Here is a 71655-nt window from a genome sequence, read left to right as displayed (position 1 = left end):
GTAGGGTTCTTAGTAAGTTGGAGGAGCAGAGGGATCTTGGGGTGTATGTTCATAGCTCTTTGAAAGTTGCCCCTCAGGTGGATAGAGCTTGTAAGAAGGCCTATGGTGTATTAGCGTTCATTAGCAGAGGGATTGAATTCAAGAGTCGTGAGGTGATGTTGCAGCTGTACAGGACCTTGGTAAGGCCACATTTGGAGTACTGTGTGCAGTTCTGGTCACCTCACTTTAGGAAAGATGTGGAAGCTTTGGAGAGGGTGCAGAGGAGATTTACCAGGATGTTGCCTGGAATGGAGAATAGGTCGTACGAGGATAGGTTGAGAGTGCTAGGCCTTTTTTCAATGGAACGGCGAAGGATGAGGGGTGACTTGATAGAGGTTTATAAGATGAGCAAGGGAATAGATAGAGTAGACAGTCAGAGACTTTTTCCCTGGGTACAACAGTGTTACAAGGGGACATAAATTTAAGCTGAAGGGTGGAAGGTATAGGGAAGATGTCAGGGGTTGGTTCTTTACCCAGAGAGTGGTGGGAGCATGGAATGCGCTGCCTGTGGGAGTGGCAGAGTCAGCATCATTGGTGACCTTTAAGCGGCAATTGGATAGGTACATGGATAGGTGCTTAAGCTAGGACAAATGTTCGGCACAACATCGTGGGCCAAAGGGCCTGTTCTGTGCTGTATTGTTCTATGTTCTATGTTCTATGCTCTATAGGTTCTTTGGATTAGAGTGATGCTGGAAAAGCACAGCAGGTCAGACAGCATCCGAGAAACAGGAAAGTCAATGTTTCGCGCAAAAGCCTTATAACCTTACAGATAGGTTCTTGATTAGTAAGGCGATCAAGGATTGCACCTTTACATTTGGGGAATTGAGGGGCTTGAGTATCTTTGTGGACCACAAATGTAAAAGGCTTGTTGTCCCCTGTCACTTGTTTTTCAGCTCGTCATTAAAGTCCCTCCAAACATTAAAGTCTATTTATAAAAGTTGGCCACAGGGAAAGACAACAGGACTCTCAGCTGCAGCTGCAGTGTGCAGCCCTAAGCCAACAAGGGAAGTAGCAATGGTGGGAAAAGCCGATTGGAGAAGCAATCATCGGTGAGGAACTGAGGGATACCCAGGGGTATTAACCCTTTGAAGTGATCTGAATCTCCGTCATAATTTACTACAAACAATCTGGTGCTAAACGTTGAGCTAATGGGGTGACAGCTGGTAATCTCCTCATGCCTGTCCAGTGTTTACACTTCATGTGTAACTCTAAACAGAGAGAGAGTGTGTTGACGGGCTGCTGGACAGTGGATCCTGCTCCCGTTCTCGTCTGATGGACTTTCCAACAGGGGTTATTAAACATCAGCTCTGTGTTGACAATACGCAACATGATAATATTCCTCTTCAATGCAGACCCAAATCTGAATAAAACCAAGGCAGAAGTTGATTGAGTTTGTTTTGCTTCCTCAATGACGAGGCTGCTCACTGCTCCCTGAAACCTCACCCCAAAGGACAGCTTAGAAAGGGACAGCCTTATGAACAATGGGGCCCTCACTGCTGAGCCGGTTGACTTCCTCATTTGATGGACACACAAATGCTTTCCAGTGGGAGTCACGAGCAAACAGAAGCAGGAACCCTGGCTGACTGATTTTTTTCTGGACAGAGACGGGAGATATTTAAAAACTACCGTGGTATTTGACCTTAAATATCTGTTGTCCAATGAAAGATTTTTGACTGCATCTTCTGGTAGATATATACACAACCTTACACAGTCTGACAATGATAGGATGACCATTGCTCCATTTTCCCTTTGGAGCAGTGGAGCCTTCCCCTTGTGGATTCTGTAGTGTTGCTAACTCAGGTTGGGTGTCCCCTCACATGACTCCCCACCTATGCCATTTGTCACCTGAGTTAATCGTCATGGTGCTTGACCAATCCACAGCCAATCAGAAAGAGAGGGGGGCCTCATTGTCCAATTGGATGACCCCCAGTTCTTCTCCCTCCCGTCCAATATTTTTTAAAGTTACGAGTGTTTAAAGAACAGACACGATATTTTTTTTAATGCACTTGACGGTTTTTCTCCCGGGTGTTGCTTGTCACCGGGTCCAGGAATTAAACTTCAATTCCTGGAGACAACAGGGCAATCCTGAAGGGTTGGCAACCATAGGCACGTGTGGAGCCGGAGATTGCTGATTAAATCCAATTTGACCTGAGTTCAGGGAGCTCTTAATAGCTCCCAGTGGTTCCGTGGGACAGGAAGATGTCATAGAAGTATAGGAAGGAAAGCACGCACAAGGCAGACCTGTAAAGACAGTCTCCAAGTGGTTAGTTCTGGGTCAGAGCCAGGGCTGATGATGGGCTGGGATTAAGGTCCCAGTTTAGTTTCAATGTGTAATTTTAAAATAATTCAGCCATTCCGTGCTACTCCCCACCCCTGAACTTCAAAAGGGGGGAAAAAGTCCTCTCAGAATCCTTAATAAAGTTCCTAAGCTTCTCTTAACTATGTTTCTCAGGTTTTGCAGTGGTCTGCTAAGGAAAATAATATTGCTGAATATTAACCAGACACACCAGGTGAACTGCACTCAATATCTTGAAATTAAATGAAGTCAGTCTGCTTTTTGCAGCTGAGTTTTATTGAAGTGTTACAGGCAATGCTTTGCAAAGAAATATCCACAGTTCAAAACTTGATTGTTAACACTTCAAAGGCCAACACAACTTCTTAAGTAGGAATCCATCCAGGCAACTGCGAGAAAGGTTTTTTTTGGGAGAGGATTTCTGGTGTTTGGGGGCACCAAACCAAACCACCAACTATTGCATGAACATAGTGACAGTGCTGCAATAGGCTATTCAACTTCAGGGGCATCACTGCTGAATGTCGAATCCCACGCTTGTTGGATAATCGTCAAATCCTATAATGCTGATGTGCAGCATATGTTAGCGGTGGTCAGTGCTGATGTCCGATTACACAGACTTGGGACATGTGCAAGCAGGGCTCTCAGAATGTGCTGTCCTTACCACTGCCAATACTGTATACAACTTAAATGAAATTTCATGCTTGCAAAGATTTGCTCCAGACGGATCTCTGAACACTCTTATAACACTCAGTCATCCCAAAGAGCCAGCACAGGCACAATGGGGAGAATAGCCTTCTTCGGCACTGTATCATTTCATTATTCCATAGACGTCCAAGATTAACATGTTGTATTTATCAGATGGCTGTACTGGAGAAAAAAAAATCACTTGAATCAAAAATTGACAACAGGACATTTGTATACTTTATGTGTGTATCACTGTTTAGGCCAATATATATTGCCCATCCATAATTGCCATAAAGGAGGTGGTGGTGAGCTTCTTGAACCACCGCAGTCCTGGAAGGTAGCTACACCAACAATGCTGTTAGGGAGGGAGTTCCAGAATTTTGACACAGTGCTCTGCCCAGTGAAGTGGTTGAAGCTACCTCATTGAATGTTTTTGACCCAGTGTCTAAATCCCTGCCCAGTGAAGCAGTTGAGATTACAGTATTGAATGTTTTTAAGGCAACGACAGATAGATTTTTGAACAGTAAAGGAATTAAGGGTTATGGTGAGTGGAGTAAGTAGAGCTGAGGCCACAAGAATATTAGCCATGATCTTATTGAATGGCGGAGCAGGCTCGAGGGGCCAGATCTGCTCCTATTTCTTATGTTCCATGTTCTCATGCTCTCATGATACTGAAGGAATGCTAATGTATTTCCAGATCAGGATGATTTGTGGCTTGGAGGGAAACTTGTAGGTAGTGGTGGCATTGATCCCATGTATCTGTTGCTTTTAACCTTTAAGATGGTAGTTGTCATGGGTTTGAAGAATATGTTTTGAGATAATAAAGTGGATGACTAAAATGTTCTTCAAAGAGGCATATTTGAATGGCTGTCAAAAGAGGAGAGAGAGGTTGGGAGAGGGCAATTTTCTATGAACAAATTCTTGAGCTTAGAACTGCAACAGCTAATATTGTGGCAAACAATATTGCAGTCTGCAACAAAAAGAGTGACATACATCTCAGAAGCTTTTAAAGCTGGAGAAGATTATAGGAGAGCCAAAATCATTGTGGGATCTGAAAATGGGAGCAAGCATTTTAAAATCTGAGTTGTTGCATGAGAGGGAGCCAGAGTAGGTCAATAAAGGGCAATTCAGAGCAGAAATCCTTGCAGATTTGTACCCACTCTTTGTTGCATAGGGGTGTTAGGCCATTATATTTTTAGTTTTGGGGCTTTTCACATCAGTTGTTAATGTAAATACTGCATCAAAATTCCTGCTCCTGTCTTTCTGCCACTGATTCCAGAAGGTAGTTGGCAGCACTGTGGCTATTTTGCCCCACAGAGATTTCTTCCAGGGAATCCAGGAGGATTGGCAAATATAGGCAGGCCGAGAGCTGGAGACTGCTGATTGGCTCGAGCTCAGATTTCTCTTAACAGCTCCCAGTGCTTCCCTGACAGTGAAAGATATGAAGAAATCTGCTTCTTTAGTCATAGAGTCATTCTGCACAGAAACAGACCCTTCGGTCCAATTCATCCATGCTGACCAGACATCCTGATCCGACCTGCCCCCTTCGTTTTCTTCTTCACCATGTGGTGAATGGGGAGAACGTAAGGAATAAACCAAATTGCTTCCTGCCTCCTAACTGGTTCTCATGGAACAAAAGCTCTTTAAGAAGGAGATTGCACACTTCACAGTCTTAGCAGATCCCAAAATTATTTTTCAGCCAATGAAGCACTTTTGAAGTCCGCAGTCACCTTTATAATGCAGGTAATGGGGCAGCCCCATCTGCACACAGCAAGATCTCACAGCCAGCAAGCTGACGGTGGCCATATCTTTTCAGTGCTTTCATATGGAAAGTAAATATTCACCCAGGAACCAAGTAGTGCTTCTGCATGTTGCTTCAAAAGGCTCCAAGGGACCTTCTACAGCCAGCCAAATGGCTTGATGTCTCTTCTGAAAGACATGATGTGGAGGTGCAGGTGTTGGACTGGCGTGGACAAAGTTAAAAATCACACATCAGGTTATAGTCCAAAGGTTTATTTCGAAGTACAAGCTATCAGAGCACTCCTCCTTTGTCAAGGAGCTACCTGGTGAAGGAGCAATATTCCAAAAGCTTGTACTTTGAAATAAACCTGTTGGACTACAGCCTGGTATTGTGTGATTTTGAAATTTATCCGAAAGACTGTAGCTGCCTTGATTCAGCTCTCAAGCCTCAGCTTGAATTATGGGCCTTTGAAGAGAAACTTAGAGCTTTGATTGTCAGAGTCAAAGCTTTTCAATCCCTTTGCTCTCGGGACGTCATTGAATCCCTACAGTGTGGAAACAGGCCCTTTGGCCCAACAAGTCCACACCGGCCCTTCAAAGAGTAACCCACCCAGACCATTCACCTATCCTATTCTTATATATTTACCCCGACTTAGCACCTAACCTACACATCCCTGAACACTATGGCAATTTAGCATGACCAATTTGCCTAACCTGCACATTTTTGGATTGTGGGAGGAAACCGGAGAACCCGGAAGAAATCCACGCAGACACCGGGAGAAATGTGCAAATTCCACACAGACAGTTACCTGAGGCTGGAATCAAACCCAGGTGCCTGGCGCTGTGAGACAGCAGTGCTAACCACTGAGCCACCGTGCAGGATTGTCTGGCAAGGCCAGCATTTGTCACCCATCATGACATGACTTGCTCGGACATTTCTGAGAGCCTGACTTTTGACTAAGAGTCAATCACTTTTCTGCCAATCCAGTATTATATGCAAAGGATGGGGTAAGGAAGACAGAAATCCTCCTCTATAGGACATAAACAATTTCATGACTATGATAGAGACTAGCATTTTAAGTTCAAATTAATTAAATAGCATTTTAATTTCAAATTAATTAAATAATTGTATTCATTTACAAGTTAATACGTGGGAGGATAAACTTAGGATTCCAGAGTACTATTCATTTCAGTCCTCTGTAAAATTACCACTTCACCTCTGTTCCCTTGCTGGAATTGATAGAGCTCACTTTTAACTTATGCAGTAATCAGCCACAGCGTAGCTCAGGAAAGCTACTTTCTTCACCAAACAGTTCATTTGGTTCAATTTTCCCCACAGCTCCTTCGAGGCCCTGGAATCTGTCCATATGGCATCTTAAATCCCAGCTGTACCGAGTGGAAACTGTAGCAAATTCCTTCACAGTGGCTGCAGGCAGTGAATGAGTTAAGGATCGTCTGCATCCTTCCATACATATATCCTGTCACCTGTTTTTGTAACATTGGAGGTTGGTTATTGCCTTTAGGGTCAAGGCCTGGTCTGCTTTCGTCAGACTCCACGTTTAGTGGCGGAGTTGTAACCTTCCTTTAGCATTCTGTGGGAGAGCCAAGTTCCAGTTATTGAGAAATTGCCTGCTACGCAGAATGTTACCCATTCACTGAACTCCTGTGAAATGGTAGGCATATCCTGTAACCAGTGCCTCCGGTCCAGTGCTGTAGCATTGCCTAGCCAAACACCAAATAACTACGGATCCTAGAAATTAGAAACAAAATCTGAAATTGCTGGAATAACACCAGACCTGAAATGTTAACCTCTGCTTTCTCTCCACAGATGGTGCCAGACCTGCTGATATTTTTCAGCAATTTCTGATTTTGTTTCTATGCTCCAGCGTGCCTATGCTATGATCTTTAAAATTGAGTTTCTCCCATTTCCTTCAACAGATTTCGAGATTTTCTTTTCTAAGAATAGTTGAAAACCTTTCCACAAAGGCCATTTGTTTTCTCTCAGATCTTACAGGGCAGTGGGTGGCAGAGAGATGGGAGTTGAGGTGTTGGCTTTCATTGGCCACCTCCTTACTCTCCCATTCCTGCCCCTGATTGCCCTCAAGTTGGGGCATTTGAAGGCCTAACCCAACATGCGGGCCACTGTAGTTTTCCATTCAAGTAACCAGTCACTTTTCTTGCCTGCTGATGAAAGCAGGTAATCAGTGGCCCATTGATGTCCTTAAGACATCTCTAATTGGTCACTTTAATTGGTGGCAAGTTGAGAAGTTGTTGCATGGATCTTCTCATCCAGTGCTTCAGTGCTGAGGTGGCGAGAGAGAGCAACTGGTCTTTTGGATCGTGAAAGATGAGAAATCAACCACTGGCTGGAAGAAGTAGGAAATCTCCAAATTGATTGCAAAAACTGGGGAAATTCTCAAAGTACCATGCAGCCACTACTTGAATTGTTAAAAATGTGGGAGACCCTGAAAAGATGGGAAAACCAGTGAGCAGTACTGCAGACACGCACTATGACAAATTAACTGATTTTAAAAGCTTGAAAGCAATAGGTCACGACAGAACACCCAGTTAATGCAATTTACAGTTTCATTGAAGATTTTGAAACAGTATTAAAACAACAGAGTTTTAAAAAACTATCTAGCAAAGAAAATATCATGCAAAGTCTAGCAAGATCTACAATCACACATTTTTACACAATTGGCAAAAACAAATTAAATAACAACAATTATAAACTAACATTAAAATTATACAAATTTAAAATACTTTTATAGTAATCAGATTAATCAACAAATTGAAAAGAAATGGAGAAAAAATAACATCAACATATTGAAGGTCAGGGAAGGACCATTGAGAGCACAAGATGGGACTTCATGGAGGCAACTGTTCGTGGGTTACAGCATTTGCTCAAAGGTAAGCATTAAGGCTGAAACTGAGCAAGTGACTCCATTTTCAGTGGGTCCAAATGCTGATGATGTTATTAACAGACAAAATATCAAAGAGAGCATAGACACTTTTGAAAATTTCTTAAAAGCATTTGATAATTGCTTTAATTTAAGAAGTAATACAATTCTTGAAAGAATATTTTCAGGAAATCCATAGACAATTTCATTAATGACTTTTACAGATGAGAGAAACCTGAGGATATAGATTTTTGGAATTAGTATTCATAGTTACTATTGACAGCTTCAACTTCAGTTCTGGACTCTGAAAGTGATATTGATCTTGCACATTCTAAGAGCTCCAACACTTTCTGTTTTGCTGAGTGCTTTTCAGCATAGTTGACTGGGGAGACAACCTTTGTGCTTTGATTCCTCACTTGAAATGTTCTACATCACTAAAGTCACATTTGATTGCCAGTCACATCAATCACATGCGATATCGAGTAATTGTTGTTTAGTATATTGGACTGCAATTGTTTTGTATTTTGAATTTGTCAAGGACGTGAAATATGTTTTTAGAGCAATTTTGTTGAGTTGCTGACATTTTCATCTTGCACAAGTATATGCGTCTCAAAAATGTTCACTTCCATAGTGGAGAGACAACCACTTTTTCTCTTGTCATCTGAAATCATAAAAGCTGCACTCACACGTTTGAAATGTCAGTGTGGGAATACAGATAATGGCTTTGAATATGCATCAAAATACATTTGATTAGAAATGGACAATGTCATTTTGATCAGCAGCACAGTGATTGTGAATGGTCAAGAAACCAGGATCACGTTCCTACCTAGAGAAAAACATGCCTGCAATGATCCGAGATGTTTCTTTCCTTGAATGGTGAATTTTGTGAAATCAAAGTTTATGGATGTGTGTAAACCATGCAGGTTATTTCTCTTGCTAATCCCAAGATGGGCTACCTGTTGTTTGTCTAACATCAGGCTACAGCCTCAATGTGTTCCCTAAATTTCCAGTGTGAAATACTATTTGTAAAAAGTAGACCAACACCTTCCAAAACTTGTGTACCCAAATTAATGTTAGACTATAATTGCTGGCTGAGCTAGTGACACCCACATCCCCTGGAAAATTATAAAGAGAGAATATCTGAAGACATTCTTTCATTGACAAAAGTAGAAATTGCTGGAAAAGCTCAGCAGGTCTGGCAGCATCTGTGGAGAGAAATCAGAGTTAACATTTCATAGCAGGGTCACTCAACCCAAAATGTTAAGTCTGATTTCTCTCCATACACACTTCCTGACCTGCTGAGCTTTTCCAGCAATTTCTATTTTTGTCAATGAGCAAGTGACCCTGTTCTGAGGAAGGGTTACTCAACCCAAAATGTTAACTGATTTCTCTCCATAAACGCTGCCAGACCTGCTGAGCTTTTCCAGCAATTTCTATCTTTGTTTCTGATTTACAGCATCCACCTTTCTGTCAGATTTTGTTTAGCATCTTTTTGTGTTTCTCATCATCATTAAGAAGTTCTATGGACTTCATTGAATGTTTTGAAGAGGTGACTAAGGTACTGAACAGGGCAATGTCTATAGATGTTGTTATTCAGACTTCCAGAGAGCATTTGATAAAGTCCCACATAAGACACTGTTAACAGAGGTTGAAACCCTACCACTGAGGGCAAATTACTGACATGGCTGGGAAATTGTTTGAGTAACAGGCAACAGGAAGTGGAGATAATGGGTAGGTACTCAAATTGGCACGATATGCCCAACAAGGATCAATGTTAAGGCCTCAATTATTCACATTATCTATTAATGACTTGGATAATGGCATGGAAGTCATATTTCCAAATTTGTCGATGGCACAAAGTTAGACAGTATAGTAGATCATGTAGATGGTAGCATAAAATTACAGAGGGATATTGATAAACTAAGTGAATGGACAAAACCATAGCAGATGGAGTTCAATTTAATGAAGTGTTAGGTTATTCATTTTGTACTAACAAAAGGATAGATAAGGGTACTTCCCAGACGATATGAGATTAAATACAATGCATATATTTGGGGGTTCAGGTGCATAGATCTTTAAAATGTCACAAACAAGTGCAGAAAATAATCAAGAAGGCTAATGGCATGCTAGCCTTCATGTCTGGAGGATTAGGTGTAGAAGGATGTAGAAATTATGCTGCAGTTATACAAACCCATTTAGACCCCACTTGAAAATATTGTGAGCAGATCTGGGCACCACCCCTTCAGAAGGATAGAGTGGCCTTGGAGGGAGTAGTCGGTTATTCTATAGCATGATAGTTGCATTCTTGCGCAACCCTGTGTTATAGAAAAATTGTGCTTTAGAACCAGCACTTAAAGTGTTAGTGATGTAATCATGTTACAGCCAAACCAAACTTTAAAAGTTTGCGCTTTACAAATAGTGACCCCATTTTGTCAATCACGCTACATGGGACTCAGTGGTTAGCACTGCTGCCTCACAGCACCAGGGTCCCTGGTTCAATTCCAGCCTTGGGTGACTGTCTGTGTGGAGTTTGCACATTCTCCCCGTGTCTGCGTGGGTTTCCATGCTAAATTGGCCATGCTAAATTGCCCATAATGTTAGGTGTATTAGTTGGAGGGAAATAGGTCTGGGTGGGTTACTCTTCGGAGGGTGGATGGGGACTGATTAGGCCGAAGGGCCTGTTTCCACATTGTAGGGAATCTAATCTACTGTAAATGCGTTATAGGAAATGCACGTTATAGCAGAACAACATTGGCCTACATGAATGATGCTGCTGAAAATGTGTTGCTGGAAAAGCGCAGCAGGTCAGGCAGCATCCAAGGAGCAGGAGAATCGATGTTTCGGGCATGAGCCCTTCTTCAGGAATGAGGAAAGTGTGTCCAGCAGGCTAAGATAAAAGGTAGCCCGCTGGACACACTTTCCTCATTCCTGAAGAAGGGCTCATGCCCGAAACGTCGATTCTCCTGCTCCTTGGATGCTGCCTGACCTGCTGCGCTTTTCCAGCAACACATTTTCAGCTCTGATCTCCAGCATTTGCAGTCCTCACTTTCTCCTCCTACATGAATGATACCTAGACTTCAGGGGTTAAGTTATGAGGATAGACTATACAAAATAGGCCTGTTTTCTACAGAACTCAGAAGGTTAAGATGTGACCTGATCAAAGTCTTTAGGATGTTAGCAGGAAAAGACAGAGTAGATAAAGATAAACTATTTCCACTGACTGTGGATTCTAGAACCAAGGGACATAGCCTGAGAATTAGGGCCAGACCATTCAGGAGAGATGTTAGAAAGAACATCTACACAAGGATGGTAGATGTTTGGAACTCTGTTTTACAAATGACAGCGGATGCTGGATCAGTTGTTAATTTTAATCTGAGATGGATAAATCTTTGTTTAGCAAAGGTATTAAGGGATGTGGACCAAAGGCAGGTATACAGGATCAGGGCACAGCTCTCATTGAATGGTGGGGCTAACTGACCAATTTCTGTTCCTATGTTCCTAAATGGTGGGAGCATGTTCCCCATTGATGCTTAGAAACATATAAAATAGGAGCAGGAGTAGGCCATTCAGCCCTTCAAGCCATCTCTGCCAGAAGGTATGATCATGTCTGATCATTCAACACAGTAATCAGTTCCCACTTTCTCATGAAAATCGTTGATCCCTTTAGCCCTAAGAACTATATCTAACCCAGACTTGAAAACGTTCATTAGCCTCGATCGGTTACTGGAGCAGAGAATTCCACAGGCTCGCCACTCGCTTGGTGAAGACATTTCCCCTCATCTTAGTCATAAATGGCCTGCACTGTATCCTTAATCTGCGACCCCAGATTTGGGACTGTCCAGTCATTCAGGAACATCACTCCTGCAGCTTATCTCTCTAGAATTTATACCTTTCTATGAGATCTCCCTCTCATTCTTCTAAACTTCAGTGAATATAATCCTAACTGACCCAATCTTTCTTGATACGTCAGTCCTATCATCCCAGGAATCACCATGGTAAACCTTTGTTGCATTCTCTCCCTAGAACATGTTTCCTTGGGTAAGGAGACTAAAATTGCACACAGTACTCCAAGTGTCATCTCACCAAAGCCTGTACAACTGCCGCAAGTCATCACTGCTCCTGATTCCTGTCAGTATTCGGCTTAAACCTGCCTATATTACTGGCACAGATTGAAAAAGACAGTGTTAAAAATGAATTATTTGCTGTGAGAAGTGGAAATGGCACATTGGATCAGTTGAAGGTACTGAGATTAAACCTTAAACTGCTGAGACATCATGAAATAATTGCCTTCCTCTGAAGGACAGTACTTTATGCTATTGACTCACGTTCCATGTTGCTGAAATGATTACCATTAAGGTAGCAATAAAATTACTTGAGCTTTAGTCTTTCAATCCTAACTGTGAACTGCAAAAGTGACAATTTTATTCATGAAGAGAAATTTTTTTAAGGTTGTGAGATGTTCAAATCTGAAATGCCCTGTTTGAATTTACATTGGAAACAGATTCAATAACCAGTTTCTAAGGGATTTGAAAGTTTAAAATAGACAGGCTATGGGCAAGGAGCATGGGGAATGGGATTAATTGGATACCTCAATCAAAGAACCAGTATAAAAACAATAGGCAATTTTTGTACTCCACATGTGCCTCCAGTTCTAAGATCATCATATCTTCCCATGTCTTTCTCCCTCCTGTATTTATTAGAGAGTGTGATGAAAGGTATGTGATGAAGGTGGCTGATATATATTATCGAGTTTGGATTTCAGAATAGTGGCATATGGGTGCTCATTTCTTTTGTGGAGGGTTTAAACCACAGGCCAAAGTGTCCTTCAGAGGCAGTAGCCTAATCCGGCATGTGTCAAGGGCAGGTATCTATAATCCATGGAGTCTAAATGGAAGGTTGTACTGTGAGGTTTATGACAGATGGGGGCAAACATATAAAGGCATTTGCTTGCTTTGGGTAAAAATAATCAAGGATTGATTGCAACATAGAAAATTCAGAGATTGAAAGCTTTCAGCACAGTTTGGAAGAACCTGATTGGGGTCAAAAGCTGAAGTCAATGTCCTAGTAAGGAGTATCGGACAGTTCTGAGAAAACTCAGTTACCTTCATGTAAAGGATTAGTTTGTGAAACATCTAGATCGGGAGCATTTGATTAGAAATCTCAAGAAATCAAAGACTGAGGAAATCTAAGCTCTCTGCTTTGTGAGTATTCAAGTAAGAAATCTTCATGGTTCATGGGACAGACTGAGGGAAAAGTAGTTAAGCTGAACCTTTAGGATTTGATTTGGATGAGTAATTTCTCTAGATTTTAATTTGATGTAATGTTATGGTGTTGGGGAATAGATAAGAGTTCGCTTTGTTGTGTGTTTTAAGATCTTTCAAGCTATGTTCAGTATTTAGATAGCTTTATTTGTTTTATTTTTCCATCTTATTAATAAACTTCTGTTTTATTGTTAAAGAAAATGTTTTGTGCCTATGTTTCTGTGAATGGCCACCATGTTGAATTTAAAACATGCATTCCATCTATGAAGCTACACTTCATTTTGGGATCTGACTTGTCTGTATTCTATCAGCTGGAATGATAACAAAAAACAAGGATCCCAACCTGTCACACCTTTCCTGGTGCATGTAGCCTCAGTTCCAGGTTTCACCTGCAAGTGAAATAAAATGTATGTGTTTACAGCTGATGGAGGGTTTAGTAGACATGGCACTTTATACTTGCATGTGGAACTCACATCCAAAATTCATCCTTTTAAAACACATAACTGGGTTTGCACCTAGACTTTGACTGGAGCTGGATCCAAATGGAGGGGATGCTTAAGGTTTCAGGTATTATGTTGGAGGTTTTGGAGTGAACAGAAATTTTATTGATATCATCACGAAGAGATCACAAAACACTTGTGAATCCCAATTTTTTTTTCAATCAAATATTGTATGTCTTTAAATTTTCCACATAACGGTATTACAATAAAATAAATGCTATCTAAGCAGCTGTATAATATGGAGTTCATTATAGAGCACACACACCCCCTCAAGTCAATCAAGTTGCAGGAAACGATCTGTTACATTGTATCACGCTTCCACCAGACAGACATTAATGTCATTGGTCTTCCACCTTTAACAATGACAACAGTTCTGGCTCCTGTGTTAACCTGCTCTTGATGCATTATTAATAGCTTTTAGACACGCACCCTATAAAAACCCTGAGGCTTAGCTTCCGAGTTTTTAACAGCAGTTTTTACTGAGGGAGAAAAAAAGAGCATGTGTCTGGCAGAAGGGCAAATTGAGGTGGTTGAGAATAAGGGAGCAGATACACAGCAGCTATTGTAATGTTTGTTTAAATGCAGGGGAAACTCTGTATTCCCTTGTGTTGCTGGAGGAATTCAGACAATACAGACATGGCCCAGCCAGGCTGGGCAGCTCGTTCCTGGCTCAAGCTCCAGAATCTACAACTCCCCTGCCGGATTAAGGCGGTGGACCCCAGTCAGGGTGAAACTCGGGTTAATTTCCAAATAAAAATTTCTAGAGAAACAGCAGCTTAGTTAAAAGAAAAAGGAAATGAAACATTCAGCAGTTTCTATTTAAGTATAAGTCTTGTCAAATTTAATGTATTTACATATTTCAATCAGTTATTGACTATTGAGATTCTCTATCTTCAGAAGACTACAGATACTTGCAATCTATATTAATGACGATCGTATTTGCCATACCGTGAGGTGCACCAGCATTTTCCTGATAAAAGTCACCTAAAATTGCCGTGTGTCTTATCGTAAGGTTATGCCCAGATATTTCCTCAGCATTTCCTATTAAAATCCCGGTGTGACCTATGGTCTGGCAAATATGGTAGCTGGAGGGAACCAACGAGTAAAGCTTTCTGACAATACAGAGCTGGATGGATGGGAAAGTAAGTAAGGTGTGACAGAGGGGCCAAATTTTACCACTGGCCTTGGGGCTGTGATGTGCAAACCATCGTGGGTGTCCTGAACTCACACTTGCTAGCAATGGGACTGGCTCAGCAATTTTACTGGAGAATGTCTCTTTATTGGCTGCCTCTGTGCTTGTGATCCAATTAATGAACTGAGTGTGACAAGTTAATATTCACGCAACACCAGGTTATAGTCCAACAGGTTTATTTGGAAGCACTCACTTTTGGAATGCTGCTCCTCCATCCTGTTGGACTATAACCTGGTGTTGCATGAATTTTAACTTTGTACACCCCAGTCCAACACCAGCACCTACAAATCATGAGTGTGAGTAGTAAGTGTTGCTGGCCCAATTTGAGTTTCAGCAATCCAACCAGAAGAGCTGGGTATTACTGAGATAGAGGTTGCCTCAATACCAAGGTGTGCTGAGGAACACTCAGAAGTAAACAAAATAAAATTAAAATCAGAGAGATTAGGTTCTCTGGGTCTAAGGGGGGAATCTTCCAATACCACAGACCCCTGTCCAAAAACTAGCTGAATGGCCTGTAACAATAATAAAGGGCTTTGTGCCTCTGTTCAGCTGATCCAATCCAGTCATCCCACTTTCTGGGTGCTTTCCAGTCTTTGAGACTTCACCTGGATGCCCTTCTAACTCTGACCTCACTGTTTTCCCAGCTGTCAAGGCTGGGAAATCCTGCTCAAAGAGTCTGAAAAAAGATTAAGGCAGTTTAACTGAGTTGGCAAGAAGATGGCAGATGGAATATAATGTGGGGAAGTGTGAGGTTATTCACCATGCTTTGAAAAATAAACAAGTTTTTAAGTGGTGAGGAAGTATTAAACATTAATATTTGGGGGATTTGGATGAGCTAGTGTGTTGGTTGCAGAAAGATGAGTTGTAGTTTCAACAAGCCTCCAATGAAAAACAATGGCATATTGGCCTTTATTGCAAGGGTTGAACCAGTTGATATTACTAGTGAACAAGTTTGAATCCAGAATGAAATCTGGCTAGATGGGATCATAGAGGCAGGAGAATCGATGTTTCAGGCATAAGACCTTCATCAGGATGAAAGGTTTATGCCTGAAACATCAATTGTCCTGCTCCTGGGATGCTGTCTGACCTGTTGTGCTTTTCCAGCACCACACTCTTGACTCTTGATCTCCAGTATCTGCAGCCCTCACTTTCTCCTAGTTGTTTTTAACCTTAATGCGAAGCCTCTTCCAAGGATGCCTACCTTGAAGAAGTTTTCCTCCTCTCTCTACAAGGATCTCAGTGTGTCGCTCTCCCACTGCACCCCACCCCAGGTCATCTCCTCTCTCCGGAGGTTCTTCAGCCACGTCCTGAAGCAGACTCGCTACCACAGACACATCTCCTTCCTCAGTGCCTGCTTATGGAAACAACTGATCCTGCATGGATTCCAGATTACATTCAGACCAGCACAAATTGGACCTGAACAGAACGACCATTATCTACTACAAATCCAAAACCTCCAGAAACAGTGATTCTAATGAAGGGCTTATGCTCGAAATGTTGATTCTCCTGCTCCACGGATGCTATCTGACATGCTGTGATTTTCCAGCGCAACACTCTTGACATAGATGGGATCATACTTTGTTTTCCTTAAATGTAACTTGGTTTTCTTTCAGTGAATTGAATTGAATTGAATTGAATTTATTGTCACATGTACCGAGGCACAGTGAAAAGCTTTATCTTGCGAGCAATACAGGCAGATCACAGACTTAAGTAGCATAGATAAGTAAATAATAGGTAAACAGCAGCAAAAACAAAAACACAGGGTACAGGTGAATGTTAAGAGTTTGTGAGTCCATTCAGTATTCCAACAACAGTAGGATAGAAACTGTTTTGAAACCGGCTGGTGTGTGTGTTCAGGCTTCTGTACCTTCTCCCCGATGGTAGAGGTTGTAGAAAAACATTGCCAGGGTGGGATGGATTTTTGAGAATGCTAGTGGTCTTTCCTTGACAGTGGGCCTGGTAGATGGATTCTATCGATGGGAGGTTAGCCTTTATGATTGTCTGGGCTGAGTTCACCACTCTCTGTAACCATCTCTGATATTGAATGGTACAGTTGCCATACCAGGTAGTGATACATCCAGACAGAATGCTCTCGATGGTGCACCTATAAAAGGTGGCAAGGGTACTCACCATCATGCCAAATTTCCTCAGCTGCCTGAGGAAGAAGAGATGTTGTTGGGCCTTTGTAACCAGTGCGTCCACATGAAGAGTCAAAGAAAGTTTATTGTGGATGATTACTTCCAGGAGCTTGACATTCTCCACTCATTCAATCTCTGTGCTGTTGATGTGTAGGGGGGCATGAGTAACATCCCACCGAATGTCAATAATGAGTTCATTGGTTTTGCTGGCATTGAGAGCTAGGTTGCTCTCAGTGCAACATTTTTCCAGGTCTTCCACCATCCGTCTGTAGTCTGTTTCATTGCCATCTGAAATTCAACTGACTATGGTGGTGTCATCAGCAAACTTGTAAATGGCATTAGTCTGGTATTTGGCGACGCAGTCATTTTGTCCCCAATCTTCATTGATTGTGGCCTGTGGGTCAGGAAATTGAGGATCCAGTTGCAGAGAGTGGAGCTTAGTCTGAGATCATTAAGTTTAGTAATCAGTTTCAAGGGGATAACACAGTTGAAGGCTAAACTGTAGTCAATGAGTGGGATTCTTATGTAGCTGTTCTTGGTGTCAAGACGTTATGGGAGGAGAGAAGGGCAAGTGATATGACATCTGACGTGGATCTGTTGATCTGATAGGCAAATTGGAATGGGTCAAGAGTAGTGGGGAGGCTGGAGTTGATTAATGCCATGACCACTGAAGTTAGGACCACTGGGCGGTAGTCATTGAGACATGCTGCATGAGCCTTTTTAGGCACTGGGATGACGTTGGCCCTCTTGAAGCAGGCAGGGACAGTGGCCTGCTGCAGGGAGAGGTTGAAGATGTCTGAAAAGCCCTCTGTCAGTTGATCTGTGCATGCTCTGAGTGTACGGCCTGGTACTCAGTCTGGTCCAATCGCTTTCCTTGCATTCACACAAAGGAAAACTGATCTGACCTCTGATGCAGTGACTGTTGGGAGGATGGGTCATTATCTGCTATCTTGCACTGTCTTTTTTTAGAACCTGTGATGTCATTCAGTTCTTGCCATTATCGCCGGGTGTCTGTCTGGGTATCTAGTCTGGATCGGTATTAGCCATAGAGTCATAGAGATGTACATCTTGGAAACAGACCCTTTGGTCCAAACTGTCCATGCCGACCAGAGATCCCAACCCAATCTAGTCCCATCTGCCAGTACCCGGCCCATATCCCTCCAAACCCTTCCTATTCATATACCCATCCAAATGCCTCTTAAATTTGCAATTGTACCAGCCTCCACCACTTCCTCTGGCAGCTCATTACAGACACGTACCACCCTCTGTGTGAAAAAGTTGCCTCTTAGGTCTCTTCTATATCTTTCCCCTCTCACCCTAAACCTATGCCCTCTAGTTCTGGACTCCTCCACCCTAGGGAAAAGACTTTGTCTATTTACCCTATTCATGTCCCTCACAATTTCGTAAACCTCAATAAGGTCACCACTCAGTCTCTGATGCTCCAGGAAAAACAGCCGCAGCCTGTTCAGCCTCTCTCTATAGTTCAAATCCTCCAACCCTAGAAGCATTCTTGTAAATCTTTTCTGAACCCTTTCAAGGTTCACAACATCTTTCCGATAGGAAGAAGACCAGAATTGCACGCAACATTCCAACAGTGGCCTAACCAATGTCCTGTACAGCCGCAACATGACCTCCCAACTCCTGTACTCAATACTCTGACCAATAAAAGAAAGCATGCCAAACGCCTTCTTCACTATCCTATCTACCTGTGACTCTACTTTCAAGGAGCTATGAGCCTGCACTCCAAGGTCTCTTTGTTCAGCAACACTCCCTAGGACCTTACCATTAAATGTATAAGTCCTCCTAAGATTTGCTTTTCCGAAATGCAGGACCTCGCATTTATCTAAATTAAACTCCATCTACCGCTTTCTCAGCCGATTGGCCCATCTGGTCAAGATCCTATTGTAATCTTAGGTATCCCTCTTTGGGGCCCACTACACCTCCAATTTTGGTGTCATCTGCAAACTTACTAACTATACCTCTTATGCTCGCATCCAAATCATTTATGCAAATTACAAAAAGTAAAGGACCCAGCACCGATCCTTGTGGCACTCCACTGGTCACAGGCCTCAGTCTGAAAAACAACCCTCCACCACCACCCTCTGTCTTCTACCTTAGAGCCAGCTCTGTATCCAAATGGCTAGTTCTCCCCGTATTCCATGAGATCTAACCTTGCTAATCAGTCTCCCATCCTTGGCTATCTTAATGGCTCTGCGAAGGTCATACTTGGATTCCTTATACTTGAGTGGGTCTCCTGATCTGAAGGCCTCATGCTTGGTTTTTAGCAGGTTCTGTGTGTCTTAATTCATCCAGGGTTTCCTGCTGGGGACCACACGAATTGACTTCCTTGGTATGCAGTCCTCCACACACTTGCTGATAAAGTTCAGTGAAGGAGACAACGCTGTAGATTTGGTGTTAACAATAAAACAGAAGTTTATTTCTCAATGTAAATTTTATAACAATGAAAATAAAACAAATGAAACTATCAATACAAGGCACAGTTTGAAAGATTTCAGAAAACATAACAAAACAAACTCCTACCCACTACCCAATGCTATCATTTTACAATTAATCAACATCCGAAGAAATACCTGCCCTGTCAAATCTGTTGGTATGACTTATCGATTGTTCATGGTTCTGATCCTGTAAGCTGTGAAAACCTCTAACGAGAATCCTCGCACAACTGGGGGTGAGGATTTTCTCAGTCTTTAAATAATCAACAGAATTCTAACCAATCACTCCTGGTCTGGCATTTTAACAAACTATACCGTTTTGCTGGGGTACCTTATTCCCTTAACTGTTCGGCATAATCCATTTTTCCAGGCAAGTCTACATTTGTTTCATATCGCAGTCAGGTCTCCTTCAAACTGCCCAAAAGCTTTCAAACTAATTGTTTTAAAAAACCTCACACATCTTAGATTTTGCTACAGTTAATGCTTAATGTTTTCTGCTTCCTATCCTAACCCCTCACAATATAAATAAATGTTCATCATCATTCCAGGGGTCCTTCACTCACTCTCCCTGACACATGCTATTCAAAATCATCGTTCCAGAAAGGCTGACCTTGTAAATTTTTAAACCCTTTCTCAAGATAGACCAACACTCATATGCCACTAATTTAAAATCCAAACTTTAAAATGAATTGTATATATATAGCAAGCTTTTTTTAGATAAGGCTTTATTGAGAGGTCTGCACATTGTCTCCCTTTGGACCCAATGCATTTTCAACCTCCGAATAAAGCAGAAGATGGTTTTGGTGATTACCATGGTGCAGGAGTGAGGAAACATCCAGACCTGTACTACATAGAGTGACTCCCGATGGTCAACTCGATACCCACAATGGAGAGGGAACAATGCTCTCACATGCTCAAGCATCTGAGCCAAGGATGTGAATGTCACCTGCTGAACCATAGGTGAATTAGTTAACTGTAATTTGTAATTTGAATTTGTAAATTTTGCCTTATTATTTGAATAGACTGCTGCTTTCACAGCCTTAATCCTGTTTTGTTACAATTTGATTCAAGTATGACTAATTGCTTCTACAATGTTAATTGATTGATTCCATTATTTTTAAAGAAATTGAAAGGCTTAATTTGGGGGAGTTTTCCAGATTTGGTAGAGAGGTCATGTAGACAATTGGAATGCATCAATCTCTATATCCATCTCAGATTTAAATATTGCAAAATCACAGCCTCGATAATACACGTTAACATTGTTCACCACAAAAGTTTATCTTAGTCATCCAGACGAAATCTGTTCCATGACAAGACACTAACTGCAGCTTTCACGCACTGATTGGTTAAAAATAACAATCTACTAATTTGGTATTTTTAAAATTATGCTTTTCTGCCCTCTCAACCTCGGTGACTACCTTCACATTTTCCCACTTTATGCTCCATCTGCCATCTTGTAGCCCTTTCAGTTAATCTGTGTATATCTCCTTGCAGTTTCTTTGTGTCTTCCTCACACTTTACATTTCTACCTAGCTTTGTACTGTCAACAAACTTCGATGCATTGCTCTCTATCTCTTCATCTAAATTATTGATAGAAATTGTGAAAGGCTGATCCTTACACACTCCAACAGTCATAGACTGTCCCACTTGTATCTCTATACTCTTTGCTTTTGTCTGTTAACTAATTTCTCTACAGATGTCATTATGTTATCTCACCTCCATGAGCCCTTATCAGGAGTATTAACCTTCACCTTATCTTTGAAAGAAACCTCCAAGTACACAGGACAGCACATCCAGGAAGCTGAACAAGCAGGTTGTTACCTGCCCTCTAAAGTGGATATTGTCTAATCTTCTGGAGCTGGTGAGACTTCAACTTAGATCTCTCTGCTCAGGAGAAGGGATTCTGCCACTATCCCACAAATGTTGACAAACAGGTGCCTGGAAGAACATAGCAAGCCAGGCAGCACCAGGGATTGGAGAAGTCGACGGTTCAGGTGTAACCCTTCTTCAGGACTTGGGTAGGTGTAGGGGGAGCTGCAGATAAAGGGGGTGGGGGGTGCAGGTTGGTAAGGTAGTGATAGGTGAACACAGGTAGAGGGTACGATTACGGCTTTCTTGCAGCTGAACATAACTCATTTGGTGAATGACAAGCGAGTGCATTGATTGGACTACATGGTCCAAGCTTGCAAATTCACTCTTGAATCTTGAGCAATGTCAAGGTCAGTATCAGATTCTGCTGTAGGCATGGGATGCTTTTATGAGGAGCCTTCCCATCCTGGGGCACTGCACAGGTTACACAGGAGGCAGCTGTTAAATATAATGGCCTTCACGTGGAGAGCCTTCAGTTTCTGTAACACCTTTATAGCGGCATTATAGATCTGAATTTCGTGCTGAAAAGGTTGAAAAATATGACTTTGTTGTGAAAAATATCATTGTTGCAGTTGTTAAGTTGGTAATATCAAGTTTAAACGTGGGTCGACATGGTGTTAAGTAGAATTTCCTTATGTGGTTTTTATTTAAAATTCAGACCTTTGATGCTGAGTAGAAATAAGGAATGAAAACAAACTTTGCACGGCTGAAATCTGATCTGACTCCTTCCAAGCTTTCTCTATATGAAAAATGATAATGGCCAGAGAAGGAACTGTTGTTTAGGGTCATGTTGTAATTTAACCTGCAGGAACCAGCAGCTCTGCTAATTAATCTTGCCTCTTATTTCCATCTGGGGTTTCATAACTTTCCCTTTCCTTCAAATTTCTTGTTTTCTTTCCATTTTTACTTTCATCCTTCTCTCTTCCTCCCCTCACAAAGTGCTCAGGTTTCTGCTGAGATTCAGGTCTATGGGTGCAGCACCATGTAGCACCTTGCCCACTGGGCAGGACAACTGGACATGGGCAAATGGAGAAGGGCACCTTGGAAGATCATCACATTCCAATTAAACATCCAAGTAACCATGTAAAGGTGACCAAATGATGCCAATCCTAAAACTCCACTAAGCTGTTTTGAGAAACATTTAGTTCAAGGATTAAATCTTACTATTTGTTTGACTTAGTTTGGGCAAAGAGAAATCATTCTTGGAATGCATACATTTCAGGTAAGGCAAACATTTATTGATCATACATCATTGCCCTCATGAAGGTGACCTCTTGAATAGTTGCAGTCCATGACTCAGTGGTACTCCCACATTGCTATTCGAAGGGATCACCAGGACTCTCATCTGGCAACGGTGAAGGAACAGAAATATAGTTCCAAGTTACTTGCTTTATACAGGAAAACCTGTGCTCTCTGCTGCCCTTGTCATTTCAGGTACTGCTGTACTTTTTCCCACTTTCTCTCCATACACTTTGATTCTCTTTAGCCTTAAGAACTACATCTAACTTCTTCTTGAAAACATTTAGAAGCATTGCTCAGAAGTAGAAGATGCATAACAAAGGGCAAACATTGGTAAGAAGTGTCTAGATGGAAATTATGTAATGGCTGCAAAGATACATGATCGGAGCAGAAAAGTTGGTGAGTTGTAAGCAAGATAGAATAAAAATAGTCAAAGAGTGGGATTGGGGATAAGTATAAAACATAACCTGAGGAATCCAGTCATAGCATGATGCAGAGTGACACTAAAATTCTCAAATTGCATGAAATCCTTTGAATTATCTTGAAAGAAATCTCGTTCCTTGGACTGGATTAGTGTATTCAATGACTATTTACCATTTCAGGAGAAAAAGACTGACATTGGCTGAGAGATAGAGAGATAGACAAGCAGGAGAATGAATAAAGACTTATTCTTCACATTAGAAGATAGATGAAAGGACAGTTTGGAAACATTTACTTTATGCAAAGGGTCTAAAGGTATGGAATATCAAAACAAAAGGAGGAACAGAAATATGCCATTCAACCCTTTGAGCTTTTCCATCTAAATATTGGCCAGGACCCTGGGGAGAGCATAGCAACTCTTTGAATGAGGTTTAAATTTATATAACTGGGAAGTCCTCAGTTTAAAATTTCAAATGCAAGATGGAATAGTCTGAAAGGAGGCAGTGAAGGATCATCATGTCAGAAAATTCTCAAGAATAGCTGGAATGCAGCTCGAGGAAGATTTAATGAAGGAGCATGGAGATAATGTGAGGTGCAATATTTCCAAGAGAATTTTCCAAGAGAGTACTTTTCAGATCCATTGCTAGATTCCTCTGATGGTGATAGAAAGAGCCCGAAACAGAGAGAGAAAACAGTGTTTGAGGTAGACACAGAAATAATGTGAAAAGAATGGTAGATGGGGAGTTATAATGTTTATGAAACTGTCCTGTTAGTAGAACTTGCCCATAGGGACCACACACCAGGAATTTAAGCGCTGGCTTCCCATGACGTTATTCCATTTAAAGGACAGGCATCATGAGGAGTGCAGGCATGAATTCTTGATATGTGCTCCCAGTGGACAACTAGTTCTACACTGAGAGAATAATGTCATGACATTACAGAGATAAAGACAGTTAGCTAAATAGAGCAGCAAGAGCATAGCAAGAGCAAGTTAGTCACAGAAAGAAACACAATTAACATTAAATTGGACAAAGGAACCCAATTGAAAGACAAACACAGGTGCAGGTTAGGCTGAATTTTGCCACAAGAGTGAGTAAATTAACCTTAACACCATTTACATGAAAACCTAAGAAATATTAGCAGGATTAGACCATTCAGTCCTTGGAGTCTGCTCTGTCAGTCAATCACCACTGATCTGCTGTGTTTTTGATGTCATTTTCCTGCCTATCCTTCTAAACCTTGACAGCCTTGTTCATCAAAAATCTGACAAACTCAGCCTTTAATATAGTCAATGATCTAACTTCCACTGCTGTCTGTGGAGGAAAATTCCAAACATTACTGATCCTCTGAGAGAAGGAATGTTTCCTCATATCTATCTCAAATGGGAGATGCCTTAATTTGAAAGTATGTTCCCCTGTCCTAGTCTCTCCCACAAGTGGTGACATCATTTCAGCTGTCAGACCCCATCAGAATCTGATATGTTTCCATATGATCACCTCCCATTCTTCTAAAGTCCATTGAGTAAAGAACCAACCTGCTGAACATTTCCCCATTAAAGAAGCCAATTATCCCAAGAATCAACCACATGCGTTCCATCAGATGGAAAATGATCAGATTATGAACCCGTTCAAGCTTTCTGGCTGAATTTTACAACTGCTTCCACATTAGCCATTCGTTTAGACTCAGCAGGAAGTACAGGGATGTGAAAGAACCATTCAGAATGGCCAAAGTGAAGGCTGCGTGACACAGAACTCCATAGAGTAAGAGACAACAGCACAAGATGAAGGCACAATATAGATGAAGGGACCTATCGCCAAAATTCATGTTCAGCAATATCAATCTGACTAGTCTGCAGGATAAGAAATGAAAAGAGTGGTGCTGGAAAAGCGCAGCAGATCAGGCAGCAGAAGAATCAACATTTCGGGCATAAGCCCTTCATCAGGAATAAAATAACTTGCTCATTGCTGTTCAGTTTGAATTTTACCTGGGCGTCTCAGCTCCTGACCTCATTACAGCCTTAGAAATTGACAAAAAAAAGCTGAATTCCAGAGATGAGAGTGACTCCCCTAGACATCAAGGCTCTATTTGATTGAGTGTACCATCAAGAAGCTCTGGCAAACCTGGAGTCAATGAGATTCAGGGAAAAAGCTCACTGCTGGAAGAAGACATGCTTGGCAGACAAGAAAATGGTTGTTGTTTTTGGAGGTGCGTTATCTCAGCCATAGCTCATCTCTGTAGGAATTCCTCAGGGTAATGGTTTCGGTCCAACCATCTTCAGCTGTTTCATCAATGACCTTCCCTCCATTAGAGCTTGGAAGTGGTGATGTTTGCTGATGATTGCACAATATTCTGTATCATTCATGACTCCTCAGATACTGAAGTGGACCATGGCACAATGCAGCAAAAGCTGGAAAATATACAGGTTTGGGCTATCAAGTGGCAAGTAAGATTCAAACCACACAAGTACCAGGCAATGACAAGAGAGAATCTAGCCATTGCCCTTTGGCAATGATTCAATGGTGTTACGCATCAATGAATCTCCCACTATCAACATCCTGGGGAGTTGTTATTGAATGCTGAATTGGACCAGCCATATACTATGGAAACAAGAGCAGGTCAAAAAATTGGAATCCTGCAGCAAATAACTCACCTCCTGACTTCTCAAACCTGTCCACCATCCAAAGCCACAAATCAGGAGTGTGATAGAATACTCCCCACCATCACATGGGTGCAGCTCCAACACCACTCAAGAAGGTTGACACCATCCAGGACAAAGCAGCTCAGTAGCATCAATGTGAACCATCTGCAAAAAATACTGCAGAAATTTACTAAGATACTTTAAATCTTCTAAACTTGCAATCATTAGCATCTGGAAGGACAAGGGCAAAAGTAGATGGGAACAGCAAAAATCTGTACGTTTCCCTCCAAGCCACACATCATAGAACATAGAACATAGAACATAGAAGAATACAGCGCAATACAGGCCCTTTGGCCCTCGATGTTGCGCCGATCCAAGCCCACCTAACCTATACTAACCCACTATCCTCCATATACCTATCCAATGCCCGCTTAAATGCCCATAAAGAGGGAGAGTCCACCACTGCTACTGGCGGGGCATTCCATGAACTTACGACTCGCTGAGTGAAGAAAGCCATGCTGGCTTTGAACTATATATTGTTGTTCCTTCAGTCTCAGTCAAAATCCTGGAACTCCTTCCCTAACAGCATTTTCGCTCTATCTGCATGTTACGCAGAATGGCCATGCTAAATTGCCCTGTAGTGGGCAGGCTCGGTAGGTTAGCCATGGTAAATGCAAGGTTACAAGGGTAGGTTAGGGATCTGGGTTTGGGTGCAATGCTCTTTGGAGGGTCAGTGAAGACTCAATAGGCCAAAGGGCCCCTTTCTGCACTGTCAGATTTCTATTATTCTATGGACTAGGACTGCTGTAGTTCAAGAAGGCAGCTCATCATGACCAAAGACAACTTAGTGGAGGACTGGAGGCTTCATTGTGTGGATGGCCTGAGGCTTGTCTGTTTGGTGCTTGAAAGTGAACACAATTCATGGCGCTTTGCCCTTGATTCTTGCAAGCTACCCACCAACAGGAGAACTATGTGTGTCATTGGGAAAACGTCAAATCTCTTGTTAAGTTGACAATTGATTGGCTTAGTTATGTCCTTCATTGGCTTTCTGCTGTACCTCTAAAGCTGCTATTGTTTTATTCATTCATGGGATGTGGGTGTCGCTGGCTAGGCCAGCATTTGTTGCCTATTCCTAGTTACCCAGAGGGCAGTAAAGAGTCAGCCACATTGTTGTAAGTCTGGAGTTCCACGTAGGCCAGACCAGGTAAGGATAGCAGATTTCCTTCCCTACAGGACATTAATGAATCATATGGCTTTTTAATGACAATTGCCAGTGATTACACAATCACCCGCATGACCAGCCAGCTCCCTTTTCCAGATTTTCATTGGATTCAAATTTCATCATCTGCCATGGCAGGATTTGAACTCATGTACCCAGAACTTTGGCCTAGGGTGCTCAATTTCTAGTGCAGAAATATTATCACTGCTGAAATTACTCCTCAGAGACTGGTATCCCATTGCCAAGTCACTCTATTTACATGTGGCGAGTCCTTGGCACTGATTCAGCTCCCCCAGAGCCTGCTCTCAGAGTGAACACAATGTCTGACACTCCTGTTCTTATCTTCAGCCAGGCCACCTTAATTCGACCAGATAAACAGCCCCAGACGGGAACTCATATTCTATGAGATCCACCTGGTTGACTGTGTGACAAGTGACCATGCCACTGCCTCTGGAAAAGTATAAGGAGACAGGGACACATCCCAGGCCTTTTTTCACAAGTTTCCCAGGCTTGAGTATCCAAACTCCAAACTTACCTCCTCAGAATTGGGGAAATTCGGTGAAGAGATCCAGTTAAAGACAGGGCAAATCTAGTCTAACCCATGGATTGTATTGGTGGCAACAGTCAAGATCAGCAGAGACACATTGGCTTATCATAGCACGTAATCTTTCTGTCATTAAAACAGAGAGCCAGAATGATGCTCTCAGAACAAGGGTTCAAATCTCACTAAGGCAACTAGTGGAATTAGAAATCAATTAAGAAATCTGGAGTTAAAAGCTAATGTCAGTGATGGCAACCACGATTGTCATAAAAACCCATCTATTTTACTAATTCTCACTGGGAAAGGAAATTTGCCACTCTTGCCCAATCTGGCCTAGATGTGGTTCCAGACCCACAGTCATGTGGTCAATTCTTAATTGCCCTCTGAAGTGGCTGAACAAGACACTCAGTTCACTGTCAGTTAGGGCTGGGCAAAACAGTTACAGTCTTAGCAATAATGCCCACATCCATGAGAAATTAGAGAAAACAGAGAGAAATATTGGGAAGCTGATGTCTTTGCCCATCAAGTTCAATTAAAATGACTACCAGGGAGCTAGGGACACAATAACACAGGTACAGACATAGAACCAAAGACTGAAGCAAAGTGTTGATAGGAAGGTCAGTAGCTCTAATCTGGTGCCAGACACTCACTGAGAGCAAGTTTTCACAAAGTTACTGAATGAAAAATTCTAAGTGGCCCCTGATGAGTAGTGTTCATGTATGACACAGACACAAGGTAGTAATAGGAGATAACAGTATATGTGCAGGATGGTGGTAATGTGACTCACTGGAACTGTTTGATTTTGCACTGACGATGACAAAGAGTTTTCATGAATGTAGCTGAGTAACATTTTGACGGCACTGATGGTTGTAATTTTTGAATGGTAACTTTTAAATGTACAGGGAGATCAATGTTCAATTTTATAGCATGCTGCAGGTTATCAGGAACAGAGTGAAAGCCAGATCTTTCATTTATATAGCACCTTCACACATCACTCAAAAACATACACACCTAATGTGATGAATTACATTGAGGTGACACTATTGATCAGAGTTACGCAAACAACTTAACTATGTTATAAGGCACATGTAATTGTGTCGAAATCTGCTGGGGCTGGCCAATGGGAGCATTCACCTAGGTCAGTTTCCTATTCTTCAAATTGGACCATCTGACGTCAGTCCCAGCCCACAACATTGATGTGTACAGCCTAGATAAATTGTGTGCTCATGATCTCAAAAAGCCTCATGTGCTCAAAGTTAGCACAATGTTTAAATGGGCAGTGATTTCAGAGGTTCTGAGAATTTTTTGTGAATCACATGTTAATATGTAGGTAAAGCAACTAATCAAAAGGAAAATAGAATTGTTTAACGCAAAGAGAATGGAATATAACATTAGGGATGTTTTGCTACAATTGTACTGGGCATTGATGAGACCACATCTGTAATATTGTGTACAGTTTGATCTCCATATTTAAGAAAGGACATAATTATATTAGCTGCAGATAGAAAAAGTTCACTCAACTGACACCTAGGATTAAGGAGTTGTCTTAGAAGGGCAGGTTGGACTTTTTGGGGTTTAGAAAAATGAGAGGTGATTTCATATGAAACATATAAGATCCTGAGGGAACTTAATAGGGTGCAGTTGAAGGGATATATCCCTCTGTGGGAGAGACTGGAATGAAAGGACATGGTTTAAAAATAAGGGGTTTTAAAACAGAGAGGAGTAGAAATCTTTTCTCTCAAAAATTGTGAGTCAATAGAATTCTGTTCCCTAGAGAGTGGTAGAGTGGTCATTGTATAATTTTAAGGCAGAGTTGGATAGATTCTTACCAAACGAGGGAGTCAAAAGGTATTTGGGTAGGCAAGAAAACAGAGTTGAGGTCAGAATGTGCTCAACCATGATCCTATGTAATAGTAGAACAAGCTTGAAAGGCTGAATGGCCAACTCCAGTTCCTAGTTGGTATGTTCATTTCTGAGGGTCTGCTGCTCATATCCCATAGTACGACCCACTCATCCACCATCTTCCTAATGATTCAGTCACTACGACTTGGAATTCTCATTGAAGTCTAAATCCCTTCATGGTCTTGCCAATTCTTTCTTAAAATGCATCCAGCTCTAAAAACACAAAACTCCAATTCTGATTCCTTGTGCATCTCACCCTCTCTTTAACACACCACTATTGGTCTTGCCTTCAGCTCTGGGAATACTTCCTGAATCTCCCAGCCTCGTCAACTCTACTTCCTCCTTAAAATCTTGCCCTTTCCAATGTCTCCTTTGTCCTGGCATCCACTTTTTGTGAAGTGTCATGGGACATCTTACCATGTTAAATGTGCTATCTTATTTCAAATAATTAGATTAGATTCTCTACAGGCCCTTCAGCCCAAACCGACCCTCCAAAGAGTAACCCACCCAGACCCATTTCCCTCTGACTAATGCACCTAACACCATGGGCAATTTAGCATGGCCAATTCACCAAGGGAGGAAACCGGAGCAAACCCATGCAGACACTGGGAGAATGTGCAAACTCCACACAGCCAGTTGCCTGAGGCTGGAATCGAACCTGGGACTCTGGTGTTGTGAGGCAGCAGTGCTAACCACTGAGCCACTGTGCCATCCCTTGTATACACTTCTCTTCATTCCAGACCCTTCAACCATTAGCAACAATCTATTTCTATCTATTCTATCTCATCTTTTCATGTTTTAAATGCCTCAATCAAATTATTGCAGCAACTCTCTGATCAGATCAGCTCTGTCTGGTAATTCTGGATACATTCCACTCTGCTCTGATGGAAAAGCCTACTGTCAGTGTTGTCTTTAGTTTAGTGATTAGAGCTCTCAGCTCTAAATCAGAAGTGAGTGGTCTCAATTTTTTGCCCCACTCCAGAGATCGAAGTTTATATTCTGACCTGGGGTAGCACAGAAGGAGTGTGATGCTGTCAGGAGTGACAGTTTAGGATGATAAGTGGGCCTCTACATCCTCTCAGATAGTAACTTGTATTTTTAAAAGGCCTTTAATATAATAAAATTGTTCAAGGCAAACTATAGGGGTATTATGGAACATAATGTAATATTAGGCCAGATGGCAGAAAGTAAATCTTAGCAGGATTTATACAGTTAATGGTGAGGTCCTAGGGAATGTTGCTGAACAAAGAGACCTTGGAGTGCAGCTTGATAGCTCCTTGAATGTAGAGTCGCAGGTAGATAGGATAGTGAAGAAGGAGTTTGGTATGCTTTCCTTTATTGGTCAGAGCATTGAATATAAGAGTTGGGAGGTCATGTTGCAGCTATACAGGACGTTGGTTCGGCCACTTTTAGAAAATTGCATATAATTCGAATCTCCCTGCTATAGGAAGGATGTTGTGAAACTTGAAAGGGTTCAGAAAAGATTTACAAAAGATGTTGCTAGAGTTGGAGGACTTGAGCTACTCGGGGAGGCTGAATAGGCTGGGGCTGTTTTCCCTGGAGTGTTGAAGGCTGAGGGGTGACCTCATAGAGGTTTATAAAATCATGAGGGACATGGATAAGATAAATAGACAAGCTCTTTTCCCTAGAGTGGGGGAGTCCAGAACTAGAGGGCATAGGTTTAGGGTGAGAGGGGCAAAATATAAAAAAGACCTAAGTGGCAGCTTTTTTACACAGAAGGTGGTGCGCGTGTGGAATGAGCTGCCAGAGGAAGTAGTAGAGGCTGGTACAATTACAACATTTAAAGGGCATCTGGATGGATATATGTATAGGAAGTGATTAGAGGGATATGGGCCAAGTGCTGGCAAATGGGATTTGATTCGGTTGGGATATCTGGTCGGCATGGACCGAAGGGTTTGTTTCCGTGCTGTACATCTCTATGACTCTATGACAAACAGTTTGATCAAATATGTAGGCTTTAAGGAGTGTCTTAAAGGAGAAATCACAGCTTTGTCCTGGTGCAGAAGGAGGCCATTTGGCCTATCATTTCAATGCCAACTTTATTACATTGTTTCAATTTGCAGCATCTTCCCCGTTTCCCTGCACATTTCTAGTCAAATCCTCTTGAATGCCTCAATTGAAGCTGCCTCCACCACATTTCCAGGTATGTTTTTAGATTTAGAAAAGGAATTTGAGATCAAAGGCTGAGGCAGCTGAAGGCACAACTATCAAAGATGGAGTGATTAAAATCGGGAATATCCAAGAGGCCAGAGTTAGAGGAACTCTGATGTCCTAGTTTGTTGTGTGTTTGGGGGAGATTACCCATTATATCAATATCTAAATGGTCATGTTTTAACACCCAGCCAAAGCAAGACCTCCAACACTGCAGTACCACCTTAGCACCACACTGGGAATGTCAGCATGGATTAACATCTCTTAGGTGAGGTGTGAACCCATGACCTTCTGGGTGAGACTGTGATCAACTAAGCCATGTCTAAAGGTGGAAAATGAAGTGAAACCTCATTCACTTTCCAGAGGTTGGTTTGCCAATCACGTTAACAAAGGACAGAAAGCTTTTTTATTTGCGCAAACCTATTCAGGAATGGGTCACAGGTGGGGAAGCTTGTGAAACGTAGGAGGGAGAAAGTACGCCTGACAAATGGCTTCCCCAAAACCCCTCATCTGAAAAAGTGGGATATGTAAAATATGTGATGTCATATTTTAAGCTTCAGTTTAGCGCCTTCACAGTCAGGACTGCTGTGAATGGGCTAAAAGCACACCAATAAGACAGAGCAGAGCTTTATGTCTGGAACACAACAATGTTTTAATGCGTAGGAGACCAGTTGGCCATGAAACAATGTTTATTTGTTTAGTGATGACATGTTTTTCCATGTCAAAAAGGCTGCACAGTTGTATTGTTATTTCAAAGTTGCACAGTTAACTTAGAGTATGGCTCTAACTTGGTCTTAGGACAATGAATTCTGTCTGAATGATTCTTTCCAGTGTTTTTTTTCCTAAGGGCGGGATTGCCTGCATCCCCCTGAACTGTGGCTGCAGATTTACACCCTCAGCCTCTCACACAGCTGCACAATCTCCCAGTTCAGGATGTGTTTCATGCTTTTTACCATGCCTAATTCTTACCAGACCCTTACTTAACAAGCATGTGTTCCAAAAAAAAACAATCTACCGGGAGAGAGAGAGAGAGAGAGAGGGAAATAAAATCCAGTCCCAACACACAAACCGCCTGATCTAAGTGCAAATGTTTAACTAGGAAAAGCTTGCTTTAACCCAACAAGTGAGTGCATTTACTGCATTACTCTGAACTATATTTCGCACATGAAAGAATATTTATACCATTATGCTGAAATTATAGTGGGACTTTTTTTGGAGTGGAACGTGATATTTCTGCTTCTCAGGATGATACACACTGTTCATTAATAAGAGTTTTTTCACCTGATTGCAGCAGCTATTGTCAGTATCTACCGCTCCAAGAATAGTATGCCATGGGTTAAATATGTGGTGAGGCCACCTAAGAGTCAGACAATAAATTTTCTGTCAGATAATATATATATAAATTCCCGTGGATATGCTCTGCTGGAGATTGATTTGAAGCTGTCCAAAATGTCTTTCAGTTAGAACCGTAATCACCATTTGAGAGAGTATACTCTCAGACCAGACATTCACTTTGCATACCCAAGATCCCAGTAGTGGATGGAATGGGCTTTTTGTTTTCCCCCCTCCACCTGCAATTTTCCCCTCTGCTCTCCCATTAGATCGTGCTGCCTGTATTTCCTTGCGAGCCAGCAACCTTGCTGCACCATTCCCAAGTGGGCATCCTGGCTGTGTAAAGGTCAGTCAGTAAATATCGGCAGGCTATTCCGATGTGGGAGGGCATCAGGGCCAGTGTGATCCAGACCTCACCTGTCACCTGCCCGCATGCACTTTGCAGCAAGGGTCACTGGGTGGTAATCAGGAATGGGTGACCCCAGCTGGTCTTTGTCCTCCTTGACCCAGGGCACTGAAGTCTGCAGTTGGAATTTGCTGTCCATGGTTAAGATCAGCTAAGTCAACAGTCGGCCAGTCCATTCATCAAACCTGGATTTCTCTTTGGTTGTCTAATATTGGACAATGCACTCATACATTAATCCGTTAGTTTTCTCCTGTGACACTGTCTCCCTTGTCCACACTATTTTGTCCACAGATCCAAGTATAATTTTACAGAAAGAGTGGCTTGCATTTATATAGCACCTATTTGGCATCCCAAAATGTTTTATGACCAATTAAGTACTTTTTGATGTTGTTATAATGTGTAGAACGCATCAGCCATTTGGATACAACAAGGCCCTTACCCCCCCACCCCATTAGTTGGATTGATTTGGGTCAAAGAATACATTTTGGCTAAGAGATTTCTACCGCCCTTAAACTTCAGAAAGTGGCAATTTTTTTTTAACCTATGAGAACCTTGACTTAACACCACACCTGAAAGATGGCACCTCTGATAGTGCAGCATTCCCTCAATACCAAACTGGGAGTGCAGCCTTGTCTCAAGTGTCAGGGTTGGAATTCAAACTTTTAATATACAGAAGTATGAGTTTGAACCATTGAGTAATATTGGAAGTGAAAGCTGAGCAGTTTTTATAATGAGATGCTCCTTATTTCTCCATCAGCAACTCCCCCTTCCTGCTGCCAATACCACCTTGCTGAGGCCAGAAGATGAGTGCGTGAGGAATTTAGCTTTCAAACAAAGCAGTGTCTCCACATATCTTCCTCACATGGCTACAATCAACCCAGATTCTTTGGGAACTGGGAGGGGAGGAACTGTGTGTGACTCCTGGTAAACCATCCTCATAAGGTTTACACCTTACTTCTGCTTGTCTGGCAGGAGTTCAATTCCAGCCTCTGATTGATTTGAATTAAATTCCTCTGCAAAGACCGACAGTGTGTTTACATGAAACAAGCCAGATAGTGTAACTCACAGCGGAAAGCATTAATGTGCAGGAATAGAGCCTGGAGACCAGTGCTCAGGCCAAAATATGCTCTGTATCAGCCAAGTGCATTTTGTAACCTAACACTGCATTATCCACGTGAATTTAAACGCACAAAGCCAATAACAAAATCCCCTGCAGAACCCATCACTGACAATAAAGAGGACACATATTACAGGGCCAATCAGTTTGGAAATTCATACTGAATTTTATCTTTTAAGGAGAAGTTGCTGATCTCATTTCCTTTTCCTTAACCAAAAAAGAATCTCCTGATATGTGTTTTAGTCAGAACACATTATTCAGGGCATTGGCAATGCTGAAACCGCTTAAAATTTGGACTTGCGCCTCTAGCAATGCTTCCCCCTCTCTTGACTCTTACAAACGAAGGCAGCGTGTTTTTGAAATGAATATACAAAATTTGGCCAATGACCCAGACTCGACCCAGCCCAAACTTGGGAATGGAATTGTCCCGCAATGGGGAAGGCGGGAAGCATATTTGATTCCATGGCCCATTGGAACAACCATTTATTAACCATCATCGCCAAGAGCTTATGATTATGTCCATATCCTGCAGGATGGGAAGAGTTTATGTCAGTGAGACAAGGTCGATTCAGGCAAATTGTAACTCCACCCTTCACCCCCCCACAACCGCCTCCCCTCTGTCTCTCCTTCAGTAACTAATCCAGAACAGCTGCTCACATACGTCTCTTCTGAGTCACCAGCGGCCTGGTAGCAGGGACAGTGAGTGGAAGCAGAATGATTTTAAAAGGGTTCCATTATCTCCTTTATGGGACGGAATTATGTCATGCTGAAATATTCCCCTCACTTCAAATGCTAGTCCAAATACTCCGCCCTGAATAACTACAAGAGCCAAGTCTGTATTTTTTTTAGAAACAGAAATTGCTCGAGAAACTCAACAGGCCTGGCAGCAGCTGTGCAGCGAAAGCAAAGTTAACATTAAAGTTTTAGTTCTTTTGAAAAAGGGTTCTTGCACTCAAAACGTTACCTCTGCTTTCTGCCCGCAAATGCTGCCAGACCTGCCGAGTTTTTGCAGCAATTTTGGGTTTTGTTTCAGATCTTTGGCATTTGCAGTTGTTTGTTTTATTCTATTCGTAGATCTGCACAGACTACAGTAAACAATTACCGCAACTTCTTTAACATAGCAAAAACTTCAAGGTGCTCCACAGAATCGTTATAAAACAAACCAGGACAACAAGCTACATGTGATAATGTCCACACTGGAGATGACCAAAATGGTAGCTATGGAGCCGAGGTTTAAGGCACATGTTAAAGGAGAAATGTGAAGTAGAGAGGCAGAGAAGCAAATAAGAAAATTCCAGAATTTGTGGACTCAGAAACTGAAGGCACTGCCACCAATTTAGGAGGAATTAAAATGGGGAGCTGAGAATTTAAAGAGTGCAGGTACCTTGGAAGGATGTGAAGTTGAAGGATATTACAGAGATAGGGAAGTGCAAGGCTAGGGAGGGGATTAAAAATAAGTTTGAGAACTTTAAAATCATCATGTTGCTTGGTGAGGAGCCAATGTGGGATAGTAATCCTCAGAGATAGGGAAAGGTGACTTGGTGTCAGTTAAGGCACAGACAGTAGGGTTTTGGATGGTCTCAATTATACAGAGTTACTGAATGGATTTATTACATAGCCCCGTACAGAGCTGACAATTGTTAAAATTATGGGATGGAAGTGTAACATTTACAGGATGTGGGTGTCACTGGCTAGACCAATATTTATTGCCCAGAGGGTAATTAAGATTCAACCACATTGCTGTGGATCTGGGGTCACATGTATGCCAGATCAGTAGCTTCCTCCCCTAAAGGGCATTTGTGAGTCCAATGGGCTTTTGCAACAGTTGATGATATTAGACCTTTAATTTCTGTTCTTTTTTAACTGAATTCAAATTCCATCATCTGCAGTGGCAGGATTCAGACTACAGTCCCCAGATCCACAGGATTAATACTCTCACTATAATACTATTTGGCCATCGCCTCCCCTTCACAGTTGCTAGCAGTAAGCAGGCCGTCTGACCTACATGATGAGACTTAGTTGCACATCAGACGTTGAAGCCAACTTTATTCATATGCCCTGCTTTGAATCTCTCTTGCTTCAATCTCCTCTGCCCCTTTCCTGAAGTATTCCCTCATGCTGAGGTACAAAGAGGTGCAAACCCTTTAGCCAACATCATCAGGACCTTCAACCAGGAGAATATGTCACCACAAGCCCAGTCATATCTTGAACTCATGCCCAAAAGGTTCATGCAGGTGACTGGGTTGAGTTGTGCCGAGGTAACAGAAAGCTAGCAGACCAGTGAACCCAATCGCAACAATCTGTCAACATTACCCTGCCCACCCCATATTACCACCAGCTTCCCCCCAATCTTCCTGTCCTTTAACCCTGATGATAGTCATGTTAAATGCTTTACCTATGGACTAGTGCCACATCAGCTGTGACTCAGGGCAAGTCAGAAAGTTATAGGTTCAAGTGGGGCATAGGAGATTGAGAGGTGGCCTTTACAAAATAATGAGGAGGTGTAGATAAGGTGAATGGCAGGTGTCTTTTCCCTAGGCTGGGGGAATTCAAGACTAGAGGATATATTTTTAAGGTGAGAGGAGAAAGACTTTAAAAAGACGTGAGAGGCTTTTGTCTTATACAGAGACTAGTCTGTGAGTGTAATGACCTTCCAAAGGAAGTAATGGATGTGGGTATAGTTACAGCATTTGAAAGACATTGGATAAGTACATGAATAGGATGTTTGGAGGGATATGGGCAAGTTTATTTTGGGACTATGGTCAGCATGGACTAGTTGGGCCGAAGGGTCTATTTCTGTGCTGTATGACCATGACTCTAAGTGTATACCATATGCATGGACGCAATAAACACTGTCGAAGGTGTCCTTTTTGGACTAGATGTCAGAGTCCCATCTGCTGCTCAGGTGCATGTGAAAACAATCCAGCAATTCTCTTGGGAAGAAGGGCAGGGGAGTTTCCCCAGCCCAGTCCCTACATTATTATTTAGCCCGCAAGCAAATCAGGAAGAAAACAGAGGACCCCAGCATAATATTAAACACTGAACTGGGGATGCTGGAAATGTGACACAAAAACAAAATTGCTGGAGAAACTCAGCAGGTCTGGCAGCATCTGTGGAGAAAGAAACAGAATTAACGTTTGGAATCTAGCGACCCTTCTTTCAGAAGTTAACTCTGTTTCTCTCTCTACAGAAATTGCCAGACCTGCTGAGTTTCTCCATTTGCGGATCTTGCTGTACTCAAATCGGCCGCCACGTTTTCATAACGGCAACAGTGACGACACTGGGAAGATGGCTTACTTTGAGACATTCGTGAGTAGTGACAGGCGCTATGTAAATGCAAGATCTATCTTTTCAAGCTCTTTCTTCATGCTTCCATAACAGTTATTTATTAAAGCTATTCTTAAAGTACGTGCACAGCATAGCCCGATACAGAACTTATTTCTCCTTTATTTTTCACATTTTGGTTAGTTTTTTTTTAAAAAAAATTACAGCAGATATAACAACATAACAACTTAGAAAAGGCCAGATCTCCCCAAATGGAGATAGACTTCAGCATAAAGTGTCACACTCTGTCTCTCTCTCTCTGTAACGCCTTGAACACTAGCTTCTCACTCTGTATAGTCTGTGGAGTGTAGCAAGATTGGAGCGTTTAATTCCAAAAAACTAAAAGTTTGTGGTTCGAGGTTTTTCGAAGTGCGAACGAAGGCCGGGGCGGGGGTTTGTGGGGAGCACAGGGTGTCCCAGGCTGTGTCCATACACCGAGCAGAAGGTTTACCGTCGTGTCTTGTGTTTGCTGCCAAGTCCCTGTTTGTCACCTCCCCTTCAGCTTGCAGCCTGGTCCGCAGACTGGGTGAAAATCTCCCTCACTCTCTCAGCCGCTGTCTCTCTCACTGGCGCTGCATCCGCAAGGTGCCCGGTGCCCTGAGCTTCGAATACCCGCTCTTCCCATCCTTCTCCTTAACCTGCAAGACAGAAACAAACCGAGCACCCTCAGTGAACACGAACTAACAAACGAAATATCTACAGTACCGGGTAGCTCACGCGTTCGAAAGTTGAATGAACAATTTCAGGGTTAATTTCATAATGTCGCTTTAACAAATCTATATCCTTTTTAAGTCGCGGTATAAAATGTATCAAATGGTTTGGTTAGTTTCACGAATTTTTCGTTAACATATACGGAATGATAAATGGATAATATATGCATTAGAGAACTCATCCCAAACCTCGTAATTTTATAAAACTTCCACAACATTTTCGATATTGCCATGGTGTGGAGGAGCCGGTGTTGGACTGGGTGGACAAAATTAAAAATCACACAACACCAGGTTATAGTCCAACAGGTCCAACAGTGCTTCCAAATAAACCCGTTGGACTATAATCTGGTATTGTGTGATTTAACCATTTTCAATATAAAAAAAACTTAATTTGAAAATTACATTATTTTTCAGATTATTTTGATTTAAAAAGTATATTTATGTTTCCACTTAAGGGTTACGCCTGACTCTATTTAAAGTCAGAACGAAGTCCACTCCAGAGGTGATCAGGTATCATATTAATGACACGCCGTCAGTAACAGTAGAACTGTAACCAATGTGTAACGTGATACACTCCACATTATTGTTTGTTCTACACGGGGGTCAGTTAAAGGAAACACACACTGGGCTTCCTGAAAGGTTCCCTCCCTCCCCATGTCTCCCTAACCCCAAACCCACTCCCCATCGCCACCTCAATGATTCACAGGCACACATAACGTTGCCAGTGTGTGTTGGCATGTTTGTAACAAAAGGTGTTGCAGAAACTCAGCAGCTCTGGCTGCATCTGTGCGGAGACAGAGTTGGCGTTTCGAGTTCTGTTTCTGAAGAAGACTGAACTCCAAACGTTAACTCAGCTCTCTCTCTGCACAGATGCTGCCAGACCGGCTGAGTTTCTCCAGCACTTTCTGTTTTTGTTCGAGATTTCCAGCTTCCCCAATTCTGTTTTGTTACCCTTGTAACTGGGAGCGACCCATTTCTGAAGGCAGTTTTTCAGGGACAGAGGAAAAGTGAAATCTATGGAAAACATTGGAACCTAGAAAATGCATTCTTGTGATTTTAAATAATTTCCTAAGAGAAATGAGGTAATTTGAATTTAATTCACAAAATAAAAATATCCAAGTGGGTTAAGTGTTGGCCCACTCACAAACCAGGTTAAATGTTGGTGCATTGAGACACAGGAGGTTTAGAAGGAATTTAAGGAAAAATGTTTTCACCCAGAGTGCAATGGGGATCTGGACCTTACTGTATGTGAGGATGGAAGAGGCAGTAACCCTCATAACATTTCAATGTGCACTTCTGATACCAAGGCATACAAGGCAATGAGCAAAGTGCTCCAAAATGGGATTGGAATGGTTAGTGGTTGTTTTTTGACCAACACGTAAGTGATAGGCCAAATGGAGTTTTTTTTTTTCTGTGTTGCAGATCTCTATGACTCTGACAGGGCTGAGCTGTTACAATAACATTGCATACTGACAAAGTGGCCACTCTGCCCATCCAGAGTTTACTCTTCAAAGGAGGGGAGTTTTTTTTATAGATTAGTTTAAAATGAAAGTCAATGATATAACCCAGAGCAGGACAAAACAATATTTTTTTTAAAAAAAAAAGTCTGTTTCCATGGGCACATTTATAATGTTGTGAATTACAAAAATAAATTAGTTTTTAAAATAAAATAAGCTTTAAAGTGATGATCCTCTTGGGGAGCCTTCCCTATGTAGATAGGCAACATGGAAAATGTTCTTCCACTGGTATTAAAACAAACAGCACATGTGTAAAAACTATGGGAAAGAGCTACAATGTGTGTAATTGAATTTAACAGTTCAGGTGGCGCCATGAACATGAAGTACAATTTTGCTGGGTTTGCAAATGCTGGAAAAATCCCATCAAGTTTGATATTTCAAATTTATGGTTAACAATTTTTCCTGCCATTGATTATATAGAGTCTGCAAGTTAAAATAAAAACTTTAACGTGTTCAATAATTTATTTTGGGGGTGGGGTGGAAACAAGTAATCATCTGGGACTTGAACACAGCATTTAACCAGCTTTGCAACATTAAGGAGGTGTGAAATATCTGTTCAAAGTTCCAAGGATCCTGTGGTACAGTTTTGGTATTTCCCTGTAAGGGGCAGAATGCCCGGGTTTAGAATTACAGAATTGTTATGGTGCAGTAGGCCAGTTGGCCCATCATCCCTGCACTGGCTTGTTAAAAAAACAACCAAAAGTGCTGGTTTCCTGTTTTTTATCCCCCCTATACCTTGCACATTATTTCTATCCAAAACATCCAATGCTCTCTTGAATGCCTCAGCTGAACCAGCCTCAATCACATTTCCAGGCAACACTATGTTTCCAGGCCCACTCATAATTTTGGAAACTTCAATCAGATCTCCTCTTAGCTTTCTTCTCTCCAAAAAGAAGAGCCCTAACTTCTTCAGTCTATCCCTCTAACTGAAATTCCTCATCCATGGAATCATTCTTTAAACAGTCTTGTTCAAATGCCACTTGTTCTAAATAATAACTGAACAGGTTGATTAAAAAGACCCACGCTCTAAATTCTGAAAAACGTTGTTCATGTCAATGATTCATCTGCTGAGCATGTTCAACATTTTGATTTTATTTCAGATTCACAGCATCTGAAATATTTCACTTCTGTATACATTAAAAATGATACAGCATTCTTCATGACATATCTGATAATGAAGGATTGCTAGTTAGACTGTATAACCAATCAGATTTATCAAAATATTCATATCTCCAACAGATGATGACCCTATCTCACAATCACAGAGTCATACAGAATCATATGCCTATACTGTCAGTTTCTGACAATTTCACTGGCTATGGTAGATTTGTGGACATTTACAGATGTATAGACATTATAAATGTCTATAAGTCACAATATTCAAATATGTTATAGAATGTTATTAATCACTGTTAGGTATCTATTTATCACTGACTTTATCAGCACTTGTTCAACACAGAGATGAAACTTCTTTTAAATAAACATTTAATTTGTATTTTACTCTTACTCTGCAATTTTAATTTAAACATTTTAAATTTTTGATTACTAATTTATTTGTTCTATTTCCAAATGTGAACATCTTCTGGGTCTAATCAATCCTATTGATTTGGTGATTTTGACATCATTGTTCATGAATAACCTTATATGGAAGTGACTGGTGGACGCCTTTGCTAATTGCTCCACTCATTGTCGAGGAAGAGACAAAAACTGAGCTCAAGTTCATTCCATTGTCACCACACTTTACAACTACTTTCGTTGTTTTTATTTGACACACTGTAGTTGCTATTTTCTCTCCAGTTTATTGATATCCATAGTCCACATGGAAGCAGGAAATCTGACTTTATCTCATCCTATATGTTCTCACCCACTGAATAAAAAGAGAGGATAGGGGTGCAGGCATTGAGATGAATTTGCCTTCAAACATTCCTATTTTCCTTTGGGATGTGTCAAGTTTCCACTTGGTGTGTATGTTTTGTTCTTCATTCTCTTCTAGTAAACTTAAATGTAAATGCACAATGAGCTGCTTTACTAGCTACCTTATAAATAAGAAGTGCTCTGAAAGCTTGTATTGTACTTTCAAATAAACATATTGGACTATAACCTGGTGTTGTGTGATTTTTAACTTTGTCCACCCCAGTCCAACATCAGCACCTCCACATCATTACTTTATCACCTTGCCCCCATTCTTTTTCATGAACAGCTTTCTAAAACATTGTGATTGCTATCCAACAGTGCCACATTCATCATTTATGCAGTTTATATACACTTAGCTTCAATGTTTTAATGAACTTTTAATGGTCTTCAAGAACATTAAATCTCTAAAAATATTCAGACTGCTATTTACATACCAAACAAACTCAAAACTAGGACTTTCCCGCTGAAGGGCTTAAGCCCGAAATGAGGATTCTCCTGCTGTTCGGAAGCTGCCTGACCTGCTGTGCTTTTCCAGCACCACACTCTTGACTCTAAACTAGGATTGGTTGGCTAAGCAGTCTTATTGACCCTGCATAAATTTCTGAAGCATGTCTCACAGGCAACTTACCATTGGATGATGATATTATTAACACATGACACTCTGAAAATTATCTCAAAATGGACTGGAAAACCTGTCAATTTTGTTGGGCATAGTTCCAATGTGATTCAGATTTAAAATCAGTGATACGATAATTGTAACTTTGCGAAATGTATTCTGAGTTAAATGAGTATTGGTTAGATGGGATCATGTTTCGTGAATTTCAATGTAACAAGATAAATATGCTTGAAGTTGATTTTCTCTCATTTCTAAACTAATTATTATTTTACACAATGTTACAATACTTTCCTACAGTGTTGAGTCAAAAACCACTGTAACAATGGTTAAGTCTGATTATATTGCTTCGAAATAAAGGTACAACATCATGATCTGTTCTGTATCTCTCCCCAAAGTTGCTCGCTAATGTCCTCCACACAAACACATTTTCCTTGACATGTTATATTTGTACTGAATGGAACTATTTCTGGTGTTTATGTAGTGGTTTTCCTGTTGAACAGGTGGACGACATTGGTCTATTATGTCTACAATTAGGGATTGACCCACAAACAGTATTGTGTCTGTACAGCAATGTCTCTGGGGCCTAAAATGCCATTAACAAAATCCTCAAAGATAAATATATATTTTAAAGTTGTCATTAGTATGCTGTGATGAATTAACATTTTCTCTGCCTCTATACTTCACTAAAACAATTTCATGAGATGATTTGCTGGAGAATTGCAAGAAACAAAGTTTAGTTTTTTTTAAAAGAATAAACACTAGAGTACAAAAATCAGAAAAGTCAACTCTTTTGGCATAAGTTACATTGTTTCACTTTTATATAAATCTGTAGAATTTGTAATTTATATTTCTTTATGTTGTGAAAAAAGTGATAGACTAGCCTGGTAAGACATTCAAGGACACATTAACTTCAAAATCAATTCATTTAATGAATTTAAAAACAGTTTGAGGATTTAAGAACGAATCTATCTCTATTTCTGAGCCTTTGAATGGTCACTTACAACATATTAAGGAGAAGCAATCGTATAAATGAAAGTAAATATTACTTACTTGTAACAGTCACCATTACTGGTAATTGATTGTTGAAAATAAATTACTACTTACATTTAATTATTGGTGATACCAACAAATCTCTTGCTGAAATCTATTGTAAATGATGGTAAAAGCGTTTAAAGTTATAAAACGGGAGATTGTTATTTCTGAAGTCAATTTGAGCTTGATGGCTTGCACTGCATATGATTTCTATCAGCTGCAAAAGCCACCACGTTTGACTTCCTATTTTGGAAAGGGTTATTTGACAAATAGTTGCAAGAAATATTTCTGTGAGTTTTGGAATATGTATTCTTAAGCTGTCTAAAATAACAGGCTGTGGTTTTAAAACTCAGATTCAGCCAATGATCTTACTACAAAATGTTACTATGGACTCAGCAGCAGTCCTCACTTTCTCCCCATTTAAATGGTCAAGTCCAATTGAAGATTCTGAACATTTAATCAAGAGTCAGCCACTTATTCCCAAAAATTTAAGATAATACATTTGGAGGTCATTCAACAAAACATGCGGAAATAATTTCAAAGCAAGAGTAAAACAAAATAAAAGAACTTACTCCAAAATTAATATTAAATATTAATACATAACCCTGCATTTCAGCAGCAGATGTAGCAATTACCTATATATCAATTGTCCCATAGCTGGTCGCAGTCTCATTTCTAAGTTGCAAGCCCCGGTCCGAGTCTTGGGCCCAAAAATTGAGGCTGCATGACAACCTGGCCATGTTAAATTGCCCGTAGTATTAGGAGCATTAGTCAGAGGGAAATGGGTCTGGGTGGGTTACTCTTCAGAAGGTCGATGTGGACTGGTTGGGCCAAAGGGCCTGTTTCCACATTGTAGGGAATCTAATCTAATCTAACACTAAGGCTGGGCCATCATTTTGGAGGTACCAATTTTTGGATGAGGCATTAAATGAAGGCCCTGCCCAGGGGGATGTATAAGATCCCGTGATGCTATTTTGAAGAGGACAGTTATCCATTAGTCAGTATCTATGCTTCAATCAACACAGCTCTGAAACAAATTATCTCTTATTATCATATTTCAGTAGACTGTGCACAACCCCATTGTTGCACCACGTACATCACTGCAGTGACCAGGCTTCAGAAATATTTCATTAGTTATACAGCAATTTGAGGTTCATTTTAGTTATGAAATGCGCTGTATAAATTCAGTCCTTTTAATTTATTTGTCATATATTTAAAACAGGAAGATATCACAAGATGCTTCAGTTATAAATTTTAAAATTGGCGCTGATGTAAATTAGATCATCAGAGTGTAATCTGTGGGGTGTGGGGTTCTTAAAGAGGATAACAAAATGAGAGACAATGTTGTTTAGGGTCCGAGGCTGAGGCTACAACATCAATGCGAAAGTGAAAGGGATCAGGGAAACTAAAGATGAGCGAACATAGCGTTTTTGGAGTGTAAGGGTGGAGAACGTTACATAAATGTAGTATGAGGCAAGAGGGGGCTCAATGGATGAACACAGTTAAGGGAATTTTAAAGTCATGGTGTTGGACTGGGAAATGCAACAATTAACACAATAGATCTGATGTTGGAATAAGAGTCCAATAGTGTGGTGCTGGAAAAGCACAGCAGGTCAGGCAGCATCTGAAGAGCAGGAGAATCGACGTTTCGGGCATAAGCCCTTGATCAAGAATGAGGCTTGTGGGCGGGAGGGGGTTATCTCTCAGCCCCCTTGCTCCACAAGCCTCATTCCTGATGATGGGCTTCTGCCCGAAACGTCGACTCTCCTGCTCCTCTGATGCTGCCAGACCTGCTGTGCTTTTCCAGCACCACACTCTCGACTCTGAGCTCCAGCGTCTACAGTCCTTATTTTTTTCCTTATGTTAGAATAAACCTTTTTTGACCAAAAACATAGTTAAACCTCTGAAATAAAACAAGATGCGTATCTACGTGAAAGGTGCGACATAAATGCAAGCTGTTGTTAAGGCCCTCCATTTAAAGCAATGAAATTCCTACAACAACACTGTAATTAACTCGGATCCTCACTCCTGACTTTGAAGGTAAGCTCACTATGGGAAATACTTTAGCAAAAAAAGCACAAAGAACAGATACAAATGTTTCATTTTGTGTCTGTCTTTTAAAGTATTATCTTTCTAGGTGAACTCTGATATAGCAACCAGAGACATATTAAGAACTCACAACCTATCTGAAGTGGGGGCTTAGCTTAAAAGGTGACTCGTAACTGAATCCAAATCCATGTCGTTTTCAATGGAACGAGTCGATTTGGAACATGTTGATTGATCGAGCGGTGGAACTGTGTTCAAAGTAACTTTCAAAGAGTCTCTGAAATTTTGTTTTAAAATTTGGTGAACATTTTGACGGGAAGGGAGGGAGAGGGATGCAGGGCTTAGGTTACATTAAAGATGAGATTCCCTGCAGTTGAAACAGGCCGTTTGGCCCATCAAGTCCAGACCACCTTTTCAGGAAAGAGTAGGGTGGGATTAATTGGACCACTGTGGAGTTTGCACATTCTCCTAGTGTCTGCGCGGGTTTCCTCCGGGTGCTCCGGTTTCCTCCCACAATCCAAAAGATGTGCAGGTCAGGTGAGTTGGCCATGCTAAATTGCCCGTAGTGTTAGGTACATTAGTCAGGGGTAAATGTAGGGGAATGAGTCTGGGTGGGTTACGCTTCGGAGGGTCGGTGTAGACTTGTTGGGCCGAAGGGCCTGTTTCCATACTGTAGGGAATCTAATCTGATCTAGTTTCAAAAAGAAATAAAAACAACACAAGCACGATGGGCCAAATGGCCTCCTTGTGGTGTTTCAGTCTGGGCTGTGCAGTTGTCCCAATGTCAAAGTGACGAGCTCTATCTCGTGAGCTGCCTGCCCTCCTCACCCCGAGAGTAATGTTACCTACCCCTTTCCTCTGGTTGCTCAGACAGAAGGTGCAGATGGACCTGGGCTGCGAGCCCTCATACTCATTCTGGCTGCTGTAGACGGTGGTCAGGCACGGCTGACCATCCACACACTCCTCTCCCACCAGCAGGATGTTCCCCAGGTGGGAGATGTAGCTGGAGGCCAGGCGGAGGGTCTCGATTTTGGAGAGTTTCCTATCGGCGGGTTCGGTGGGGATGAGGGTCCTGAGGGCGCTGAAAGCTGTGTTCACGCTGTGAGTCCTGTCCCTCTCCCTGGCGTTAGCCGCTTGCCGGTGCTTCACCACCATGGTGCTCTTGGTACAGGCCAGCCTCCTCCGTTTGCCCGAACTGCCGCAACAGTCCAAGGACTGATCGGAACCTTCGCTCTCATTCGCATCATCGTCGGAGTGAAGGCTAATATCCGGGTAAAAATGCCGGACCGGTCTCAGCATGGTGAAGGCCATGGATTCCACCAAACCCCCCCTCCAACACAATCCACACACATCCACCCCACCCCCTCCCCACCCCCTCCACCCTCTCTCCGTCCTGCCCCCAACACTCTCCCCTCCTGACTCTCAATAGCCCCGCGGCTTCTCAATGGGAACTCTTTGCGGACCTCACTCAAGAGCAAACTCTTCAAAAAGAAAATAAAAACAAAAGTAACTCCCTCCTGATCCACAGGCTGCAGGAACACAACCCCCCTGGTCTTCTGTCATTCAAATCTGTTGTGATAAAAGTCCAAAATCCCTTTATATCCCAGAGGAGGGGCTTGAAGAGACACGCAAGTCCTGCAGAATCCAATTACCAGCGCAGTTTATCCCGACCCTCCTGTGGGAGCAATCAATGGGTTTATCAATTATCTGTCAAAACCAATGATTTTTCATTATTCAAAAAAAGTACATTAGAAGTGATTCACGACTCTTTCCAAAGGGAGGACGGGACTATTTCATTTGAAAGTTAAACACCTGAGTTTTTTTTTAATGTTTGTGCTCGGGAATAAGCAGAAATTGCCCTTTCACTTAACGCTCGCGCTCTCCTTTTTCAAGTTGCTGGGGTTTCTTGCACAGAAAGCAGGCCTTTCCTTCCCAGCCCTTTCTCATTCCAAGCCTGCAAGGTTTAATTACAAGTGCATATTCCCCCAGCTCCCCGCGTCTGTTAAATATTGCAGCTGGGTTTCCGTTCAAGAGTTACCTAGTGTTTTTTTTTCTCTCTCTTTAGCCCTCCCGACATTATCGAAAACAGATTCCTCAGTCCTCCCTGGCTCTGCTGGTCCCCCTCATAGGATATTGAGGTTTTAAGATGTAAGTAGAGTTCCCGAGAAGGAAACAAAACGCAGGTAAAACAAAATGATTTTCTATTTCCGACCTCAGTGATAGCTAATGATCATTGATGATTTTAATTCTGGTGTGTGTGTGTCTGTGTATGCCTGGACCAATTCTTTTTGAATGCAACGTGCATATTAAAGGACAAATTATTCCACTTTAAACCTCTACCACTAACAAAAATGGAAACCAGGACCCTGAGACACCCTTTCATTAACGGCCCCATTTCATACACACAGCATTACATTCGATAATCACCTTTTTTTCTCCAGTGCTTTGGTTGAGTTCTGTTCGGCTCTCTGCTGGACAGATTGGTTTGCAGGAGGTGAAATGAAAATATATAGAGAGGCGAACTTCCGAGCGCTGTCTATTTTAGTGGCCATATCTGCAGTGCACTGTGACCAGTGCTGGCGTTACACAGGGGAAGAAACAGCGGCAGAATCTCCAGGCGGACGCTCAACTCTAGACCTGATTTTTCTCGACAATCCAGACCCAAGCCGCCACTTCCTTGAGGGAACAATGAGAAACGCCAGGAGAAAGCAAAATGCAAACATCAGATACTTGCCCGTGATGATGCGCGTGATTCTTTCAAACTGACTTCCCTAAACTTTCCCCCCTTTACTTTGGTGGATGAAGAGATTCCAAAATGCTCCAGGATTGCTGTGTGTCCGCTTCCAAATTGCTGACTTCACCAATTTGCCGTAACGGAATGGCAGAAATGGTTATTCCTAATGTTTGGTTTATGCCTTTGTATTTCAGTAAAAAGTAACTGTGTAGGCAACAGAGAACGAGTGCCTTAACAGATGCATACATACAGAGACAGAGGTGCAATCGACTCAAATATGACACAATGAAACACTTACAAATAAGGACCATTAGATACAGCAAACATTACCAGATACACACTGTTAAATAGATTCGCTCCTGGTGGGTATTTTACTGCTCACTGAGGGAGTCCAATTGCTGTGTGAAAGTGCTTTTTTTAAATTTAACCTATTTTTCTAATCAACCTGTTTAGACACACGCCTCTGGAGCAGGTGGAACTTGAACCCGGGCCCTCCCGGTCCAGGGATAGGGGCACCACCACTGCGCCAGAGATAACGTGCACTGAGAGCTCTGGATAGAGATGGTTCTGCTTTTCTTTGCCTGCTCTAACACCTGCTACTGCGGTGTGTCGGAGAGAGTTGCAGGGTGACTGGTTTAGTCACGGACTCGCCTTCCTTAGACGTCCCGGAATGGGACTTGAATCCCGAGCTTGTGGGTCAGAGGCAGCGACCCGGCTCCCTGCAGTACAAACCCCGCCACCCCTCAGCGTGTATGAACCCATTCACACAAGGCACATACATACAGACACAGCACAACACACACACACACAAACAGACATACACGGACACACAGATACACAACACAGAGACACACAACAGACACACACAGATACACAACACACAGACACAACAGACACACAAACACACAACAGACACACAGATACACAACACAGACACACAACAGACACACAACAGACACACACAGATACACAACACACTGACACACAACAGACACACACAAACACACAACAGACACACACAAACACACAACAGACACACAGATACACAACACACACAACAGACACACAGATACACAACACACACACCACAGACAACATACACACACATACAAACACACACACACATGCCTTGTGGGAGTACCCGCTCCACATGGAATTAAAGAAAGTTCCTCATCGCCTTGCCAAGAGCTTCTGGGAAGAAGGGTGTTGGCACTTAACCTCTGATGAAAGGTCCTGACCGAAATGTCGTCTTTCTGATGCTGCCTGACCTGTTGTGCTTTTTCCAGCTTCACACTTTATCGCCTCGAACTTTCCAACACCTGCAGTCCTCACTAACTCCAACGTAACCCCTCACCCCTTCATATCTTTTAATAACAAAAATTTGGCGATTCCTCAACACCCTGGTCCCCAATTTCCCTTACATTCCACGGGATTGAGAGTAAATGCAGATTTTCCCAGCAGCGTCCATCGGCAAGCACTCACTCTCTCTCTCTCTCACTCACTCACTTACACATACAGACACAGCCAAATCTAACTGCAAATTCACCAGCACTGTGTTTACTCTCACTCTGTCAGAATAGTGTCTCAGTAGCATACCTGTTAAGCATTGTGTGGGAAAATTGAATTATATAGAGTCACATAATCCGCTATAGGAAGATATTAATAAGCTGGAGAGATTTCAGAAAAGATTTACCAGATTGTTGCCTGGAATGGACGGTTTGAAATATAAAATAAGCTGGAACATGTTTCCACCAGAGCATAGGAAGATGGAGGGTGATCTTACAGAGATTTATAAAACCATAAGGGACATGGATAAGGTAAATAGCAAGGGTCTTTTCCCTAGGATAGAGGAGTCGAAAACTAGAGGGCAAAGGCTTGAGGTGAGAGGGGAAGGATTTAAAAAGGACATGATAGGGCAACCTTTATTTACACAGAGGGTAGTTCGTGTGTTGAATGAACTGGCAGATGAAGTGGTGGATGCAGGTACAGCTACAACGTTTAAATGACATTTGGGTATGTACACGAACAGGAAAGGTTTGAAAGGATATGGGCGAAATGCAGGCAACTGGGACCAGTTTAGTTTGGGAACATGGTGGGCGTGCACCAGAAGGGTCTGTTTCCATGCTTGTATGACTCTGTTTATCAAGTGGGGCATGGAAAGGATAATAGACAAGGTCTTTTCCCTGGGGTGGAGGAGTCCAGAACTAGAGGGCATAGGTTTAGGGTGAAAGGGGAAAAATTTAAAAGAGACCTAAGGGGCAACCTTTTCATGCAGAGGATGGTACGTGCATGGAATGAGCTGCCAGAGGATGCGGTGGAGGCTGGTACAATTGCAACATTTAAAAGGCATCTGGATGGGTATATGAATAGGAAGGGTTGAGAGGGATGTGGGCCAAGTGCTGGCAAATGGGACTAGATTAGGTGAGGAATCTGGTTGGCATGGACGAGTTGGACCGAAAGGTCTGATTCCGTGCTGTACGGCGGGTATGAATCCCCACAGTGTGGAAAGAGGCCATTCGGCCCATCGAGTCTGCATCGCCGCCACCCCCCCACACCCCCCCCCCCCACCCAAAGAGCCCCGACCCTATTCCCGTAATCCTACATTTATCATGGCTAATTCCATCTCGCTTACGTATCTCCAGACACTACAGGACAGGTTTAGCATGGCCAGTTTGCCGGAATTGCAAATCTTTGCACTTACTGACTTTTGAAACATTCAGGACTCCTACCGTTCGAGCCTGTCTGTTTTGGAGCCTATGAATCTCCACTGCTGCTGTGACAGACTGTTTATCGACTCAAACGTTTTCGGTACAGAACGGGGCCGTTTGGCCCATCATGTTTTGACGGGTCAATAAAGACACTGACCTCATTTTCAGTTACAGTGTTGTATCGAAGTTCATGTCACCTTATTCTGATCGAATGTTACTTAATTCGAAATTCAAACTTTAATCTGGAACAAGTGAACAGAAAGGAGTTTTTTTTAAAAAAATTCTGAATCCTTAGATCTCTGGGCCCAAGCTTTCTCTCAGATCTCTTGGGAATTTAAAATCTCGGTTTGCATCGCGCAGTGAAGTTTGAGACTAGATAATAACAAGACGAATCCTTAAATTAACTGGAAAATGCACGGATTCCGGATCAATATCTGAAAATAAGGTTTTAATTCATTCTTCCAGTGTGCCTATGGGTTTTCCACCGAGAATTTCATTTCACTTTCAGCCTTGCAGCCTTGCAGGGGTTTTGCTGGGGCCTCTAAGAGTTCGCCTGGATTTGGGTTTATTTCCACAGAGCCCTGCAACTTCCAACCGGCCATGCATGGAGCTGGATGCAAGCTCCAAAACCACCACGGCCAATGATAAATCCCACTCCCCTTTAAAGGGAAGATGTGTAAAATAACTGATAAAATAATAATTTGATATGTAATTTCTACAGGATCAAATTTGAAAACAAAATGATTAAGCACTGTCCATTTTCCTTGCCTAAATCTGGAACTGACTCCCCCCGCCCCTCTCCCCCCAGCAATCGGCTCCGTTATGTTTTTAGCAAGTTTAAGCATATTGTTTTATGCTTTCCCGCTTTCTCCAGCACGTCCTTAAACAATTCTACCAAACAAAACAATCCTTCGAGAGTAAAGCTCTTGAAATAAATCGACTGTGCAAAAACTTTCGAGCAGCCAGGAAGAATTGCCAGGCTAGATTTAAAGGAGATTTCTTTCCTGTTATGATATTGTCCATTTAGCGAGGAAAACAGACGCGTGTAATCGTGAGCTAGGTATAAGTTTAAGACTATAAAGTTATTTTAAATAAGCTTAATATTATAAAATATTAAAACCTACAAGAGAGCAAGTCCTTAAAATCTTATGGTTGAAGAAAAATGTTTTTGTTTACTTCAGTAAGACGTTGAAACGCAACGAAATAAACTTTCCATACCACAACTTCCATTATATTTGTACAAATGTTCGCATTTTGCCTTGCCCTGAAAATGCAACACAGTGTCTCATCGCTCTTTATCAGCGAGAGAAATTTGGGGTACCCAATACAAATATTTGTCTGTCCAGCAGCGTGCGAGGGGGGTGGCCGCTGGCAGTTTTACGGCCTGGTTGTGGCCGCTGACTTCCCCCACCACCTCCCAGCCTGACTTCCCCCACCACCTCCCAGCTTGTTGTGCTTCTCGGCCTCCCCGCCGTGGCTGAGCTGGAGAGGAGACCACAGGTGCGCATTCTGAACTCCGAGTTTCTGTTGTCGGACCCCCGGCACTACCACATAAACAGGCCAGGCGCGCCCGTCTTCATTACAAACTGGGGCACGGCAGGGACGGATGGCAATATATTCGCTGCCCCTTCTTATTTGCGCAGTGGATTCATTTTAAAATGCGTCGGAGAACAAACTAAACGAATCGAAAAAGAATCTCCTCTTCCCTCCACCCTTATTTCTAACAATTGTGGAATTTTGGATAAATATTTACTCTGCAAACAACCGTCGATTTATTTGTTATCGCAAGTGTGTTACACTTTTAAACAACATTTTTGTTGTCTTTATCCTGAGTCCATTTCAGATGCATTACTTTTTTTTGAAAAACCATTACCTTACCCAACAGTTTTATTGAAGGAGGGGGGAGAGGCAGCCTATAATCATTTGTTTCGTATCAGTTTGATTTAGTTGTTTTAATCATTCGTTTTGGATTTCAAACGGGATCAGGTTAGCATTAATATATTAACTTGAATCTTGTTGTAGATAGTCATTTTACCAAAAAAAAATCCTCTTGCGCTAATCAGGACAAATGCAAGAATAACCATTTACACAACAATTTACATCAGATGAGGTAGGAACGCTGATTATTGGCTTCACTTGGTATTTCTTGATACGATCTTCCTTAAAGATTCAACCACTACTTTTGGCATGGACTAAGGCCATTCGACTGATCAAATCCATGCTAACTCCTTACAGATCAACCTGATCAGTTCCATCCACTTTCCCCTCTGCCCGTTCATCCTGAAAGCTTGTTTCCTTCTAATCTCTATTTGAAATCATTAACTGTCTCTGATTCTGTCACCCTCCTTGGCAGTAAGACATAGTGTTCACATGTGAAATCCAAGCCTATTCTACACTGCCACCTGGACTCCCTCCTAATTCTTGCTGTCACATTAACCACCATACCGATCCTCAGCTTCATTATGCCTCTGCAACTTGTGATAAAAACTGAATATTCTGGAAGTACTCAGCAAGTCAAGCAGCATCAATGGACAGAGGAACAGAGTTTGATGCTTTTAACTTCTTTGAACATTGCCATTCAAGCAACTGCAATTTCCAGATCATTATGTTGCTCCCTCTTGTAAATGCTTGACTGGTGAGGGTGTCAGGTGAAGGCGGAATCAGATTCAATAGCCCCAGTGAGATTCAAACATGATATAATTATCTGAGTGAGGTAACCATTAGCTCCTGCGACTATGGGACTGCATTTTCAATCATCCAAAAGACAAGGGGGTGACAATTGTGGTGGTGATGTTGGGGATGGGGGAATGGGGTATGTTGTTGAAGCAAGTACATTATATTTCTTCGTTTTCCAGTCCCAAACCCATGTCAAGGGGATAGGAAGTGCTGGGCTTTTGCCCAAAATGTTGATTTTCCTTCTTCTCGGATACTGCCTGACCTGCTGTGCTTTTCCAGCACCACTCTAATCTAGACTCTGATTTCCAGCATCTGCTGTCCTCACTTTTGCCAAGTATTGCATTGGCCATTTAGGTGTTTAAAATTGTTAATGCTTTGTGTCCTCTGTGCAGTGTTGTTTTATAAACCCTGAATTAATTTATATCCAATCATGTGTCAATTCAATGGTGGCATAGTGGCTAGCACTGCTGCCTCACAGCGCCAGAGACCCGGGTTCAATTCCTGCCTCAGGCAACTGACTGTGTGGAGTTTGCACATTCTCCCTGTGTCTCTGGGTGCTCCAGTTTCCTCCCACAGTCCAAAGATGTGCAGGATAGGTGAATTGGCCATGCTAAATTGCCCGTAGTGTTAGGTGAAGGGGTAAATGTAGGGGAATGGGCCTGGGTGGGTTGCGGGGTGGTGTGGACTTGTTGGGCCAACGGGCCTGTTTCTACACTGTAAGTAATCTAATCAAATCAATGCTAACCCACTTAATATGTCAGTTAGAATAACAGAGAAAGGGAGTTCATTCAAAATGCCATAAAGGTTCCCGGAAGAGTGTTGTACACAGCAGATTCTGGGCTTCTCATTTTCATTGTAATTAATTTTACTTATGTTCAGATGTAGGATAAAACTACTTCTAATATAAACAGCACCAACATTAGCCAACATGGATCTGAACATGCTTAATATCAAGACTGCAGGGTCATGGAAAACTGTCCCTCTCAGTAATGCTGGGTCCAACCATATGTAGAGAAGGGATTTGCTGCTTGCTCCACCTTGAAGGATCCAGCTTGCCCCACAGTTGCTGAGAGGGATTTTCTGAGGTTCCCTTTCCCAATAATACTGGAAGGCTGCCAGTAATGACTGGGCCTTGTGTTGGAGTGATTGAGTGGAAGTCCAAGACAATAGAATGCATAAACAACAGCAGCTGTGCATTTAAAGGGGTCCAGGCCACTTCCTGCTTGTTTTTTCCTTCTGGTTGGGTCTTTCAGGATGTTTTAGCATCCAGTCAGGCCCAGGACAAAGGCTTGGACTGCTTTCAGTTCTGAAGGAGCCCTGGATGCCATAGCTGAGGGGAGGCCAGTCAAAGGCGGGGTGCGGGGGTTGGGGTGGTGGCAGTTGACATCCTTTGACCCAGTGTTAAGTCTTCACCAGATTGGCTTTTCTGCCTTGGGTTGAAACAGTTAAGCTTTGTCTTCAATCTCGGAATACAAATGTGAATGGTTTGATGAAATTTGTCAAGATAATTGACAAACTAAGACTGGTGATTGGATGTGGGATAAGGGCAGCCATGACCTATTTGTGTGGTGGAGCAGGTTTGAGGGAGGGAGTAGCCTAGTTTTGTTTTGCTATTAAACACAGAACAGTAGAGCACAGGAGCAGGCCCATCACCTCATCACATTGGTGCTGACCATGATGCCATTCTAAACTAATCCCATCTGCCTGCATAAGGTCGATATCCCTCTATTGCTGCCTTTTCATGTGCCTGCCCAAATGCCTCTAGTGCAGCCTGTTCATGAGTCTGTCCAAATGCCTCTTAAATGTTGCTATTGTATCAGTCTGTTCAAGGCACCTACCACCCTCTGTGCAAGAAAACTTGCCTCGCACATCTGCTTTAAACTTGCCCCCTCTCAGGTTAAACCCCCTAGTGTCTGACATTTCCACCCTGGGAGAAAGGCTCTGATTTTCTACCTCTCACCATTTTATATACTTGTATTAGGTCACCCCATCAGCCTCTGACACAGTAACAAAAACAGTCCAAGTTTGTTCAAACTTTCCTGAAAGCTAATGTACTTCAATCCAGGCAACAACTTGGTCTTTCTTTTGAACTCTCTCCAAAGCTTCCACATCCTTCCCTTAGTGTGGTGACCAGAACTACATACAATACTCCAAATGTGTCACTCGACACGAAACATTAACTCTGCTTTCTCTACACAGATGCAGCCAGACCTGCTGAGTTTTTCCAGCAATTTCTGTTTTTGCTGCATAACTGAAATCTTATATAGTTGCAAAAGGACTTGCCGACTTTTAGACTCAATGCCCTGACTGATGAAGGTAAGCATGGCAGACGCCTTTACCACCTTATCCACTTGTGTTGCCACTTTCAGGGAGCTATGGACTTGCATCTCAAGATCCCTCTGTATTTCAATGCTCCTAAGAGTCCTGCTATTCACTGTATACTTTCCTCTTGCATTTGACCTCCCAAAATGCATCACTTCACACATCTCCAACAGCTACGTGCTGCAGATGGAAGTTGATCATCCTTATGGAAACTGTTTGGCCTGTCTAACACTGTCACTAAGAAACTCACACTCCTGTTTCATCTGTCAGTCACACTCAAAGGAAATTTGTATTGATGGTGGGCTATTGACGAGCTTTTGCTGATGATATGTATAATGATTGTAACGAGGTCAGCCAGGTGGATCTCAAAGAATATGCAATTCCTGATTGGGGCTGTTAATCTGGTCCAATCAGGAAGACTTGGCTGACAGAAATAAACAAGGAGAAAGTGAAGACTGCAGATACTGGAGACCAGAGTTGAAAAGTGTGGTGCTGGAAAAATGCTGTCTGGCCTGCTGCACTTTTCCAGTACCACAGAAATAAACAAGGGCGCCACTTGATGTTTTTCACTGTGTCCGACACCTACATACACATGACATTGGTGCTGGGGAAAAATAAGCACTACCCGCTGTTAGGGGGAAAATAAAGAGAAAAAAAGGAAACAATAAATAAACAGGAGTGCCAGAGGTTCTGCTCACTCGGAGAGGTGCCTCTGAGGGAACTAGAAAAAAAAATTTAAAAAGTAAAAAAAAGATAAACAAGGGTGTCAGGGATTCTGTTCACTCTGAGAGCTGACTCTGAGGGAGCTGGATCAGTGCCAAGGACTCGCCACATGTAAATAAAGGGGGTCTTGGTGATGGGATACCGGCCTCTGAGGAGTTATTTCAGTGGTGACAAGAGAAAAGCAAGCCCCTGAAGAAATTCGCTCGCAACTGTCATCTTTGAATTGGGGTCAGCATTTCTGGCATCATGCTGTTATTTGGGAAGCTTGCCTTGTTTGTTCCTGACATTGAAGACTGGGCCCAGTGTGTGAAAAGAATCCAGGCAAATGACACTGTGGCAGATGAAAAGCAACAAATAATTCTCCTGACAGCTTGTGGACCCACAGCTTTTTCAGTTATTAGGAGCCTAACTTTTCCAGAGGTATCAGGTACTAAAACCTTTCAAGAGTTGACAGATTTAGCTAAGGAATATTACAACCCCAAGCCGAATCTAATTCTGAGATGCTTTCAGTTTTACTCGGGAAATCCGTGTTGGGATTTGTGACTAGGTTAAGATGACTGGCAGAGGGATGTGGCTTTGGTTTAACGTGTAAGGAGATGCAGAGAGACCATTTGGTATGTGGGACTAATTTACATGATGTAACCATGTAAAAGCGGCCACTAGCTGAAGCCCAAGTGAACTTCAAACCGGCACAACAATTGGCTTTGTCATTGGAAAACGCGGTAATTGGAGCATAAATGTTGTAGAGTATTCTGATGGAAGTGGACACCCTCACCAGTCTGACTGAGCTTGGGGGTACCAGTTGAGTTATGGCGATTGCACAGCCTCATTCAGGACACATCCTGAACAGACAGACTCTTAGGTCAGCCCCACAGCAAAACCCAAAACAAAGCCAAGCCTCAACCAAATTAGATTACTTACAGTGTGGAAACAGGCCCTTCGGCCCAACAAGTCCACACCAACCCGCTGGAGCGCACCCACCCAGACCCATTCCCCTACACCTAACACTACGGGCAATTTAGCGTGGCCAATTCACCTAAGCTGCACATTTTTCGACTTGATTATAATGTTCTTAGGATCCAGGCTGACAAGCCATTGTAGTTGCTGTTGCTATGCAGATGCAAGACAGCAAAAGAATCCCATTAGGTCTAAACTGAGTAAGAGAACTCACAGGCCAGTATTAAGGAGAGTACACACCCTGGAAAGTCCACCTACATGTGGTTTGAAACAGTTATGTTGCTTAGCAACATCCAAATCAGAACCAATCAAAATAAACATCAAGTTAAATGGTAACCTGGTTCCAATGGAGGTTGATACTGGTATGGCCATTTCAGTGATGGCAGAACCAGTCTAACAAAATTCATCTGGACCCCAACTCTCAAGTTTATGCAAGAACTTGGCTGGACTGAAAAGTTATATGCAAGGGAATCTTTACAGATTAAGGGCACAACTTCAGTTCCAGCCTCTCATGACAAGCAGCTAGTTCAGTTACCACTGATTATAGTAAAACGCTCAGGTCCAAACTTGATGGGGCAAAATTGGTTGAGAAAGATTCACCTTGATTGCCTCAACATTTTTCAATTAGAAAATAGCTGCCTGAGTGAAATCCTAATTAAATACCAGACGTTTACCAGGAAGGTCTAGCAACTACCAAAGGAGCTAAGGCCATCTTGCATGTTGACCAGGAAGCCATTCCACGATTCTGCAGGGCCCACCCAGTCCATTTGCCTTGCGGGCAAACATAGAGGCATAAATTGTAAGGTTGTAAGGTTTCTGGTCTCCACTATGCGTCCAGGCTTGGATCTTTCCTTGGGCTGGTGAATTATTATGGAAAGTTCATACATAACCTGGCACCTTTGCATCAATTTAAAAAAAAAACAGCCTTGCAAATGAGTCAAGCCATAGCTTTCAGGGAAGTGAAGAAACCACCATCATTCTCTAAAGTGTTGGCGTCATCTCATTCCTAATGCTGTCTCGGCCATGTCAATAGTTGGTTGCCACGTTTGGAGCATCATCAATTCATTGAGTTAGTTGAGAATATGCAAAACATTCTAACTTCAGTGTGATAGCTAATATATCTGGAGAGTGGTGTAACAATTATTTTCAATCCATCTGTTTGGAAACACTTCCAGGGCATTCAAGACATAGAGTTAGGGATGCTAACAATGCAGCAACAGAGCCTTAAATTCTACCAGTCACCATGATGAGATTTGAAACCATGGCCTGAGAGCATTAGCCTTGGATCCACCCAGCAGAGGATTATCAGTCCAGTGACATTACCACTATATCACCATTTCCCCAGATAGTGGTGTATGGCCATCTCTTCAGGCCAGCTTGAAGCATAGGCCCATCCATAATATTGAACCTACAACGGTGGGCTCTGATACTATTGTGATGCTGCTGCTCCTTTAACAAGGTTATCCTGTCTTGGGCGTTTGTTTTCAGAGGTTAAGTTATTCGGTATTCTGTTCTCTTTTGTTTGTCTTGTAAATAAGTTCTGTTTTGTTTAAAATTAAGTGGTTTAACCAGTGACATATCCACGTTACACCTGCTTAAAACAACAACCAATGTTCGAGTCTGGACTACTTTCTTGAAATGTTTCAAGGGGGTCAGGCCTGGTCCATAACACTATGGAGACCTGGTCCATAACACTATGGAGACCTGGTCCATAACACTATGGGGACCTGATCCATAAAACAATGGAGACCTGGTCCATAACACTATGGGGACCTGGTCCATAACACTTTGGAGACCTGGTCCATAACACTATGGGGACCTTGGTCTCCAATGTTTGTGAGTAAACTCTGTCAGGATTCATTCTGCTGGATAGGACATGAGCAAATTTGTTACAGTCCTATGATCTGCCCCACTCAAATGGAAATGGTAATATCTTGGTAACTATTAATCCAGAAGTCAGAACTAATGGTCTAAAAGCATGAGCTCCAGTCCTATTATGCCAGCTGGTAGAATTTAAATTCAATGAATACATGTAGACAAGCAAAACAAAAGTGTCAGCTCTGATGATCATAATTGTTAGAAAAATCCCCATTTGGGTCACTGATGTTGTTCAGGGAAGGAAATCTTCTATCCTTACCTGGTCTGTGACCTTGAGCAATGTGGCTAACTCTTAACTGCCCTCTGAAATGGTCCAGCAAACTACTGCAGAAAAGTCTAATAAAGAAGAAAACTAGATGGACTGCCCAGCATCGACCTAAGCATTGAAATCACCCCAGTCTCTGAGTCAATGCCTGGTATTCCCTGGTTGTTGTGTCATCATTATCTTATCAGACCATAGGGGCTGCTCTCTTATTAGAGAGAAGCAACTGATGGTGATTTAACCTGAGAACCACCAGACCTCAGGCAAGGGAAGAGGTTGAGAAGGAGAGTCCTTCATGATAACGTCCAACCGGTGATGGGAATTGAACCCATGCTGTTGGCATCACACTGCTCTGTTAACCAACAATCCAGCCAACTGAGCTAAACCAATTCCCTGTTCCCTAGTACCGTCACCACACAGGGGCTGCAATGATTCAAGGGCCTCACCAGCTCTAGTCCAAGGGCAGTTAATGATTGACAACAAATCCTGTCCTCGCCAGCATCACTCTCATATCAGCATTCAAATGAGAAGCAGGGGTAGGCCTCTTAAGCTTGTTCTGCCATTCAATAAGGTCATGGCTGATCCGATTACTCCACAATCCCGCCGATCCCCAATCATCTGCTTGCTTATAATGCAGCTATCTATCTCTGCCTTGAGAATATTCAAGGACTTTGCTTCCATTTCCATTCTTGTACATATGTTGAGTTAAGATACCTTGTGGAGCCATGCATTTTGTTTATAAATATTTTCTAATCAACCTGTTCAGAGAAGTTATTATACACCACTGCAACAGGGGGGCTTTGAAGATACAACTCATGACCCAAGTGTAGGAGACAGCACCGTGGCCATATATTTTATTTATGTATTCATTCTGATGCAGTCTGAAACATCTGAAACTTTGGCAGTGAATGGTATCCTTGCACTCATCCACGTTACATTCATTTCAGGCAGAAATGCCTTAGGGGCCGTCGAATGGTGGAAATGAACCATGTGAGCAGAACTACACTATTTGACTCCTCAAGCCTGCTTCGCTCTTGAATAAGATCATGGCTGATCTGCCTGTAACCTCAATTCCACACCCCATAAACTTTCAACGCACTGCTAATGAAAAGTTTACCCACTTCCTCCTTAAAAATATTCAAAGACTTTCTTCCAGTGGAGTTGCAGTTAGACAGGATGGTGAAGAAAGCAGTTAGCGTGCTCGCCTTCATTGGTTAGAGCATTGAGTATAAGAGTTGGGATGTCATTTTGCGACTGAATAGGGCAATCAATGAGGCCACGTTTAGAATACTGCATTCAATTCTGGTCATCCTTCAATAGGAAAGATGTTAAATGTAAGAGGGTGCAGAAAAGATTTATTAGGATGTTGCTGGGACTGGAGGGTTTGAGTTATAGGGAGAAGTTGAATAAGCTGGGGCTTTCTTCCCTAGAGCACTGGAGGTGGAGGTGTAACATTATAGGGGTTTATAAAATAATGGAGGCATGGTTAGGGTGAATAGCCAAGGTCTTTCTCCTAGGCTGGGGGAGTCTAGAGAGGGGAAAGATTTAAAAGGGACCTGAGGATTAATTTTTTCACATGGAAGGTGGCGTGTACCTGTATATGGAATGATCTGTCAGAGGAAGTGGTGGAGGCTGGTGCAATTATAACATTAAAAAGGCACCTGATGGATATATGAATAGGAAGGGTTTAGAGGAATATTGACCAAATGCTGGCAACTGGGACTGGCCAGATTGGGACGTGCAGATGAGTTGGACCAAAGGGTCTGTTTCCATGTTATATGACTCTATTTTAAAAAAAAATTCACAAGGAGAAACATCCTTTCCACACCCACCCTTTGAAAACCCCTCCGGATTTTACATGAGTCAATACATGTGTCTTATGCTTCTCAAATCAGGGCAGCTTCATGAATATCTGTATCATCTGGGCACTCATACAGACTTTCATGTTCATAAATGCTGTAACAACAATCAAAAGAGAAAATATGGTCACATGACTTCCAGCAATGAAGCTTTATTCTCTTGGGCTCCAGTCATTCTCTCCAGGAAAAGTGATGTAATCAATGATGCTGATAGACCGTGCATCAGCGACTAAATGTATGCAGTGATACATTGCAAGTCAACCAATATGGCAAATGCCATTCAGGGAAGGTTGACAGAAGACAGTGATGCAGACAATGAAAGAACCTGTGATTCAACTTCCATGTATAATTGGAATAGTGGCGTGTGCCAAGTGTAACCAGGCACCAAGATTCTCTCTAAGTGATGCTATGGCACTATTAGTTTCCCTTGGTATCCAGCATTTATTCTTCTGTCAATATCTCAAAAGCAGATCATCCGGTCAATTTATGGGAGCTTACCATCGTTAAATTGACTGCTGCATTTTCTACATTGTAACAGTGACTACACTTCAGAAGTATTTCATTTGCTGTTAAGAGCTTTGAGAAGTCTGGATGTTGTGAAGTGCATCATATAAAAGCAAGTCCTTTTTTATTTCTCCTTCCATGGCCCAGATATAGTAAAACATACTTGACCCATAACCCCAGAAAATCTGCCCTTCTGATCTTTACTGATCACTAAGAGTATTACAGTTCAGGAGCCAGCCTCCTTCCCTGGTGCAGCTGAACAACATATAAATGTGTCTTGTTGGATCTACCATGCAGAGCGATTACATCGCATGGATGCCTTTAAGGGAATACCAGACAAATACAAAAGGGAGAAAATAAATGAAAGATATATTGATAGGTTGAGATGAAATCGGATGAGAGGAAGCTCTTGTGGATTGTAAACACTGGCATGGCTCACTTGGACTGTGCGGCATGTTTCATTACTATAACCTCCAGTAATATCCCAACTTGAGTTTCTAACCCATTTGATTTTAAACTAATCTGCCACTGGAATACTGCCACCCACACCTTTAGTCACTATTTTAAATTGATTTGAAAGGAAATTAACACTTTTCCCACATCTGATTTCTAGCCTGAAACCTATGTTGAACAATTGGCTAAAAGGATTTTCATATGGACAGTTGGTCTCATATACAGTACATGGTAAAAGGAAAAGACTCAATATAATTATGGCCTGAATGAAAACCTTTTGAAAATTAAACATTTAGATTTTCTTAAAATGATCTTGAAAAACAACCAATAATTATTGGGGAGACGTGCTTTTTTTCTTGTAAAAATGTAGCTGAAGACTATTTGGTTTGTTATTTGTAGTTGATTAGTGAATTAGTCTGTGGAAAGCAGACTCCAAAACTGAAGAATGTGGGACCACACATATTTTGCAACTGTTGGATCTGCCTTCATCTAATTGGGTCACAATACTGGCTAAAAATAGGAAATATAAAGCCAGGCTTGTGAGAAAGGCTATGGTGGCACAGTGGTTAGCACTGCTACCTCACAGTGCTAGAAACCCAGGTTCAATTCCTGTTTCAGGCAACTGTCTGTGAGGAGTTTGCACATTCTCCCCGTGTCTGCGCGGGTTTCCTCCCACAGTCCAACAATGTGCAGGTTAGGTGAATTGGCCATGCTAAATTGCCTGTAGTGTTAGGTGAAGAGGGGAATGGGTCTGGGTGGGTTGCTCTTCGGAGGGTCGGTGTGGACTTGTTGGTCCAAAGGGCCTGTTTCCACACTGTAAGTAATCTAATCTAAGGCCTTCAAGTGAAAATATGAATTGAAGACGCATAAGGCAATTTGATTGTTCAGTGTCATTTAATTTATAAAGTCTTTACTGATGTTTCATAGCTTATTTTGAAACTTCAGTTACATGGAAAAGTATAACAAATTAAATATTTTCAGTCAGAATTTTGAGCAATGATTCACTTGGCCCCACTTTGAGTCTTTTTTTTGTCAGTTCCTGTAGCAGCCAGTCAAGAATAATCTTTTTCATAAATCCACGGATGATTGTTTCCATTGTCTTTACTTCATTTTGTTTTAGGCCCTCCTCTTCAATTTGCTGCTAATTTACTTTGGCCTAATCGATAAGGTATGACAGAAAGAGTGTGACAAGAAGTGATTTTTTTGGACAGATACTTTTTTACAAAGTTTAAAACTAATGCAGGGATGCCAAAGTGTACAGGCACTGATAGAGAGAGGAGAAAAAGAATCTTTATTGACGAGGTTTTACTGGAATACACCACCACCTGCAACACGTCTGTTTATTGCAGGGGCCTGTAGTTTGAGCTTTCTAACAGTTCCAGAGAACAATATACGGCACACAGTCTGGACTGTTAGATGAGATTCCTGCACATGGATAATATTAGCTCATTTTCACAGCATGTTAACGTAACTTTTCGGGGCTGTTAAAAAGGAAGCAAGTCCCAGCAAACATTATGGCACAGGCATCACACTTAAAAATTATCATTCTTTAACATTAACATCAGAAAATAAAAATTGGATTTTGATGTGTCTGTCATTTCTCCTTACTTATCTTTGGTATGCATTGGTTATTTTAGATTGCACTCATCTTGGATATTTTAATGAATCAATTTAAAACACCTATGGCAAAGGAGAGATTTTCTCCTGCTGCAGATGAGGCAGGTAGAAGTTTACAGCACAGAAGCAGATCCTTTGGCATGTAGTGTCTGTGCTGGAAGTCTTCAAATATAACAAGAAAGAGAGTGTGCATTTTAACAGTACCTCTCAACATCTACGGATATCCTAATGTATTTTGCAAGTAATGAATTTTCAAGGTGCAGTCACACTTATTATGCTGGATAGTTGAGCTATGCAAAGCAAATAGAATATATACAACCAGTTTTAGGTGTGTTTTTTTTTAAATGGAAAATGCCAGTCAGTACTCCATATTACTCTTCTAGTAACATGTTAATGAGCAATGGTCTAATGGCCCAATGTTACCAGGCAATGGCCTTGTGGTGTTATCGCTGGACTGTTAATCCAGAGACTCAGGTATTGTTCTGGGGTCCTGGGCTCACATCCCAGCCATGACAAATGGTGGAAATTAAATTCAATAAATGTCTGGAATGAAGTGTTTAAAGATGACCATGAATCCATTGCTGATTGTCAGGAAAAATCCATTTGGTTCACTAATGTCCTTTAGGGAAGGAAACTGCCATCCTTACCTGGTCTGAACAATGTGTGACTCCAGACTCACAGCAATGTGGTTGACTTAACTGTCCTCTGGGCAATTAGGGATGGGTAATAAATGCTGGTCTAACCAGTGACACACACATCCTGTGAATTCATAATGAAAGAAAGGCACCTTGAAGTACATCTAAGGAGCCTGACAAAGCCTCGGTGTAAGTTCTCATCCAAATGACCACACCTCCAACAACACTGACAGATTTAGATGATACAGGAATAAATTAACAGGCTGGGCTCTTTTCTTTTGAAGACAGCAGGCTGAAGGATCAGCCCCTCAACATTTTTAAGATTGCAAAAGGATTTGGGAGAGTAGAATAAAGTAAACTTTGTAGGGGAGACCAAAAGTAGGGCTGTAAATACAAGGTCATCACTAATAAATCCAATAGTGAATTCACAAGCAGTTTCTTTATACAAAGAGTGGAGAGAAGGTGGAATTCAAAGGAGAACTTGAGGCGTATAGAGTTGATTCATTTAAGGGGAAATTGGATAAGAGAATGAGGGAGAAAGGAATAGAAGGACTGACTTGAAAGCAGACAGGAGGGATCTCATGAGAAGCATGGATATTGACACTGACCTGTTTCTTTGCTGCACATTCTATATTATCTATATGCAACATAGAAATCATAGAATCCCTGCATTGTGGAAGCAGGCCATTCAGTCCATCAAGTCCACACTAACTCTCTAAAGAGCATCTCACCCAGATCCACTCCCTGCCCCACAGCTTCACATTTCTTATGGTTAACCCATCCAGCCTGTACGTCCCTGGACACTATGGAGAATTTAGCATGGCCAATCCACTTAATCTGCAAACCTTTGGACTGTGGGAGGAAAAAGTGAGGACTGCAGATGCTGGAGATCAGAGCTGAAAATGTGTTGAAATGTGTTGCTGGAAAAGCGCAGCAGGTCAGGCAGCATCCAAGGAACAGGACAATCGACGTTTTGGGCATAAGCCCTTCTTCAGGAAGGACTGTGGGAGGAAACTCATGCAGACACGGGGAGAATGTGCAAACTCCACACAGATAGTTACCCAGGGCTGGAATTGAACCCAGGTCCCTGGCACTGTGAGGCAGCAGTGCTAGCCACTGAGCCACCGTACCACCCCAAATATCAACTAGATTATCTATCAAATCTCTGCAGAAAGGCTTGAAGCCACAATCTTCAGATTTAAAGGCGTGAGTATTACCAGTTACGGGTATGAAGGCAAACAAATCAACATTTTCCCAGGCTCAATTCCTGCTCTTTGTCAGGAAAAACCCATTTGGTTCTCTAATGTTTTTGGGAAGGAAATCTGCCATCCTTACTTGGACTGACCTATGTGTGACTCCAAACCCACAGAAATGTGGTTGACCTTCTGGGATCGACTACCCTCTGGGATCGACAATAAGGCTGATGCACTTATTGTCTGACAACCACATGTTTTGAATGAAAAATAATTCTGATATATCACGGTCCAGTAATAGAGCTCAATAATTATTTCAGAGATCATAAAAATCATGGATGACTTGCCATTCTTGATTGCTAATCATGAACCAGTGTTGGAAAATCATGGATACTGGTTGAGAAATGTTTGTCACCAATTGACAGGTTTTTCCCAACAATAGCTTGCCAACAATTAGAGTTCATGACCACACAATCAAGACTGAGTGAGGAAGTCAGGTTGTGGTTGAAGCCCTAGATGGGTCAGTATATTCTGAATGTTTTGAGGACCAAGGAGGATCTCACCTAACCCACTGGAGAAAGAAAGATGAAAGACTGTATTCTGAACACCACCACTTTGGTCCTCCATTGTATTAGGTAGCTCAATGCTTGGGACAAATAGTCTTTCTGGAGCTCAATGCCAGAAGTGTAGGATCCACTGAAGAGTAACAATCATGGACTGGATTTGATACTTGGGAGAAAGAAATTCTATTGAAGTTATTCCTAGCTACAGTAAATTCTGTAGAAGCTTTTAAAGGTCTGCAAAATAGAGTTAATGACCATTTTCTGTGGCTTGTGCCAATTTTCCTCTTTGGCAAGTGAACCAGAAGGAAAATTAGAAGAATTCTTTTTTAGTGCAGTGGAATTTGTTGTCTGAAAGAGCAGTGGAAGCAGATTCAGCAGTAACTTCCAAGGAGGATTTGGAAATATACTTGAAAGAGGAAACATTATAGTGGAATGGGGAAAGTGAAGGAAAGTGGGTCTTTTTGGATAGGGACAGGCACGAGCATGATGGGGCTGAATGGCCTCCTTCTGTGTTATATCATTCTATGATTCTATGATATACATAGGGTTTGAAGTCAAGAAGACTTAGAAAACTGAGGCCCTAAATTTTCAGAACACAGGATAGAGTTGTGGTTTAGCAAAATGATGGGCAGCACCTTTCTAGTACTAGAGTGAGTTACAGACTTCAGTAAGTGGGGAGGGGAAATCTCAGCCCTGAGCTGGAAATTATGATGTTTGGCAACACCAAAGATAATCCAGAACATTGTGAAGGAGAAGTCTCTCGGGTTTTTGCAGCACTGGGAGGTGGATGGGGTAGGGAGAGGGTAGATGCTTCTGAAACTTGCTAGCTGTGAATTTGAGGTGTTACACCATTGAGAAAGTGGTACCACAAAGCTCACATGGGTACATGATTGCCAATTGCTACCCACTACCCCTTGATGTGATCTGAGACCTGTTCCAGCTATTATAGATGATGTAGAAATGTCAATTATTACTTACAACAACAATTTGCATTTATATTACACCTTTCATGTATTGCCCCTGGAAACTTCACAGATATGCTATAAAACACACTTTGACATGAGCCTCTTCATGAGGTAACATTAGGTCAGATGACCAAAAGCCAGGCCCAAGAAATAGGTTTTAAAGAGTATCTGTCATTGGTGAGGCCACTTATAGTTGTCCAATGATAATTATAAAACCATTATTGATCATCTGGAAAAATTCATCTGGACATTGGTGAGGACACTTTCAGAACACTGTGTTCAGTTCTGGTTGCCCTACTATAGAAAGGATGTTGCTACAGAAAAGATATACAAGAATGTTGCTGGAACTAGAGGGTTTGAGCTATTGGGATAGGCTGAATAGGCTGGGGCTTTGCTCACTGGAGGGTCAGATACTTAGGGGTGACCTTATAGAGGTTTATAAAATCATGAGGGGATTGGATAGGAGGAATAGCCAAAGCCTTTTTCTTAGAGTGGGTGAGTCCAAAACTAGAGGTCATAGGTCTAAGGGGACAGAGGAAAGATTTAGAAGGGAATTGAGGGGCAACTTTTCCATGCAGAGGGTGGTGCATGTATGGAATGAACTGCCAGAGGAAGTGGTGGAGACTGGTATAATTGCAACATTTAAAAGGCATCTGGATGGGTACATGAGTAGGAAGAGTTCAGAGGGATATGGGCCAAATGAAGGTAAATGGGTCTGGATCAGATTGGGATGTCTGATCAGCATGGATGAGATGGACTGAAGGGTCAGTTCTGTGTTGTATGACTAAAGGGGAAATAGAGAGTCAGTGAGGTTTAGGCGGGGAATTCCAGATTCTGGATCAATGGTGCTGGAAGAGCACAGCAGTTCAGGCAGCATCCGAGGAGCTTCAGCAAAATCGACGTTTCGGGCAAAAGCCCTTCCCGGAATTCCAGAGCTTAGTGCCTTGGCAGCTGAAGACACAGGCACCAATGGCAAGTGATTAAAATTCTGCATGCACAAAAAAGCCAGAATTTGTGCACAGCAAATACCTCTGAGGATTGTGGGCCTGGAGGAAGGTACAGGGACAGGGAGTGTTATAGCAAACAAGGATGCGAGTTTCAAAACTGAGGTGTGGCTTAACTAGGACATTTTGTAGGTCAGCGAAGGTGATGGGTGAATGGGACTTGGTACAAATCAGATGAGCTCAGGATTATAGAGTGTAGAAAATAGAGGTGTGCCCAGGAATTACTGCATTGGTATAATCAAGTCTAGAGGTAACAATGGTGCACATTTCAGCAGAAGATGAGCTGAATCAAACAATGGTAGGAGACCTTTGCTAACATGCTTAAGATTTTAAATTCTTTCAATCAAGGTGATACTGGATTGTAATTAAGAGTGGGAACCCTGGTTGAAATCTCATTCATGCAATCAAATCTGAGACCAAGGGCAGTACCCCAACCCCGAATGGGCTCAATTAACTCAACAGGGGTCTCGAGGAAGTTAAAGCTCTCACTATCAAGATAATTAATCCCATCAGAAACAAGACCCAGATTGTCTAATGTTCTTATATAAGAGTACATTTGTACAGAATTCCTGTGAGCATTTCACATTTCCACTCTTCTTTCTGATCCAAGAATGTCTTTCCCAGAATGGTAACTTGTTGATTAAAAAAATGTTAGAAGCTATTTAATCGTCAAAGCTCCACTTTTTCCAATGAAGAAAGAAGAGTAAGTGCATCATTATTTAATTTAATTGTTTAACAGGTGGACACTGTAATGCTCACAAGTGCCCTTGATAACTAAACTGTATTTCTCTTTATATACCTGTCTCTGCCCAGCCCTGATCAGTTGTACCTCTTGCCGGGATAGTGAGATGGTTCATTCTACGTCTGTCCCACGCACTGCCTGAGGACTGAGGTCAAACTGGAGGTGGCTGGGAATGTGCAGCTGTTGTCTGCTCAACCCGCCCACATTTTAAGCAACAGTTTTGGATGAGCAGTAGTCAATTTGAAACTTGTTTCTAAAAAGAAAAGGTTGTGCATCTTTTGCTCCTTCGCACCCATTATCTTGTCCACTTTGGACTTTCCCATTTCCAATGGGGCTTTTATGTGTTTTGAGGTACAATTTGACCACCAGAACTTCACTCCCCTCAGTCTGCTATTGCTTCACTGACAATCTGGCCAAATTCCTGCACATTTACTCTTCCATTCTCCTGATTTTTAATATTTTGTGATACATTGGCACATTATACTGTTTGTTCATCATTAACAAACTGAGGTGTCATTCTTGGCTCAGTGGAGAAATAAGGAGGAAAGTTGGGGGTTCAATTCCCATCTAGCCACTTAAGTGCATAATCCAGGCCAACCCTCCCCAGTGCTTTTTTGAGGGAGTGCTGCAATGTTGGAGGTGCCTTCTTTCAGATGAGGTGTTAAACTGAGGCTCAGCCTTTCCGAACATGTGGATTCAAAATGAATTTGCTATTTTGAGTGAGAACAAGAGAGTTGTCCTGAATATTCTGTTAAATATCTATTAAATATATCTATTAAATCACAAAAAGACATTATCTGGTCATTTTCATATGGCTGTGGGAACTTGTGTAAAAATTGCCAGCTGTGTTTCATACACTGTAACAGTGAGCACATGTCAACCCTTATTCGTTGATAGTAAAAGTCTTTGGGGATTCTTAGGATCGCGAAAGATGCTATATTTTTACATTTTTTAGATTAGATTACTTAGATTACTTAGATTTTATTAACATGGAATAGTTTTTGGAATCATCTGAATGAGCTTTTAATTTGTATGATTGGAATACGAATAGGTAATCCCTGCAGGTTTCAAAGTGGTTTTCAGACTTGAAAAAAACACAGTTGAGAGAGTGGACGGTCCATATTCAAGTCAAGCAAGGGAGTGTAGATGCATGGAACATAGGACATAGAGCAAACAGCATTACAGCTCAGTACAGGCCCTTCAATGCTGTGAAACCAATCTGAAGCCTATCTAACCTACACTATTCCATTTTCATCCATATGTTTCTCCAAAGATCATTTAAATGCCCTTAATGTCGGCGAGTCTACCACTGTTGCAGGAAGGCCGTTCCCTGTCCCTACTACTTTCTGAGTAAAGAAACTACCTCTGACATCTATCCTATATCTATCACCCCTCAATTTAAAAGTACGTCCCCTTGTGTTAGCCATCACCATCCGAGGAAAAATGGCTCTCACTGTCCACCCTATCTAACCCTCTGATCATCTTATATGTCTCAATTAAGTTGCCTCTCAACCTTCTTCACTCTAATGAAAACAGCCTCAAGTCCCTCAGCCTTTCCTTTAAAACCTTCCCTCCATACCAGGCAACATCCTAGTAAATCTCCTCTGAACTCTTTCCAAAGCTTCCACATCCTTCCTATAATGGGGTGACCAGAACTGTAGGCAATTCTCCAAGTGCTGTCGCGCCACAGTTTTGTAGAGATGCAGATTCAAACAAGTCAAATATCATTTCAAGACTGATCAACAAGATCTTCAGATAAATTGATTGGCAACTGACGATTGGCAACTAAATGTTCCAGGATATAGATGCTTCAAACAGGACCAGGAGGGAAGTATAAGGTGGGGTGGGGGTGGGGGGGGGGAGGGGAAAGGGGGCAGGGTGGAGTTGCATTGCTGGTCAGGGATGATATCACGACTGTGCTAAAGGAGCACACTATGGAGGTTTGGTAGTGAGGCATTATGGGTGGAGCTGAGGAATAAGAAGGGTGCAGTTACATTGTTGGGGCTATATTACGGGCCTCCCAACAGTGAGCTTGAGGTAGAAGAACAAATAGGTAAATAGATTATGGAAAGATGTAGAGACAATAGGGTAGTGGTGATGGGAGATGATGGGAGATTTTAATTTTCCCAACATTGACTGGGAGACACTTAGCGTCAGAGGTCTGGATGGGGTAGAATTTGTAAGAAGCATCCAGGAGAGTTTTCTAGAGCAGTATGTCATAGTCCAACGAGGGAAAAGGCCATATTGGACCTGGTACTGGGGAATGAGCCAGGACAAATGGTAGAAGTTGCGGTTGGGGATTTCTTTGGGAACCGTGACCACAATTCTGTAAGTTTTAGAATACTTGTAGATAAAGATGAGAGTAGTCCTAAGGGAAGAGTACTAAACTGGGCCAAGGCCAATTATATCAAAATTAGGCAGGAGCTCGGAAATGTGGATTGGACAGAGCTATTTGAAGGGAAGTCAACATTTGGTATGTGGGAGGCTTTCAAAGATAGGTTAAAGATTGTGCAGGTTAGGTATGTCCCGTTGAAGGCAAAGGATAGGAAGGGCAAGATTTGTGAACCGTGGATGACAGAAAATTTGTAACGACTAGCCAAGAGGAAAAGGGAAGCGTACATAAGGTCTAGGCAGCTAAGAACAGAA

At 42.0% G+C, this 71655-nt stretch overlaps 2 protein-coding genes across 2 annotated transcripts in view; both read right to left on the bottom strand.

Annotated features, from left to right (window-relative positions):
• Positions 1-37435: 37435 nt before the first annotated feature.
• tcf15 (transcription factor 15) lies at positions 37436-46537 on the bottom strand. Its single transcript, XM_043710816.1, has 2 exons — positions 46064-46537; positions 37436-38017 (listed from the first exon to the last, which is right to left on the bottom strand). The coding sequence occupies exons 1-2, from the start codon at positions 46523-46525 to the stop codon at positions 37943-37945; spliced, it is 537 nt and encodes a 178-aa protein (XP_043566751.1). The 5' UTR covers positions 46526-46537; the 3' UTR covers positions 37436-37942.
• Positions 46538-63190: 16653 nt separating this feature from the next.
• Positions 63191-71655, bottom strand: part of srxn1 (sulfiredoxin 1 homolog (S. cerevisiae)) — a 109318-nt gene continuing 100853 nt past the window's right edge. Inside the window, exon 3 of the mRNA XM_043710818.1 lies at positions 63191-63446. Coding sequence (XP_043566753.1) covers positions 63437-63446 — 10 coding nt within the window. The 3' untranslated portion in view covers positions 63191-63436. The remainder of the gene's footprint in view (positions 63447-71655) is intronic.

This window comes from Chiloscyllium plagiosum, chromosome 20 (genome assembly GCF_004010195.1).
Source record: "Chiloscyllium plagiosum isolate BGI_BamShark_2017 chromosome 20, ASM401019v2, whole genome shotgun sequence".
Lineage (NCBI taxonomy): Eukaryota > Metazoa > Chordata > Chondrichthyes > Orectolobiformes > Hemiscylliidae > Chiloscyllium > Chiloscyllium plagiosum.
Note: the sequence above shows the minus strand (reverse complement) of the source record. Positions and strands in the feature narration are given on the sequence as shown.

Coding starts and splice junctions, on each gene's coding strand:
- tcf15 (XM_043710816.1), bottom strand. CDS start 46,525: ATGGCCTTCACCATGCTGAGACCGGTCCGGCATTTTTACCCGGATATT. Junction 38,018..46,063: donor TGAGCAACCAGAGGAAAGGG/GTAGGTAACATT, acceptor TCTGTCTTGCAG/GTTAAGGAGAAGGATGGGAA.